This window comes from Bidens hawaiensis, unplaced genomic scaffold, assembly GCF_021521415.1.
Source record: "Bidens hawaiensis isolate Kalapana, Puna unplaced genomic scaffold, B.hawaiensis_p1.1 tig00013186_1, whole genome shotgun sequence".
NCBI lineage: Eukaryota > Viridiplantae > Streptophyta > Magnoliopsida > Asterales > Asteraceae > Bidens > Bidens hawaiensis.
The window spans coordinates 15106-87194 of record NW_027492112.1 but is presented as its reverse complement, the minus strand read 5'-3'; the positions used below and the strand labels follow the sequence as shown (position 1 = coordinate 87194).

Below are 72089 nucleotides of genomic sequence, written 5' to 3'. Positions count from 1 at the left end.
TTCGTGGTCATAGTTTCTAACCAACCAGTAGCCCAAACCGGTTGATATGTTCGCTATATTCATTTGTAGAATACAGCCGAAACCCATACCAATTACAACTTTTTTTTTGCTCCTCGGTCAAATTTGTCACATACTCATGGAATATGCTATGTTTCACCCTCGGTTTAACCTTCTCCCCAACATACTCGTAAAATTTTAACTTCTTTTCTTTCACTTTTCCTGCTGTCAACATCTTATCACGTGGTATTACAAAGTCGTCATCCGAATTAACTCCGCTAGCTGCATTTATTTTTAAATAATAAATAATCTTACTATACATAAACAATCAAAAACTTATTCAGTCAATTAATTTTTCACAACAATCTTACATTTAAAAAACTCTTCAACCACCGTTGTTTCCAGACGCGATGAACTTCCTTTCACTTCATTTCTTGCAAATTCTACAACGAAACAACAACATTAATTATATACCGAAAACAAAAACAAATATTTACAATCTTAATACCTTTGAAGTTAATTTGTTTCTTCACTTCATCTCCGGACCCTACACCTCTAAAAGTGGTATTGTATGCTATTCGTGGGCTTCTTCGCACTAAAAATTCGACACAGATTTTGTTAATAACAAACCAACAAAGAATAATAACCTACCATATTTTTACAACGTCACACACCAACTAATCAGTCACTAAACTACCAAAACATACAAAAAAAGTTAGCCAACATTCTACAAAAAAACAACAAAAACAATTAAGTCACTACCCAAAAGTCGACAACAACCAACATTAGCAACAACACACACCCAAAAAAACCAGTTTCACAGGACGTCATCTTATCAGCTTATAAACCCACAAAATTAATCAACTCATAAACAACCTTCACTAACCAAAATCACACACCCAAAAACACAATTCAAACAACAAACAACCTTCACACCCTTCACAAACAATAAATCGACTACAACCAACCAACATCAAGAAAACACACCCAAATAAACAAAACACCAATAGCAACAAGACACACCAGAATTCACACACGTTACCAAACACCATAAAAACGGCCACTAAAATCAAAAACAACCAGCCAATAACACATTGTCGACTAAAACTTGGTGTAAACAGCAATAAAACACAATCGATTCAAACTTGGTGTAAATAAACAATAAACTTGGTGTAAATAACAATAAAACTTTGTGTAAACAACAATAAAACACAATCGATTAAAACTTAAAAACCGGAAAATCAATAAATTAGTAAAACCCTAGAATTTGGGGGTTTCGTTACATATCAATAAAATACAAACACACACCTTGACCCTTGTTGATGATCGAACGCGCTTTCAAAACAGAGTTCTTCTCCATTATAACTTGACTGCACATGCAATTAAAAAAAACAATCAGACACGGGGGTTCAATAACCCATTACTATTATCAAAAACACTATGAAACTTTGAAGATTTATTCGGAATCAGAAAAACCCACCTTCACTTGCTCCGATTTGTTTTTATCGTCGCCAATTATTGATAGCTTTTGGGTGTTTGAAAAGGCTTGACGTATGTGTTTTTACTCTGTGCCGATGTGTCTTTATATATTCTCACAGTTTTTTAGGCGTGTGATTTGGTGGACATAATGAGATAGATTTTAGTAGTTCAGCAAAGTTTGGAAGTTCCAGGGAAAACTGCATAAAAATAGGAACCTCCATAATTAACACGTTGACAATATGCATGCTATCAATTATTTGTTGACAAAAATACCCTTTAACACATCCATTTTACCCTATAAAATAAAACACTCCACTAACTCATCCCACATTCAATCCTAGCCATAGATTACCAATATCCAACCACTAAGATTCCTTCCTACACTTTTTAGAAAAACACCTCTTTTTATAATAACCCATCCCTATATATATATATATATATATATATATATATATATATATATATATATATATATATATATATAAGTTCAAGAGGGAAGTCAAGTTATTACGAGAAATATGAGAAATCAATCCAGCCAATCAGAATTTTTCTTTTCTTTTTTTTATTTAATATAATAAAGGGGTACAATGGTAATGATTGCAATTTTTTTAGTTTGGTAACTATTAATGTTTATTTGGAAGTTTCAATTTCACTTAATTGTTAATTTATTTCTTTGTTCATTTTAAAATAAAAGAATATTAACACTGTATGATTCGGAATATAATTTATCAGCTACTTTTTTTTCTTTTATAATTAATTAATATTTTAAAATCATATATATTTGATTTCCATCCTGTATTGATATATTGATAAAATTAAAAGGCCTGTATTGATATATTGATAAAATTAAAAGGCCATACTACTGAATGGAAACATATATATGGAAATCACCGAATTGTTCTCTACATGCAATTTTTGAATGTGAATATTGTTTGCATCAGTTCAAATTGTTGATAAACTTTCGAAGTTAGACTTTACTATGTTATTAAATGAAAGTATAATTGTTTTAGAATTCAAATATAAAGTCATATATGAGATATGCAACTAACAAATACAAAAAAAAAGATTTGATTAATGTATTAAAGGGTAAAGGGTTGGACCCTTGAAACCCTTATTTATACCCGACCCTTTTATTGTTTAGATGGTAGGGTCTCGGGTCCACATTTCTTCCTAAAAGGGTAAAGGGTCCGGGTAGGGTATTAGGTAAAAGGGCCGACGGTCTTACCCTTTGAACAGTCCTATAGGCCATTGATCAATTTTAATCAAGGGTTAGAATTCACTTCTCGCACTTCTCGCATTAAAATGACTTCTCTCCTGAACCATCCCATATATATATATATATATATATATATATATATATATATATATATATATATATATATATATCGTTTTCTCCGTAGAAGGAAAAAAAATGTTGTAGTGGGACTATTTTTTTCCGGGCTCTAGAGAGGGGTCGGAAAAAGGTATCCTCAATTGGCAACTATGTCAAGTGTAATTAATCTTTATTTTCAATGTCAACTTTTGAAATTGTCTTATGCAAAAGAGTCGCGCCATTTATGAGGTCGGCAAAATTAAATTGAGTGTATCAAGTTACGATTCTAAAGTATATATGACATGTTGAGAATTAATAAAAAATTTTGAAATTATGTATTTCATTTAATCGAGTACAATTAACAATCATGAGTTTAGACATGTAGGGTTAAAAATGCCTCCAACGTACGTATGACACGTTGAGAATGATAAAAATTAAAGTTGTGTATTTCATTTAATTGAGTCTACTTAACAATTATGAGTTTTAGATGGATAGATATGTAGGGTTAGTTGACACTAAAAAATTACTTCAACATATGGGAATCAAGCAAGCAAATTGTACGTAAAAGTTTATTTCTAATGTCAACTTTGGAAAATACCTTATACAAAAAGTCATGTCATTTGCGAGGTTGGAAAATTTGAATGAATCAAATTATAATGCCTCCAACGTATGACATGTTGAGAATGATAAAAATTAAAGTTATGTATTTCATTTTATTTAGTCTAGTTAACAATCATGAGTTTTAGATGAATAGACATGTAGGGTTATTTGACACTAAAAATTACTTCTGTTGGCATCAAACAAGCTAATTGTAAATGTTTATTTCTAACGTCAACTTTAGAAAATGCCTTACACAAAAAGTCACGTCATTTGTGAAGTTGCCAAAATTTAATGATCAAGTTACGAATCCAAAGCATGACATGTTGAGAATGAAAAGAGAAAAAAAAATGTATTTCAATATTGTTTTCATTTAATATCATATAAACATCCAAACGATTTACAATGAAGTTGCAGGTAAGCGGGCAACAAGATGCGCCGCAACCCCTTTTAAATAGAAAACCCAATTAATTGAGTCTACTTGACGGTTTGAAAAAAAACGACCATGAGGTTTGGATGAATAGACAATTAGACATGTAGGGCTATTTGACATTAAAAAATTACTTCAATCGGTATCAAGCAAGCCAATTGTAAATGTTTATTTCTCAATGCCAACTTTTGGAAATGTCTTGTACAAAAAGTCAAGTCAATCATGAGAAACGAATCAAGTTACCTTGAGGGGCACATTTACATAGTCTCGTAGGCGTTCACAGGAAGGTCTGAGTTTCAAAATTTTAATAGAATGGTAGATAAAAACTGGATTGAACTCCTTAATAAAATATAAGGTGGACTTTAATAAATTTAAATTTGAACAAGCTATTTACAGGTTTAAATAATATTAGGAATTTGATTTTAGAAACAGCCATTCCAACATGAGACGATTCTTGAGGCACCATCTTTAAACACATCACCTTATGGCAATCTGATTGTGAATGTTGTGATCTTTTTTCAATTGAATTTTGTTCGATTATGTTAAAAATAAAATGATTAAGTTGTAATTGAATAAGACAATTACTCATTAGTGATGTTAAATTGTTAATCTGTTAGAAACTAGTGATTTATCCGGCACAATCGCACAGGTTGGTTGTTATATTATGATGAATGTTAAGAGTTTGATATATGCAGGTAATGTAACCATAGAAGTATAGAACTATCACTTTCATCTTTTGTCAAAAATTGAAGCAAATTATAAATATTTAACAAAAGATATTGAACCTAATACAAGAGCATTCAAAAACAAGAAGATGAAATATATAGGGATGAACATTAGAACAACAAGAAAAGATTAAAGACTACATTGTTACTTTTTGTGTTATTCTAAGACTCCAGCAACTGCCTCCAATTTATAGGATGAGCATCATCGTTTATTTCAAGAAGGAGAGAGCCGTTAGAGGCAAACCAGGAGACTTGAACAAAATAAAGAGAAACCAATTGTGTGTGCCAGTAGAAACACAGGAACATAGCTAGGGTCTTCAGGAAGATCTGTTGGGCTGTTGATTAGAGAACCATAAGATATGGGTCAAATCTGGAATATGTGCTTCGATTAGCCCACATGAACACATGAGTCCTTTGGTAGTACTTCGAGTAGCCCACATGAACCATAAGCCCAAAACTCGGGAGAAGCCCAATATGCAAAGACAATAAGGTAGGGAAGTACGTTTACCCTTCTTAATATATTTTATTTAAGCTGTAGTATATCACATTGTTATATTTTCATATATTTGACAAATCATATCTTGATTATTTATTGTTACCAAGCATTTAATAAACAATGATTATTATTATGTTAAGTGTTTGGTTCGTTGTCACCAGTGACGGATCCAGGAATTTTTTTCAATTGGTTCACCTTTTTTCAGTTGTCAAATTTCTCATTCTAAGAACCAACATTTAGAATTTTCAGGCCTGTCGGATCAAGTAGGGGCGTAGTACATAATAAAATACGATATCAGTTGGATTACTTCAGTGCTTCCATGAGTCATTTGCGGACTACTAAAAAATGATCATTGGTAATAACCAACCATCCAAAACATGTTGCCATATACGTTGTATTTAAACTACAGTCTAATAATCCACAATAAAAAACTAAGTATTGCACAACAACATAAAGTATACAACTAATATGTAGAAATTAGATTATGTGGTAAATTAGAGTATATTCCGGAGAAAAGAACCATATTTTGTATACATAGAAGTTGCAAATTCATATTTAAGCTACGTAACAATGAACTAATCACAAACAAAGGTCCAACAAGTCATAAATTAAGTTATATAACTTTATGTTTCATGTTTGTTTGTTGTACAAACTGAGCAATAAAGTAGAAATTAAGAGTAAAATGAAATGAAATAAATAAATGAAACTCTAAAATCAAAGCGAATTCAAATAATATTTAACTTTAAGTAACAAATTTCGTGCTAATGATTTGACAATGGTGGTTGATGCGTTTTTTTTATGTGTGGAGACAGTTGGGAAAAAAACAAAAAGAAGTGTTGTAAGAGAGAGTTGAACCTAGGTTCCCACAATAAAATGGTATCAAGTTTACCATTAGATCATGATCTCACATTGTATATGGAGTCACGCATAATTTATATATGGGTTCACCCTCATATTTTATATAGGCGTTATATATAAAATCCGAAACTCAGTGGGTTCCCGTGAACCCGCACCTATATAACTAGATCCGCCCATGGTTGTCGCTGGTTTTAATAAATTTTATGTCAGTTTGTTCAAATTTGACATAATAATATGCCATTTTTTAAGTAAATTTATAATTATATCTTCAACAAAAAAACGGTTAACTCATTAAACTCAAAACGATTATAATAATAATTATGGCATTTTGTTATTATAGGATTTTCGAATTTTTGTATATTACATACACGTTTAATGGTTTCGTGTTAGATTTCTGAAAATAAATTTCTTGAATAGTAGACTAAACAAATTCTAATTTCTAATAACATGTGGGCTGACAGGGTGTGCAGTAGTCAAAGTGGCGGGGCTGTTTGTGAGTGAAGTCAATGGAGTTTGCTGTTTTAGTTTTTGGAGGTTGCTGCTATTATTGTTTACTGAGTTTCTTAACCAAGTATGTTAACCTAAGACTAGACGTAGTGAACTAATATGGGGGCTCCAACCAAATGATGTGGCAGCCATTCCCTCTGTCGACCACCCCCGGGTTGGCCCTATTAACGAGTACATGACTCAATTATTATATGCATATTCTGATCGAGAGAACAACGACAGTTCATAGTTTCGGCGAAAGAATTGAGATTCCCCAATGTCAGCCTCGCCTCTAAGGGTGTGCTATGTGGGAGCCGGCCGAGATACTTGTTTTTTGGGGGCACAAATTTTTTTAAAAATTTCCGATGTTATATATATATATATATATATATATAAATACCCGAGTGCTTATAATTTCACTATATTTATAATACCCAAACACATTTTCAACCACTTTTTTTTTAATACCTAAAAGCTTATAGGCTCATTAGAAATTGAAAAAGATTCATTACTTTTAATTAATCAATATAAGTTAAATAAATAAAAACAAGAAACCAATAGGTGAGATAACAACAAAGTCGACTTCGAATACCAGCAGTCACAGTAGCATCTGCAGAAAAGAGTTTTTCGAAATTACAGTTATTGAAATCTTATTTACGATCAACAATCTCTATGAAAGACTTAGCGGATTGGCAATGATAGCTTTAGAGAACATATTATTAGTTGACATAAACTGCGAAGAGTTGATTCACCAATTTTTTTTATCAAGAATGTTAGGAGAGTTTAACAAATCCTCGGTTAGCTATTAGCCTCTTAAGTATGTCATAAACTCATTCTAATACCATGATTTTTGATAATTGTTATGTTTATTGTCATAATTTAATCAGCGTATAAAAATTATGTTTACATTATTAATACGTCAAGGCTTAAGGGACATATTTTTTCCAGCTCGGCTAGGACACGTGAATTATTAGAGCCGGTCCTTCCTAATGCAGGCCATTTTCATTGAACGATAAAGAAACCGCATGCAGAAGTACACCAGGAAACGTACTCAGCATGCTTGATGTTTGTTATTTCTTGTTTCACTGGTTAAAGTACTTAACCAATAACCAGCTTTCAAACCAATTAGTTAAAATCCATTTTTACATTTTGATCCTTCAAATTAAAGTGAGCAACATTTTGATCCTTGAAATCAAAGAGAGCAACATTTTGATCAATATTTTTAACCACTGGTGACTGGTGTATATACTCATATGATTAGTGGCTTGAAACCTGTCTATTTCACGTGTAGAAAAATAGCAACGCATAAGTGTTTTAATTATGTATGTACATGTTATAGGTGGTAAATAGATTACATATCTAATAGTATAATAAATAGATATAAAAATATGTAACAGTTCATATATAATAGAAAACTATTTTCAAAATCCAATTATCAGTTAGCTATTGTTTATGTAATTGGATTTTCATTTACTACTTAATTGAATACGCAGTTAGATATTAGATTTCAAAGTTTTAAACAAAACAACAAATAATTTAAAATAAATGTGTTGTATTAATTAGTAAAAGGGTGGACGGGTCACCCATGACCCAACACATGTCTTCTGAGCTCGTGTGGGCTCATGGACCCCCCCCCCCCCAACCCACACATTTTCCAGATTCGTGAACACAGATACCTCGTGACTTCAATTTTTAATATATCCGTAACTTTTCATCCTAGACTTTAGTCAACTTTTAAATTAAAGAATACTTACAAGTTTGTCACCTCATCATTAACTATATATTATTTTTTTTTAATTTTAAAGCAACCCCCACATGTCTCAAATATTTTGTCGTTATCATATATATGTAGAATTAAAGAAAGAAAACATATATTATCTTTTAACAATTACATTTGATTTTGTAATAATAATGGGTATATCAGATGACTTGCGATTTTGTAAGTTAATTTTTCATTGTGTTTGTAGATGGAAGCTTGAGCACTGTTTCATTCAGTTAAGCGAGTGATGAGTAACTTGATGAAAGAAAAGCCGACTTTTACCATAGCAATGTTTGAGGCATGTAATTTTGATACAATTAGTTTTATGTTTTAATACAGTTAGTTTTATGTTTTAATACAAATTGTATCAAAATCATAACATTTTAAGTTTTATTGTGTGTTAAAAATTACTTATTTTCACTCATTACCCAACCTACTTGAATTCTCTACCAACAATCAACATGTTTATTGACTTATGCAGATAAAGCCTATTAGAGATAGTAGTAGATATGCCCTCTAATTGTTGAAGTTCATTAAGACAAAAAAAAATAACTGAACAAAGGTAAAAATTAAAAATCAAGCAAATTGACAACTAAGGACTTTATTATTGGTGCTTAGTTATAATTGATGGTTCAGTTAGATAATAACTACTTTAAACTAAAAATGTTATTGAAGCTTAAACTGTGAAAACCAAACCATTAGTAACGCTTCAGTTTTAATTTTCAACAGTTCAGTTTTTCTTTTCGACAATAAAAAATTCGTTACTAACGGTTGGGCTCAGATGTTTAACTTAAAAACATCAAAACCGGCCTTAAACACCCATACGTAACATATTAATTTTTTTAATTGAAAAACTATAATAATATAATACTCAAATTAAAGAGAATAAAATATCGTCTTTATGGTGCATTTTTGGTAAAAAAAAATATTAATGTGTGAAAATGTTATAGTCATTTAAAAGTCGTGAGGGATGGTTGGTTTAAAATTGAAATAAAAAATATAATAGGTTAAAGATGATGGGCAAACTTGTAAATTGGTTGAATTGCGTTTAAAAAAAGACAAGTTTACCCATTTGTATATGTACCTTATACATTAAAATGTGTAAAACTCTTAAAATCAAGTGTCTTAATTTGTTTTTTCTCATGTATTATATATAAAGTGTCTTAATTTGTTTTTTCTCATGTATTATATATAGTACAGATGATACACGTAGCTAACAATTTTTGTTGATATTATATATTCATTTTATGTTTGGAGTTTCAAATCTCTCTATGTTGGAATTGGTCGTTGGCTATGTAATACGATGCAAGTCATTTTATGCTAGAATGGATGGACTAGGAATTAAAATCAGCCGTATATGTTGGATGACTCGTGATTAGGGTATACACACTTTTTTTTCCTAATAATTTATAGATGGTTGGAGAGACAAACTAAATGTTACTCCGCACAATAGTTAAATCATTTTTTTAGGCTGGATGAGAAAATATTAATATCTTGAAACACATCATTTTGTGCTTTCCTACTTGAAACATTAACAATTGAATGATTGATGATATCAATTAAAAGATCATCCATCAAATTTGGTTTTTGTTTTGATCGAATAAATTTCTAAAAAAATGCATGTTGGGAGTGGGTATCGAGCTTGAATGCGTTGGGGTTAAACATGTCAAATTAAAATAAGTGTTAAATTTTGATTCATGTCAAAACGGGTTTTTGTAATCAAATTTGTGTTACGTAATCAAAATGTTTGTTGCGTTCACTGTTTCTAATTAGCGTACTGTTTTTATAGTTTAGTGTGGTTAGATGGAGTAGGCTGGTTGTGTTATTTGATAGTTGATGTTCCCTTCTTTTTACTTATTTATGCTTTAGTTTCTTCTGTAATATTTATCTGCACAAGAACTGAATCATGCGGATTCGTTGGTTTTTTTTATATACTGCATTGATGTTATGTGATCAATTATTTCATTGTTAATGGTTTCGGTAAATAAAAGAATAATACTTTCTTCTTTTTTTTTCGAATGACTAGTTCTACAACATTCTGAGTAGGTCGTTGTGTAGTAGTCTGAGTGGGTCGGGTCATTCTGAGTAAAGTGAATGTTGATATATACAAATGTTGGAGCTTCTGTTGGATTTTCTCATACTTTATTTCCATTTTTCATTTAGTTTTGGATTAATAGTGTTTGGTATTATCATCATTTAGAACGTATCTGTTAGAACTGGAAATGACGCTTATTTGAGATAATTGTTGTTGCATAGTGTAAGGCCCCGTTACCGGTAGCCCTACTTTTGTGTTGGATTTACTCATAAACGCAGTTCTAAATATCAGAATTAATTAAAACATTCGCGGAATATAAAAGCTTTCATAAAACATTTCATAACAAAACACGTCTTGTCTTAAAACATCATTTTGTCTTTCAAAATAAACGAAACATTAAATTTAAACGTCTTGAGTCTTCCGATGCCAGCCTCTTATTCAGTGCCACGTGTCTCCTCAAGCGAGCTGCCTCATCCTACTCACCTGCGTGCATACTAAAAGTCAGCTACGCTGAGTGAGTTCTAGTTAATCATACACTATACAATACACATAAACTTATATTCTTTCATTCATACTTTCATACTTTCTTTTGTATTAACTTACTTTCATATCTTACGTTATAAAGAGCATTACGCCCTACATTCCTCGAGTATTATTAGGGCTCGGTACCCTCATTCCTCGAGTATTATTAGGTCTCGGTACCCTCCTTCCTCGAGTATTATTAGGGCTCGGTACCCTCTTTCCTCGAATGTTAGTAGGGTTCGGTTCCCTAGTTCTCGAATATTAGTAGGGTTCGATTCCCTCTTCGTTACCATACAACCATACATCATACCTCGAGTATTATTAGGGCCCGGTACCCTCTTCGTAACCATACAACCATCCTTTCCTTCTTTTATTAACTTTATCACATTCATACACATAAGCATACATATCATACTTACCTTATACTTAGCGTTACAACCTGACAGTACGTGCAATATCCGAAGATCGTTCACGTACCGTCAAGCCATCATTCATACATATCACATCATTCACATAAGGCATACACTTATCTCTTAGGATAAGCGTATTAACAAACATATCGAGTATGCACACAGCCCCGAAAACATAACACATAATTGGGGCTAGAAACTCACCTGAACATGGTTACGTTCACCGTTAATCGTAATCCCTTTCTTCAGTTGTGCACGGTTGACTGTATAACAAGTATACGTATCAATTAACTATCACTACTCATATCATCTTTCTAGTCTTAACTAGTACCCACAACGAACGGGGGTCCGGGAGCAGCGCCCCTGGTAGCGGGGTCTAGGGGCGGCAGCCCCTAGCAGGGTCCAAGGGGCAGAGCCCCTGGCTGGGGTCGAGCTGCCAGGTCAGCTTGGAAAAATTTTATTTACATTAACTGTCTTAACACATTTTCCATTAGGTTTTTAATTTATTTTCTAAGCGAACTTAACTTTAGGCGAAGTTAAACCTTAAGCGAACTTAGCTTTAGGCGAAGTTATCAGTTAGGCGAACTTGGCCTTAGGCGAAGTTACCAGTTAGGCGAACTTGGCCTTAGGCGAAGTTACCAGTTAGGCGAACTTGGCCGTAGGCGAAGCAAAGCTTTGAAGGCGAAGTTATGCTTTGAAGGCGAAGTTGTTCAGGTCAGCTACGAGTTTGGTTTTTATCAAGCATTTTGGCGATTTTAATATCCTTGTTATAGTTCGACATCACCCCCTACGTTCCCTAACCGTTTTCGTTCGTATATATATCCCGTATATACTATAAAGCTTGGACCTTTAAGGTAAAAACGTTCAATACTGCGTAAACTTTAAAGGTCAAGAACATACCTTTTATACGTTCGGTGTGGTCGCGGTTTGCTTGGTTATCTCGTATATTGAAGATCTAATAATGGTCGGCTTGATTCTTGGTCTCGGATGTCTCTCTCTCTCTCTCGACCGAATATGGTGTAGTGTATGTGTGTGTTTTTGAGTGTGTAGAGATTATGATGGAAATGAAATGAGGGTTTAGGGTTTTAGGTCGGTTTAGGGGATATTTATATCCCTTAAAGCCCATGGACCTAAGGCTCATTCTCATTTAACCCATCTTAATTAATCTAAGTCCATGATCCGTTCTTTACTCGACATTAATTAATTAATAACGCGAAATCACTAAACGTAACTTTCTTTATTTAATATTATAAATTTTAGGATGTTACACATAGCCACTTTATAGTTAATTCCCTAATGTTTTGTTGTCCCACCTTCCAAATCCGTATCATCAAACTCACATCCCCAACTTTGTTTGTTTGAATAATAAGTGTGGTAGAAGAGTCGAGATGAAGGTAGATTTATCTAGTCTTTAGCTCTACTGATGGTGCTATGTCTTCAATATGGATAAAACATTCAGTTTCTTGCTTTGGAAGAGATCAATAACTAGGGTTGATCAACGAAACCGGTTCCTGGAACCGAACCGGTGGACCCGAACCGGACCCGAACCGGTTCCTACCCGTTTTTTGTAGGAACCGGACCCTATCTGATTCAACCCGATGATCCGTGACCGGTTCTTGCATTTCTGAGTGGGGGCGGGTAGGAACCGGAACCGAACCGGAACCGGTTCTGGAACCGAACCATCCGGAACCGGTTAGGAACCGGTTCTAGCCGTTGGATCGATTATAGCCGTTGGAAATCGTTTTTTTGGCTGTTTTTTGACCGTTGGGGTCAAAAATAGCCGTTTTTTGGCTCCCACAAGCACCCCACTACTAGTATAAATAGGTATTTGGTGTCATGGGTTCATCACAACACTCAAAACGCAAACCCGGACGCAAAAAAATACAAAAAACGCTATTACAACGTTTTGAGTTCTCTAATCTCTTGTTTTCTCTTCTTCTATATTCATATTTGTTATGGCTGCCTCACAATCATCGGTTGGTCAAGGTTCCAACGCCGAACCAAGTTTCGTTCGTATTGTACCTCATAATCGTAATCAAGAGATTTGGTGCAATTGGGATTTGGTTGAATTGAGTGACCATTCATTGAAGGCTCGGTGCAAGTTTTGTGGGGTTTATTTAAACCCACTTTCGAATTCAAATTTGAAGAAACACATCGAAAAACCGTATTGCAAGGCGTTGAAAAAGAACGTCGATTCGCAACAAACGCAAATGGATAGTGAAGGCGGAATATTTACATACCAAATTGATCGAGTTCAAGATCATATGGCGAAGTTTGTGATTCAATAAGCTTTTCCGTTTAGCCACTTCGACAACCCTCGCTTAACCGCCATGATTCGAGATATGATTCAACCACAATACACTCACGTAAGTTGTCATACTCTTAAACGTTATTGTTTAAAATTGTGGAAGAAGGCCAAAGAGGTACTAATTGCATATTTTGAAAATATAAATACGGGAATAAACTTAACTAGTGATGTTTGGTCGGCTCCACATGGTCTACCCGAATCTTATCTTTGTGTCACCGCTCATTGGGTAGACCCGTCATTGTGGGAAATGATGAAACGCACCATTGCTTTCGAACTCTTTGAGTATCCACATACGGGAGATAATTTGTTTGAAATTTTAGATTATGTTATAAAAACTTATAAACTAGAAAATAAAATATTTTCAATGGCATTTGATAACGCGTCGAATAATACATCGGCGGTTGATAAATTAAAATTAAAATATACGTCGATTTGCAATGGTGTATTTTTTCACTCAAGGTGTGTTGCACATATCATTAATTTAATCGTGCAAGACGGACTTGCTTCGGATGAGGTTACATCGGTTATAAACGATTTTAGACTAATGATACATGAAGTTTTTAAGAAAGGTAAAAAAAGAAAAATGGAATATAGAAAATTTTGTAAAGATACGGGAAGAAAAGCTTTGGGAGCTAATTGGGATGTACCCCATCGATGGAATTCCACTTGCATAATGTTTCAAAGTGCTTTGGAACAAAGAGAAACTTTACAAATGTTTCATTCTAGTCTTGCGAGAATGATTTGGCAATCCCCTTTTCAAATGAGAAATGGGAAATTATCAATGACTTATCGACTTTTCTTGAAGTTTTTAAAACATCAACTACGAAACTATCGGGAACGTATTATCCGACAAGTCCCTTGGTTCTTTCGGAGTTATTTTTAATGGTTAACAATCTTAAAGAATTTGAAAATAAAAGTCCAATGTTTTCAAACATCATATTACCAATGAAGTTTAAATTAAAAAAATACTTTCTTGAATTGCCACCGGTTTTTACTTGCGCCGCCGCTTTAAACCCAATGTTAAATGTTACAGGGGTTGAATGTGTGATAGACGAAATTTTTTCAGCCTTAGATATGCATGAAGTTGACCCAAACTTTTCAACAGAGGCAAAAAATTATTTTAACTTGAATTTTAAATTTATGTATGACTTTTATTTAAATAAATATGGGTCAAACATACACATGCCTATGCCGGGGGGGTCTTCATCAAGTTCAAGTGCTACTAGAGTACGAGATCCCATGATTAGCCTTATGAACACCGTTCGCAACGTAACGGCTAAAAAACAAAGGGGTAACACCCCTTCAAGCGAACTAGGAAGGTATAGTGCAAATGATTACTCTACTGGTTTATCCGAACAGGAATATGGCACTTTTGATGTTTTGGCTTGGTGGAAGGTAAAGGAAACCGAGTTTCCGATTCTTGCCACCATGGCCCGTGATTTACTAACCGTCCAAGCTTCTACGGCAGCTTCGGAATCCGTTTTTTCTCTTAGTGGCAGGGTAATATCGGTGAGAAGAACAAGACTAAATTCGGAGTCGGTGGAGATGTGCATTTGCTTAAAGGATCACTTGGACTCAATCGATCGTATTCAACACGTAACCACTCTCGAAGATGAAACACCACTTGATGTTCGAGTGCACGACGAATAAGAAGGCATTTCTACAAGTAATTCCGAGGAAGAAGTCACCGCTCAATAATTACGACGAACAAGAAGGCTTTTCTAGAAATAATATGTCACAACTTTATATTTATAAGTTTAATGTTTTGTTAGTTTGTTTTTGAAGATTTTAAAACATGTAAACTTTTTTTTTTGAACTTCTTAAAGTAAATAAAATGAATTTTATGTTAATTGTTTTTTTTATTTTTCATGTTATACAAATACGAATCGTAGTTTAGAATCCAAATCGCAAACGAAAAACGAAAAAAAAAAAATTTTACACTGTAACCGGTTAGTACAGGAACCGGGTTAGGAACCGGTAAGAACCGGTTAGATAGGTTAGGGGTCCGAGGGTGGGAGAACCGGTTCGGTTCCCTAACCGGTTCGAGCCTGGAACCGGTTTAAAATGGGGTTTTGAATATAGGAACCGGTTAGGAACCGGTTCCAGTTCCTAGTCCCAAACCGTTTTGAACATCTCTATCAATAACCACTTCCACCACATTATCATAAAAGTCACTACCAATTGTCAACTTCTCTTGCTTTTTCCTAATTTAAGTCACATCTTCAGTAATTTGAACTTAAATCCGGCTCCGATTTCTCTTATTAAACGTTTTATGTCCATTTGAATATGTAAAGAAATTATTATCTATATAGTATAAAAAGAACGTTTGGCGCCGCAGTTCATATTTAGATATTTAGGATTTGTTTTTGTTGACTTCGGAAAAGATTGTTGGGTGGTGAGTTGGCTGGGTATGTTTGTGCTAATTTTCCTGGCCGATTATTGCATAAATTCGAGTCCAGTCACTTGCAATATATTATCTAACTTGATTTTTGATAATTGTAATTTTTTCTCAATATATTATGTATTTTTTTGGGTGGGCCTAACGATTACATATTATTATTATTATTATTATTAGGAAAATTGAATACTAATAATCCAAACTATCTACTATTGACTAATATTAATCCCAACTAACAATATGACTATTACCACTCCCAAATTTCAACTTTATTATTAGCAACAATCTCAATCTAACGGATTGTTAACTTTGTCAGTTAAATATGTGTAAAATGACAAAAATACCCCTTTACATTAAAACAAAAAAATCACTAATTTAATAGATCTTGAATAAGAAAAAACAAAATTAAAATAACATTAGGGACAAAAATCACCAAACAAACACCTGCATCTTCTTCAACTAGTTTCCGGCCACCTACCTGGTATTCCGGCGTACTTCCGACGAGCAAAAGAAAATCATCAGTTTGCACCCGACCACACCCTTTTTTCTCGCCAATAGCCACCACTCCAATTGCTTGGAACCATCAAATCAGATCTGAAATTTGTTGTGAGCACACCCTAAACCATTAATCGGTTGCTGCGTTTCTAAGATGTGTGCCGAGATTTGTGGCTTGTTTTCGAGATATGAAGCGAGGAGATGATGGTTAATCTGTCGCCGGAAAATTTTGGGCTGGAAGAATGGCTGTTCACTTGGTTTATATAGGTGGTGAGTTCGACAGAAAAAACGAACCTGACTGGCGAGTCCACGTGGTCCAAACTAGTTGGTTTTTGAGGTCACAGTGTTGTGATGGATGGTGTGTTTGCCGGAGTTGGATCAACGGTGAGGAAGTATGGATAGAGACAGGGCCGGCCCAATAGCTATACTGGGCCAAACTAGGGCTTTAGGCCCCATAATTATGAAGGCCCCCAAATTTTTTATAAGAAAATAATAAATACATTAAGTTTATTTTTTGCTGACGAAGGAAGGTTGGAAGTAATTGAATTGAAGCCTGGAAAATTGGAATTGAAGTAATTATTTGGTACATTCCACGCATACCGATTTCACGACATTAATGAAACGCAAAGCGAATCAAGTGGATATGAAACTGAATCGATTTGTTGGCCTAAGAGATTTTGGATTTGGATTGGTTGGTGGCATGTGGATTTACTGATGAGGTTTGTTTATCTTTATCACTTATGCCTCTATCTATATATCATTTGGCAATTTTTAATCTGCCCAATATGAGGTTGCTTTTACACTATAAGTTTTGCCCTAATTCTTGCCTAATGTTTAATAATATGCTAATCTATTACTTTAATATTGAGATTATATCAATTATTTGTTTTTTTTTTTCACTACATTGTTATAGCTACTTGTTTCATTGTCGACACCAAACTTACGAATCTTGTTATACAAAAAAAAATAAAATAAATAAATAACATAAAAGATGGCGTTGATTGAATCACCAGAAGGTCCACAAAAACTACTAACAGTGAACCTACAAATGACTTAAGTCATACAAATAACGAAGCTGCAAATTACAAACAACCTACAAATAATGAACCTAAAAACTTTGATTCTTTTTCAAATGTGCCTATAGAATTGTGTTTATTTATGTATCTGTTGCTTCCGCATAACGCAGTGTTTCTAAACTAAAATTGATAAAAAAAAATATTTAAGATCTATAAGGTCAGAAGAAAGGTTAAACGGTTGATCTCTTTTGTCAATTGGGAAGAATATTTTGACAGAAATTAATTATGATTATTTCATAAAACAATTGTATCAAATAAGACAAGAAAAATATTTAATGTCACACGATATATCTTAAAAAATAAAATTTTGAACTCCTCTAACTATAAACTTTTTCGTTTATTATTACCGGTCCCAAGATCGGGTAAAGGATGAGGGTTTCTATTAAAATATTTTTAAAAAAGGCCCCCAATTTTATAGTTATCTTGAGGCCTCTGAAAACCTTGGGCCGCCACTGGATAGAGAGGTTTAGTGGTGATGTCGGTATTGGGGTTGAAAGTTCTCTGGAAAATGGTTGGGTCGAGGTTGAAGTGTCGCCGGAAAACATATCGCCGAAGTTCATGGTCTTACCGGCACACAATGCTTGTCGGAGAAGACGGTATACAATATAATATGGACACATATAATGTGGGTTCATGTTAATTACTGTTTTATTTTTATCTTCTTTTTAGTGACAGGGGCACCTTTGTCATTTTACACCTATTTAATTGATAAAGTTAACAATTTGTTAGATCGGGATTGTTAATAAAATTGAAAGTTGGAAGTGGTGGTAGTCAATGCTTGTCGGAGAAGACAAGCATATAATGCTTACCGGCACACAATGCTTGTCGGAGAAGACGGTATACAATATAATATGGACACATATAATGTGGGTTCATGTTAATTACTGTTTTATTTTTATCTTCTTTTTAGTGACAGGGGCACCTTTGTCATTTTACACCTATTTAATTGATAAAGTTAACAATTTGTTAGATCGGGATTGTTAATAAAATTGAAAGTTGGAAGTGGTGGTAGTCATATTGTTACTTGTGATTAATATTGGTCAATAATAGATAGTTTGGATTATTAGTTACCAATTTTCATTATTATTATTATTATTATTATTGTATTTAACAAATTGTAAGCCTGATACCGCATGACCATGATTGGTCCATGTGGCATCGTGTGATTGGACTAAGCAATTATCTTTTTGGTTTTTGGAAAATTGATTTTATTGGTCCCAACTATTGCCTTTTGGTCATTGTCGATCCCAACTAACGAATTGGTCACTGATGGTCCCAACTTTAAATGTATTTGTTTCTAACGGTCACCGGCTAACAAAATCCTAACGCCGTTAATTTCAGGTCGCCGGAAACACGTTTTCTCCAGGGAAAGTCAATTTTTTTGCACATGAACACCGCCAACCAACCACCATCACTTAAGCACCATAAATTGATTCCGACGATGGTTCTAGGGTTCTGGCGACATCAATAATTGTGGCTTTTACTAAAAAGAGGTTCCTAAGAGTACAATACAAAGTTACAATGATGTTTGGGACAAAGATGTTGAGTTTTCGGGAAAAAATGTGTTTTTTCCGGCGACCTGAAAACTAACGACGGCCAAAAACTCTTTCCGGCGACCTGAAACTAACGACGGCCAAAAACTTTTTCCGGCGACCTGAAACTAACGACGTTAAAATTCTGTTAGTCGCGGACCGTTAGGAACAAATACGCTAAAAGTTGGGACGGTCAGCAGCCAATTCGTTAGTTGGGACCGATAATGACCAAAAGATGATAGTTGTGACCAATAAAAACCAATTTTCCATGTTTTCTGAAAAATAAAATTGATAACTAGATGGTTACTTACGTTGACTCGCTATCGTAATGCCCAGGACCGACAATTTCAGGCATTTGGGGGACAAAGACTTCTGGAGAGATGGAACGTTTTTCATCGATGGGCTAAAAGAACTATGTGTAGCATATATAGTGCTAATCATAGCGTTGTTATGACTGCTATTTGAGAAAGTAAACATGGTTGAAAAGACAATAGAAATATTTTACAACAGACCATCGGGGTGAATTTTATTGATGTCTTGGGTTGTTTTTATACTATTAGTACATGGTGGAGCATTTAATTAGTATGATGAATTAATGACATTTTATAATAACAACCTTAGACTATGTGTTGTGTTTGATGGTTAGTTAATCAAAAGTGATGTCACGTATGAAATAAAGCATTGAAAGCCTTCACATATACTCATTTTTATAATAACACTAAATATCACTACATCATTTCTCTTTTTTCTCAACTAAATAATTTTTATAGCTTTATCATTACGTTTTCTTTCTACCCCACTCACAACCACCTTCAAAAAATATTAAAAAAATTAATGGGGGTGAACAGTGTCTCTTAAATATACAGAAAACTGTAAAATTTTATATCTTCTCTATTCAAAACTACTCACAACCGCACCCATACAAAATGCAAAACTCACACACATACACACACACATATATAGGGTAGAGATATTGTACGCTAATGCCTTAACGTACAATAGGTACGTGAGACGCTCAAAGGCAAAGGTACTAAACTGTCACACCCCCATCTTAGGCCTAGGAGAGCGATCGACAGTTGGTACCACATTTGTAAATAAATCAGAGTTACGGTTTATAGCGGAAGACTTTATAAAATATAAGGATCAAACTTGTAAATATTTACATTACAAAATGACGAGACGAAAGTCTCGTTTAGTATTTACTTGTTTATATGTTTTACAAAACCATCATATTTTAATATTTAAACAAAATTATCCGAGCCATCGGATTCTTGAGCTCTTCGTCTTTCAAGCTCTAATCTTGGTTACCTGCAAAATGTTAATAAAATACGTCAGCAACGAATGTTGGTGAATATGCTGACACTAAAATATTTTCTTTTACTTAATTACCCCTCGAGACCACGTAAGTCTCGGCCCATCTTGACTTAGGAATAATCAAGTTAAAACAATATCATTATAAACTCGAGTCTCTACACTAGGTCACCTCAGCAAAACACCGCAGCGTTTCGACATAACTTAGGTACCATAAATATACACATGGTCAGTCTCACTCGGACATAACTTAGGTCCGGCCCATCGTGGCTGGAGGTCGTGACCAAGCATGGTGCGATGTGCCCACCGCATTCCACATATGTAAGAATCCAGACAAACGTATACCACAGCCTGAGGGCTAGGCTTATACTCTTATTTACAATGTTTTTAGAGACACGTAGCCTCATGTAAAGTTTTACACATAACAAGTTTGTTTGTTTGAAAACAAGTTTATAAAAGTGGGGCGTATTCACCTTTTCAATGGGATCGGCTTCCAACACCGTCCGTGAGTCTTTCTCTTGCTATCTCGCACCTATAATACAAGTATAACTTTTGTTAGTCGGATACACGATCCGGCTTAAAACCTTTAGTCTTATTTATCTCGATGAACCTTTAGTTCATTATCTCTTTTTACTTTAAAACATTTAGTTAAAAACTAATCTTTATAAACCTTTAGTTTATTTATAAAAACCCTACATTTCTTCTTCTTTAAGAAACGTATTTCTTTCTTTATTATTTAAGTATACTCATTATACCTAAATAATATATTTATAACAAAGAATAATCATATACATATATACTCACATATATATTTCGTTTTTCTTTTTCTTTATTTTCTTTGTTATATGTTTCTTTGTTTATCGAGAATAACTTCGACTTGGGTTATTAAGCCCTAATAATATTTTATTATTATTTTATTCGGGCAGTATGCCTACCTTTCTTGGCTCAATATACCTTTCACACTCGGGCAGCACTTCGATTCTATTTTCCATATCAACTTTCTTGATTGATCAACCCTTTGCTTGGACACACAAATCTAACACCAACACTTCTCGGCACGCTCTTCGAGACGTCAGGACATCACCTCCTTCTTGTTTGAAATGTCGTCGGGGGAGTGGTATGATTATCGAGGAATCGGGCAAACAAAACGAGTAGATCGAGGGTCGGGTTCTCGGGGTTTTAGAGAGAAGTTAGAGAGAGAGTAATGTGTGTTTTTGGTGTGAGATTGTGAAGAACCCGGACTTGCTATTTATAAGGCTGATTTTGGATCCCATCGCGGTACGCGATGGGTTCCTTGGCTGGCCCGTCGCGTAGCGCGACGTAGGTCTGGCCAGTCAGCTTATAGATCTGCCACATGGCGACACGTGGCAGGAGCCGCGCCACGTGGTGACACGTGGCGGACGTGTTACCACGTGGTGACACGTGGCGGCTGGTGGTGCCACCGTGTGCCACGTGGCACACGTGTCACACTTTGTTAGACACTCCATCGCGATAAGCGATGGAGGTCTCTTCTGATCTATTACGTAGCGCGATGGGTCATAAAATCCGAATTTTTATTTTTGACCCTGGAGTTTGGAATTTGACAAGATTGGTCCCTTGACTTTGGAAACTTGACATTTTTGGCCCAAATTTACGTGATGTTACATAAAAGCTCAACCAAACCCTAAAACGCTCAGCCAAAAACCTTAAACGCTCAAAAACGGTTTTCATGAAAAAAAGTGAAAAATTGATCGATTAACCATCAAAATTGTTTTTTCGGTGAACCAATGATTAATTGGATGTGTATTGACGATTCTGAGATGTTTGGATGTGATTTCATATATCGATTTTGTGAAAAAATGGATTCGCGTACCTATTGTACGTTAATGTATTATTGTATTGTATCTTTTACCTATATATATATATATATATATACTAGCCTTAGAAACCCGTGTATTACACGGGATAAATTAATTTATAAATTACAAAGAATAGTTTAATAGAAATTAAAAAAAGGATAATTAAGTACCTTTATATTATGTAAAAAAATGTATTACAAATATAATCATTTTTATATCATAAAATATATTTGAATATTAAATCGAGAATGAGTTGTTCTACAATTAGTATACAATAATGAAGCAATGCCACTAGAAATAAAATTTAAAACAATGAGGTCTTTCGATGTGAAAGATGTAGTTAAAGTCTTTTACAAAAATGTTATACATTCCATACTCGGTCATAGACAAAAAAGACACAAGATTTTCTTTTTTGAACAACTTTTATGTTGTCCTTATAAACACATTGTTGTTCAACTATCATAATAGTCTTATAATAAATATAAAAAATGAAAAATTTGTATAATTTTTAAGACTTAATATTTATAAAAAATAATATAGTTTAATATCAGGATGTGTTAAAAAAATTAAATGTTAATGTAATCTTTAAACATAAATTATTTTATATATACATTTAAACTTTATAGAAAATATATTTATGACACGTAATTATTATATTACTATTTTTTTATATTAAGTATCTTTAGAATATAATTTATGACATTAATAATTCAATCAATGGAGATTGACCAATTAATATGGTATGTTGAATATATTAACAATACTATATTTAGAACTAAGATTTTTTTTTCTTTTCCATCAATAGAAGAGAAGTGATTTTGGCGGGAATTTGATAGTGAATTAAACTCTGAATGCCATGTGTCCAGAAATATTATCTTTTATTAGTATAGGGAGATATATGGGAAGGGATGTGAATGCTTTAATTAAACAACCGAAAAAAAATGTCATAGATACGGGTTGCTTAGCCAAGTCTTTAATATTGCTAATCAGTGTTTTCATATGTTTCAAACTGTTTATATAAAAGTTTGGCGTTGCAGTTCTGATTTCATTTTTTTTTTATATTTAGGATTTGTTTTTGTTAACTTTGGATAAGATTGTTAGGTGATGAGTTGCTGGGTATGTTTGTGCTAAGTTTCCTGGCCGATTATTGCGCAAGTTTGAGTCCTGCTACTTGCAATATATTATCTAACTTGATTTTTGGTAAATTGTATTTTTATTCCAGATATATTATGTGTTTTTTTTGGTGGGCCTAGCGATAACCTGCTATTATTATATATTATAACATACTGTAAGTTTGGTGTCGTATGACAATGATTGGTCCACGTGACAACCTGTGATTGGACTAAGAAATTATCCTTTTGTTTTGTTTTTTTAAATTTGATAACTAAATGGTTATTTACGTTGACTCGCTATCGTAATGTCCAGGACCGGTAACACTGAGGTTTTATCAACCTTTTTGTTTTAGTTCCGGTACCGTAAAAATGTAACCGAAAAAGACTGACAACGCTAGGGTTTTACCAACGCTAGGGTTTTACCGACAGAATAAATGTCATTTTAAACATTTTATTTTTTATATGTTAATTTGACGATTTTTTTTAGTTTTATTGTTTATACTTTACCAACGATGTTTATATAGTATCGTAACTAATGTAACTAAACCGACCAAATTTGCGTCGACTTGGCCCAGCAATGTCCATGATCGATAACACTCGGATTTTATCAATACCCGATTTTTACTGACTCACCATCGCTACGCCCAGCACCAACAATGCTCGGATTTTACCAACCGAATAAATGTTGTTTTATATATCTTAATTTGGTTATAATTTTTTTGGTTTTGATGGTTGGTTTTCCCAAGGTTGCTTATACCTTAAGGAACATAATCGATCCTAATTCACATCGACTTGCTTTCGTAATTCTCGGTTTTTGACCCCTGGGGTTTACCAACGTTCTAGAAACAACGGGAGAAACCTTTTCTTACCTACACTGACCGAATGCCGAATTTTTAGTTCCGGTATCGTAACGAACATGACAGCCACTGACCGAATTTGTGTAGAATCACCGCCTCAACGCCCGGAATCGATAACTGGTGGGTTTTACCAATCTTCGAGTTTTACCAACTGAAGCTACCCCATTGCTTCATCTCAATTTTTATGATTTGTTTTGCTTTTAGTTCCGATACAATAATGCACATAATCGAAACCGACCAAATTCGAATCGACTTACCGCCTCAACACTTGGGACCGACAACACTTGTGTTTTACCACCGTCTAAATTTTACAGACCCGCCAGGTGCAACGTGCCGGGTAAAACCCTAGGATAATATAAATAAGAAGTTTGGTGCTGCAAAGTCCCAATTGGGCAACTTTGCGGCACTTTATTGGTACTTTTTTGTTTCGGTCCATAACAAACCTACCGAAAACCGATCGAATGTAAATTTTGTTTTGTTTTAGTTACAATATCGTAACGAAAATGATGGAACACGCCCAAATTTGAGTAGACTTATCGCGTTTTGTTTTATTTCTAGTACCGTGATAAACATAACGAAATCGACAAAATGCCTATTTTGTTATTTTTTTTAGTTCCGACACCGTTACAAATGTGACATAAACCAACCGAATTTGTCTAGACCCACTGCCTCAAAGTCCAGGATCAACAACGATCGGGTTTTACTAGCGGCCGAGTTTTTATAGGGCAACACCACCCATTGGTTCACCTGAAATTTTATTATCATTATTTGTTTTTTGTTTTAGTTATGGTACAATAACACAAGTAACCGGAACTAACCGAATTTTCGTCGACTTACCGCCTCAACACTTGCGACCGACAACGCTTGTATTTTACTATTATTTGCGCCGGGTAAAACACTAGTTTAGATATTTAGATATAACGTGATTGATTGACTTTAGGTAGGGGCTAGTTTGAAGAAATTTATAATAATAATAAATCAATAAAATATTGAATACGTTTCGTTATCCTGGAGTGTTATAAATTGGGATAAACAAGCTATACCTTTTAACATTCCTATCTCAAACCCAAGCGACTCTCAACTCCTCTCCTATCCTCTCCTCTCTCTCCTATCAAACAAATTCAGGCTAAAAAACCACCTCTCTCCGGCAGACATATTTTAAATTTAATTAAAAATGATGATGAAAGGCGTGGTTGGTTGTTATATAACAAACTTAATCACCACAAATTTCCCAAATTCTGTTCGAAACCGTAATTTCTTTCCACTTATTCTCTGGTGGTGGCAATTCATACTTGTCTCTTTCTCTGAAGGCAGTTCCGATTCATACTTAAAACCGAGTCGGGTTAAATTTTATTAAACATTTCTATACAAATTTGACCTGGCTCGATTTTGAAAAAATGATGTTAGCAACTCGTCTCAATGGTATATTTGGAACTACGTAAAACTTTACATTTTAAAAGTTGTAAAATAAAAACCAAATGTGAGTAAAATTTAGCTTAAAGAATATACTATGTAAAAAAACAAATAACAAATCGGATTTTTCAAATACATGGTTTCGAGTATAGAACCGGGTTCGGGTATAACCGGGTATTGGAAAATCAGGTATTATCAATACTCGGGATCGGGTTCAGGGTATTGTCTATAAACACCATATAATATGCATCGGGTTTAGGTCGGATATAGAACTGGGTATTCTAAAACCGAGTATTTGAATATTTATTTTCGGTATTGTAAAAACCATATTTTCGGGGTTTTTTTGGATTTTTTTAGGGTATTTGAATACCTTTCCAAAAGTATTGTTATGCAAGTAGATCGAAACACATTACATTAGGTGGCAGATGTGTTAACAAAGTCACCGTTGAGATGAGAAAAGTTTGTTTACTTCATGTCCAAGTTGGGAGTCATGGAGTTTGAATCAAGGAATGTGATGAAGAGTTGAAGACTAATTCAAACTATGGAGCATATTCATGACTCTTGGCCACTTCTGTTGCGTGTGGTGTCAAGCACACATGGGTTATTAGTTTTTAGGTTGAGTATTCCAGACTGTCATATAGCGGAGGACGACTCCTAGTCTTGTGGTTTGTTGCGTTTTATGTGATCAAGTTATTAGCTTGCGGTTTCTATATTCTTCAATCAAATACAAGAGTTCCCTGATTCATCTTCTTGTTCATAATCTTGCTCATATAGTTATAATCGTGATGTAAAATACCAACAGTTTTCTAACACATTTTATCCGAACATACTTGTAAGCAACAACATCCATCATATCCAGTAAAATCCCACTCATAATATTGGTCTAATATGTTTTCTTTTTGTGATACATAGGCAGAGGAAATAGATGTTGGTGAGTGGGTAACAAATGATCCTAATTGGTTGGACAAGTTTATTGAGATGCAAGAGACTATAAGAGCTATGAGGTTTAGATCTGAGTGTTGGTTAATGAAATACGAAGAGCTGAATAAGATAAGGCAAAGACAGGTGCGTAAAAAACTAGTTTGGCCGGTGTTCAAGCCATTTTTCAACATTCTCGAAAGAAGGAATAAATGAAGAAACTAAGGTACTTTTTTTATACATTTTTAATGATTCTATATAGTTTAGTTTTGAGGAGTTTTTTTCCCAAAAGAGTGTTGTTAAAAAAACTATTAATAAATTGGTGTTGTTTGAAAAATATTTCTCAAAGTAGTGTTTTAGTCATTTATAAGTTTTTTTACACCTAATCTCATTGGATAGCTTTAATTGATTAAACAATCATGACTTAGTTATCTTATTAATTATACTAATAACTTTCTAAACATTTTAATTATTTACAAAATGAAAAAGAAACAGATTTTATTTTTAAAATAACTTTTATCATATGTTAATACTAAAAATGAATCTCAAACAAAGAATATTATTTTCATAAATTGATGTGTTCTATAAAACATATAAATTCTTAAATGTTTTATAAACATTAGATAACTGAAATATGAAATTAAATCATATTAAATAAAGTGAATTATTTTTTTCTTTTTAACGGAGTTGATTTTTATAATGCATTCGTTCTTTTTAGTAAGGTTTCGAATATTATCAACCTTTCGTTGTAACATGTGAGTTTACATTAAATTGAAGTCTTGTTTTTTATATAAGCTTTTCGAGCATATTAATTTTTCTCGTGTTTTAACATGTAATATTTATTAATTTGTTTTACTGTGTTTGTTCTAATGGTTCGATGTACAATGGGTCGCAATGCGGGTGTCTTTCTTCTCATTATTATTAATATATTATTACCTTATTGTTTAGTAACAAGTGTTAATAAGCAAATGTATATGTAAATATAATAAAAATAAATGATTGTATTAGGCAAAGATGTGTTGATAGAAAAAGATAATAACTTTAGCATATATATATATATATTATATATATATAATATTTAGGAATTTTATTTACTTTTCTCAATTATGTGTGAGTAATGAGTTATACAAATGTGTGTGTAAATAAGAATTTTATAATGATTTCATCGCTGATTTTTAATTATTTAATATTTTATAACATATTTAGGAATTTTATTTACTTTTCTCAATTATGTGTGAGTAATGAGTTATACAAAATAAAAAAATCTAATGGATATATAAATATAATATTCTTTTTCTTGTTTCATTTTTACTATTAAGATATGACAAAAGTTGTTTTATAAATAAAATTTGATATATATATATATATATATATATATATATATATATATATATATATATTACTAGTTTTTATCCCCCCGTATTACGGGGGCTGTTTTACATTACCCGTTTTTAATATTTATGCTTTTTTGGATTTAATTTTATTTATTGTAATGAAATTTATAATATACTTAAAGTTTGATGATAAAAAGGTTTCACAAATAATTAAGATGTTATAACCCGGTTTAAAAGTTATCTGGGTTTGGTAAGACCCAAGACCCGCTTATTTTTTTTACTATAAAATTGTTTTTTAATTATAAATAGTATTTTTTAATCATATAATAATTAAAACAAATCATATAATAATTTTTAGTATATCCTATTTTATAGGAATTTTACATCAATAATTTGGTGATGATAAATTTTAATTTAATGAGATGTTATAACCCTTTTAAGGAATATCTGGGTTTGGTAAGACTCATACCCGTGAATTTGGTTCAAATGCATGAGAAGCTTACATTTAAAAATCAAGCAAATCTTATGACTCTAAAAAAAGGGGGAGCAATCACATAGCGACACTTAGGATTTTTTGGTTTTCGTTTATATATATTATTATAGATACTTTATAAATATTCAACCTGGTTAGAAAATTATAATTATAATACTTAATAAGATTATTAAGTCATAAATCTTTAACTAATTAAAGTTATTCACTCAAATAAGGAGAGAGAAACTATCAAATGATTAAAACACTACTTTAAAAATATTTTTCAATTAAAACCAATTTAGTAAATATTTTTTTTACCAACAGTCTTTTTGAAAAAAAAAACTAGTTTTAAGTATCGTGTCATCTCAACTTTTTCATTGTTAATGGTTTCTATCAATAGAAGACTAATAATTCCTTTCTCTTTTTTTGTAATGACAGGTTGTGCAACATTATGATTTGTGTTGTGGTTTACCTGCATTACAACAGTTAAAATATAATTTGGGTTTGTTGAAACATTAAAAAGTTAGTGATAAAAAGACTTACAATTGTTTTTTTGAAGGTAAATTTCCAAGAATGCTTGAAAAGAATAAGCTAAGAATGAGCAATTTAACCGTTAGTTTGATTCCGTTTTTCTTTAAAGATTTGGGCAAGTTGAGAACCCATTATGAACATGATGCCTGGCTGGTTTCAAGCCTTTTACAATAACCTTTAAAATCCTTACTAGACCATTATCCGTCACGTCACCATTGTAGTATTTAAAAACCTAGAAGAAAATGAGAAATATAATTGCATAAGTTAGAACACATTTAACAGGTGTCTGGATACATGGGTGTCAATCGTTGACGAGCTGAATTATTTGTGTCAAAGATTTCAACTCCCCCCCCCCCCACACACACACATAAATTCGGGTTAACGCCGACCCGTTTAACCTGTTTGTTAAATGATTCATACACGTCGGCTAGCCATAAGCGGGTTGTAGGGTTATTAGAAGGTTATCGATAATGTGTGTGATATTCGTCAATTTCTGGTCACTTTTGTATTTGTTTTATTATGTAAACCCGGCTGGTTTGTAACCCGAACATTTCAAATATATAAAATATTGGATTTTTGTCATTTAAAATATATAAAATATTGGACTTTATATTTGTTTTATTATGCATTGTTTGACCATTTAAACATACTCATTTTCATGCAAACCATAAAAGAACCTTTATAACCAATCCTCCACTCTTTCCCTATATAAACAAGCTCATCTCTTTCATTTTCACCTTGTTAATTTCTCATCTTTTCTCTCCCAAACAAAGAACACAACTTCATCTCTTTAAGGTTTCTTAATAATCAATCAAGAACCATTATTTAATTCTTGTTTTGTTACTTAAGCTTGTGGTACAACATATATATATAATATACACCCCTTGTTACCTTTGGTGGTCACTTCCCCGGTTCCGGTCAGTGGAGTGTCGGGCCTCGTAAGGCAAGGCTTCATGGAGGACTTTCGTAGTCCTTGATATATATATACTTATATAACTTGTTTATACATATTAACCATGCTTAACTTCTGCTCATTTTAGTTTGTATAACATATTTATGAAGTTCCATGGTTATGGGTTTGAAGAGACTAGCCTCGGTTTAACCGTAAATAGTTCCAAACCGTAAACCGAACTTGTTTACTAGTTTTGTTAAATAATTGTTTAAACATGCTTTAAAGACTTCTATGATTATGGGTTTATGAAATCTAACCTCGGTCTTAACCCGAAACAAGATCCGAACTGAAACCGAACTTTCGTTTAAAGACTTTATTGTTAACTTTTTGGTTGTAAAACTTAAGTATCATCATTTATAAATTACTATAAGTTCTTTGATATTTGGGCATGTGGCAACCATCTATGAACTTATTGTGAGATAAAAATCGAACTAAACCGATTTTCACTCGCTTAAGACACACAAGTGTGTTTTTAGCTATCAAGACTTATATATTTCTTTAAAAATCATTTATAAACTGATTTTAAATATTTTATTAAAGTACTTGGAATGTTGAATCCAACTTGATCTTATAACAAAATTGGACCGACAAAACCGAACACTCGCTTAACGTACGTTGTTAGTTCTAAAACAATAAAACTACATACTTGGTTAACTCTTACTTAATTTTTATGAGTTATATCATAACATTTAATATTTTGGAAAGTTGACTTCGGGTTTGACCAATTATCAAGACCCGAACCAATAACCCGAGCACTCGTTAAAACCCATTTTAGTATCTATATTATAAAGGGACTTGCATTCTTGCATTTTTACCCACCTTATTACTTAACATAGGTTGAGTAAATATTAAGGCTAGATACTTTAACCCGATTTCGAGCAAACTTATATTTTTAAAGGACTATTGTTATAAATTCTTAATTATTTACATTTTAAACCTTAAACTTTAATTGTTTACATTTCTTAACTTTTATTTTAAAGTATTCCTAAAACAACCTTTCTAATTCAAGGCTTTTCCTTTTATGAGGCTTTGCTCGTTAAACTCTGTCTTTCCAATTTCCCTTATTTTACAGATCAACTTTTATACTTGAAAGTGAGTACTTTCATACCCCGTTTTCCATCTTTCGTTTTGGGGGTGATATTGCATATTATTCAAACTAAATGCTTTATACTTGAGTCTTAAACCACAAACTTTATTGTATACTTTAATTAAATAAATGCTCGATTTTGTGTTACAAGCTTTCATGCTTATATGCTAATGTGTTTACCGCTTTTGGAGGGTTGATTCATAAATCCTTAGCTATTTGGTATTCTCTTATAGCAAGACATCGTTAATGTATTTTTATTAACGATCTCATACGAAATCCGAATCTATTTGGTATTCTCTTATAGACGGTGTCGTTAATGTATTCTTATTAGTGATTTCATTTATCCAAATTATTGCTATTATTTATTGTTTCGTATACAAATTGTGGAATTTCTTATTATATACATATTTGTTCAAAACTATGAATTGCTCACCAACCTTTGTGCTGATAAACTTTATTTTATGTAATGTTACAGGTTTGACTTTTGGTTGACTCGAGATTGTGGAAAAACGCTATCAAGACCTTTAGGATATTAGCAAAATGAACAATATATTATTTGCTATATTTTGTTATGATTGTCGTATGAATATTGTTATGTGACTTTATGTTTTTTTTTAAACTAAATGAGTTGATTAAATATTAAACACTTTAATAGTGTCTTGTGTATTTATTCAATCACGTTGTACCACGGCATGTTCCGCCGCCTTTGATCGGGGTGTGACAATATGTTTAATGGTGAGTGTTTGTTAAATGATTCATACACGTTGGCTAGCTATTAGCGGGTTGTAGGGTTATTAGAAGGTTATTGATAATGTGTTTAATGGTATGAGTGTCACGTAAATAATATGGTGTGTCAACTAATATTATTATGACTAACCATGGTATGAGTGTCACAGGTTAACCATGGACCTATATTTCACCTCCAAATGTTTCCGTTTCTTCTTCCTTATGGTCGGTCGCATTAGAACGAATATTATTCTTGGGGTTTCCATCACTCTCTTTCAAATGCTGATCACTCGAAACCTTATAATCATCAGAGCATGCCGTTCTTTTTTCCTTAATAAAATTCATCATTAGATGAGCTTGTGTGATTATGATCTACTACTTCTGAGCTTCTTTTCTTAGTCCCCATAGATTCCATTCCAAATGGTATAACACAAACTAACTTAATGTTAAATCAAAACCAACCAAACAATCTACTATTATAATAAACAAAAATGATGGTTTAACCACATATCCCTTAATTAGCCTAATAATTTGCCAAGTGTCACACCTATTTTTTCATCTTAAATTCTTAATATTTTATTTATATAAATCATTTAAAACATTTCATAAGTTATCTCTTTATCCCTATCACATCAAAGCACAAAAATTATAACATGTTCCCCCCCCCTCCCCCTAATATTTAACTTTTAATAAATGAAAATGGTTCTTAATGATTTTCCTTTTCAATATTTGTTTTAAAATTTGAATATAACATTCCATTGTATTTTAGATTTATACAAATAATAGTCTTAATAATTTCATATTAAAAAGTGAATACATTAAATTTATACTTAATCTTATTATTAAATTAAACTATAAACTACATTTAACACTTTAATTTTTGAAAACCATTCATAATTTTTAAAATCTTTCACTTTCTGACTATAATTATAACTTCTATTATATTCCAAAAAAATTTATAATAATAACATGGTCAAAAGCTTAGAAACTATTTTTTATATAATCTTACTATCTTATGTGTTTTATTAACATTTGTTTATTTCACATAAAAAAACAAATGTTTAAATGTTACAAGTTTTGAACAACCATTCAACAACAGTATAATTCATTCTCGGCCATGCAACATGCTCATGTGCATCAAATCTATATAAATACATTCTAGGAAAATACATGTGGATATAACCAAAATATCTTACAGTCGATGTTATCCAAAACCTATATTGGTTTCATACTATTTGAGATGTTTTATTGTTTTGAAATAGTGAAGCGGTTAATTATATTTAAAATAATGTTTTTTTTATGTTTTAAAGTACTTTTTTCAGTTTTTGAAGATTAGTATTGTTTTAAACTCTTAGTTACCGGTGTTTTGATTATATATTTTTTTTGAATGCTAAACACAAATATTAGCTTATATTGTTTTATAAGATAATATATTTATTTAAACTTTGAGTACAATTTATGTAAGTATTTGTATGAATTGTGTCAATCTCTTTTTTAAACACCATTATTCTTAAAAATATTAATCCTTGTATCAAATTAATATTTAATACTAAATAATTTATGTTTTTAGTAACAATCGTATGTTATTAATAACAAAAGTTGATTAAATAATTTTAAACATTATACACAAGAAAAGTTTTTAGAGATTTATGTCGTACTTTTCTAGATTAATACTAGGGGTGTGTGCATGGTACGGTTCGGTGTGATTTTTGGCTAAAACCAAATCGAAAATAAAAACTTCGGTTTTTGGAGTTTTTGAAACCGTTCGGCTTCGGTTTTTTTGTTTTCCGCTTTGCTTTCAGTTCGGTTTCGGTTTTTGCCATTTGAACTTGCAAATTTTAGGCCTTAAAAAAAGTTGACAAAAAATAATAAATTTAGGTATAAATAATTTTGATGAATTTAGGTATAATAGTTTTGTTAATTGTAAAATAATAGACTATTATACATTTGATCAATAATATTTTAGTTACATATATATTAAATAATAATAAATTACTTAATATAAAATATAAACAAACCAAAATTTAAGAATTCGGTTCAGTTCAATTTTTTTCATGCAAAACCAAAACCTAACCGTGAGTGTGGTTTTTACAAAAAATTCGGATTTTTCGATTTTCATTTTGCTTTCAGTTCGGTTTTAGTTTTTTCCATTTGAGCTTGAAAATTTTAGGCCTAAAAAGGTTGGCAAAAAATAATTAATCTAGGTATAAATAATTTTGTTAATTGTAAATTAATAGACCGTTATACATTTGATCAAAAATATTGGAGTTACATATTTATTAAATTCTAATAAATTACTTAATATAAAATATAAAAAAACAAAAGTTTAGAAATTCGGTTTAGTTCGGGTTCTTCGGTTTTTTTAAATGCAAAACCAAAACCGAACCTTGAGTGCGGTTTTAATAAAACCATTAAACCAAACCGTCAGTTTTATTTTGGTTCGGTTTTTCGATTTGGATTATTCGGTTAATTCGGTTTCGGATCGTTTTTTTTTTCTTGCACATCCCTAATTAATACTAGAGATGGAGTCAATATTCTAATATTCAATGAAGAGTAACTACAAAAATGTTGTATATGAAGAAATTTTAGAGATTATTGAAAATTTACCATCTAATTTTCTTTTCTTTTTTTATTTTATGAAAAGAAAAATTTATTCAACGTTGTAATACATATTCATATTCATTCATCTGATATCAAATTAGTAAAAGTATTTCACATTGTGCCATTCTTTTGTTATTATAGTTTATCCGACCCGTGTATACACGGGCATTTAACCTAGTAATATAAATAAATCAAAACTGACCCAGCTTACTCAATTGAAACATAAGGTGTGCAAGAAACTGAAAAGCCCAAATCAAACAAAAACCAACTACTTGGTTATATATTTTTGCATGTAACTAAAACCGAACCGGATTTTTAGACTTTTATTTTAAGTAATTTATAAGAATTTAATTAAAAACATGTAACTCAAATTCTTTTTAGCCATGCTAAATGTATAACATATAGTTAGTTAATAATTAATAAAATTATTTATAACTAAATTCATTATATTTGTCCGAAATATTTAAAGCTCAACTGGTAAAAATTGAAAAAACCGAACCAAAATGAAAACCAAAAAAGCGATACCAAAAAAACTTGGACTTGTTGGATAAATAGCCTCTCGTTAGGATGTAACTTGGACTTGTTGGATTAAATTTATTTGGTGGTTATTTATGAATTTGCTGGTCTACTACTAATCTTTACCGTTTGTATAACATGAATGTATATACTTTTGAGCAAAATTCAAGAAAATTATGAGGGATTTTAACCAATGATATATGTGAGGATTTGTTAGTGATTGTTTGAGTATTTGTTTTGAGTTATGATTTTGGATTATAAGGTATAGTTCATGCATTTGTGTTTGAAGCTATTTATATATTCATGAAACTCTTTTTGACTTGCAACTTATGCTGCAAGATCTTGGGTTTAAGAAAAGCAAACCAATTGTGATCTACTATGACCATATCCAGTAAAATCTCACTCATAATAGAGGTACCGGGAAGAATAGTTTTGCATCAAGCCTTGGACATAAGGCACATAGCACTCAATCATCGGGACACCGGCTGATCGGTGCATGTACCCTTATCTTTCAGCTATCAACGCCACTACATGATGCCTGATTAACCGTCCGTCACTTTTAACGTTATTTTCACGAGGTTAGTAAAATAACGTCAAAATTAGTGCAATTTCTAATCATAACATCTCAAAATAACCTTTTGAGAGTCACATACTCAAAATACGTATAATACAATAATAACTAAACTCAGTCCCAATTCTAATCATAACATCTCTATACTCATAAATAATCCAAAACAAAAAACAAAAATAAAAACCAGCAGATTGCATTAAGTTTTGCTTCAAAACTAGCTCTACCACTAATAACCTTTTGTGCATATAACTACTTTCCCAAAACCCAAAACATTATCCCCTGCAACAAATTGTATCAAATTAATACAACAATTTAAACCTTTTTTAATTAAAAATAAATCGTAGTAAAATAAAACTTGTACTCACATGTTGGTAATCAATATGCTGAATGCTGATCTTGATAATAACCCAATAGCTTACAAAAAACCGGAACCAACGCGGCTAATGCAAGTTGAAGCTGTTCCGAGCTATTCAACCGAACACTAACTTGTCCCGAACCCTTGTTGTTTAAATTAACGCGTCCTATTAGATTAGTAGACCGACCAATAGGAATCTGAGACTGCGCATTCCACCCGAGCGCCAGGTCACCGTGCCAGTCCATAACCGAAAGACCAATCGTTGACAAAAACCTACCCAACGGGTAATCTTTATCTCGTAACGTAGCTTCCAAACTCCCTCCATACGCCACGTCACCCCGCCCAATAACCGCCCCACCCGCCACCACTATCTGCCCGCGTTTATTAATCGTTAACTTGTCTTCAAATTTCACACCACCCGTTAACGCGTCACCGAAGTAACTACCTGAAAGACCGACCGATGCTTTGTTTTTTCTGTAATTAATAAACCGGGTGTCGCTTCTTAACGTGTACGACATCTCTTTCCCGACGGTTTGCATATCGAATGCGACTGTCGTTGAATTGGATTTCGATTTTCTGTGTTTTAACGCGCTAGATACCTCCAGTTGCAGATTTGCATCTTTTTTATCTTTGGTAATCTGACCCGTAAACGAGACGGGTATCTTGTCTCGTAGTGCAAGCAAGTGTTCCACATTGATTCCTTCATAACCGACATCGTGGTCCCACCCGTGCGGGTCGAGTACGGGTCGGGTGAGCCACTGGTTAGCCGAGTCGAGTGCTCGGTACCGATGAGTCGGATTATCTGCATCGAACGATACCGGTAAAGTCATGTCTTGAACCGCAACGGGAACTGTTGCAGCCCCGCTACTTTCATCCTCGACATCATCATTATTATTATTATCAACATTAATAGCCGACATTTTCTTCATCAGTTTTCTTCGTTTCTTCTCGTCTTTTAACTGTTTCTTCATGAAGAGTTTTTCGCGATACTCCAACTCGTCATAATAAGCTTTCTTTTGTGCTTTACTAAGCTTTGACAATTGGGAACGAGTCAACCGTTTAAACGGTGGTAACTCGTCATATTCTGATGGCTCGTCATCATCCGAGTCGTCGCTGGCATCATCCCCCACATCATCATCATCATCACCGAACTGATCTTGAGGTAACTTAAGCTGCGGTCTCGATTGAAGAAGATTCGAAAGTATATACGGTAATGGGGGTTGTCGGGTCCGTGCAGCAAACGGTTTACCTGGTGGCGAGTCTTGTAGTTTTAACAACATATTCGCCTCAACTAATATCTTTGAAGCGAATGAAAGTAGTAACAAATGAGGCTTCCACACTTGCGCGTTTGGCAAAACACGTTGACCGGCCGGGTTCGTTCTACATGCTGAATGATTCTCGACTAATGAAACTGGGTTCATGAGCCGCATATCACCTGCAGCCTGTCGAATAGCTTGCTGGACCACGTGGGACCGTTGGGTCACAAACATGTCATAAGCCGTAGGCGCACCGTTCGGGCCATCAGGCGGAGCTGATGCAGCATGGGTCAAGACCACAATAGCATTGAACCATATTGACTGACCGAATACGTCGGTTATCGATTTCAAAAGGTGCATGTCGCCTGAATCCCGACTTTGCATATCCAACCGGTCAAGATACAAAACAATGTCCGGAGGGGATTTTTGGATAAAACTTTTAACCGAGTGGAGGATCTTCTCGTTTTTCCTTTGATCAGCCCATGAAGAGTGAAGGCCCGGTGTGTCGATAACACGAACCTTAATACCCTGAACGGTTCCAACAACGTCTTGAACTTTTGTTGTCCCAAGTTTAAACGGGTCAGTCCCGAACTTAACCTCGTCAAATATTGAATTAATGGTTGCACTTTTCCCGACCCCGGTTTTCCCGAGAACCATAATGGTGCATGAGAATTCGAGCGGGTCTTGACCGGCTGCTTCCAACTGCTCAGCCATGGCGCTAGCCCGCTCAAAGCTAAAAGCACCAACACGGCCCCCATTACTGCCTCTTAACTGTTCAGCCAATCCTAACCGATATAAGACTTGAGCCACCACAACATTATGAGTAGTCTGTCCAAGCCTACGAGCCAGTCTTAAAAACTTGACCCGTATCATCTGGAGTTTTTCACGGGTTTCGTCATTTTCATCAGGCTCCCCATTTGTCGGTTCTTCAATGACTTGGTTCGGAGGAGACGTGGTTCCGTTGGGTTGAGATCGCACCACACGATGAGCTGGTTCTGGTAGCGGTGCAGCACTGCCGAGACCAGTGGGGCGGGTTGATGCTGAGGGTGGAGTCGGAGCGGGTGTGGCTGCAGTGGGCGGTTTGGAATTGGGAACCGTTGATTGATTTGGTTTTGGATCATGTTTGGGTGTTGCAGTTTTTGGTGTGGGTAAAGAGACACCTAAAACGGGCCTCGAGTCAGTCAGAGCGGGTGTGGCTGCACGAGGCGGTTTGGAATTCGGAACTGGAGATGGATTAGGTTTTGAATCATGTTTGGGTGTTGCAGATTTTGGTGTGGGTAAAGAGACGCCTATAACAGGCCTTGAGTCGGCCGGAGCGGGTGTGGCTGGACGGGGCGGTTTGGAATTCAGAACCGGAGATGGATTAGGTTTTGAATCATGTTTGGGTGTTGCAGTTTTTGGTGTGGGTAAAGAGACACCTAAAACGGGCCTCGAGTCAGTAGGAGCGGGTGTGGCTGCACGAGGCGGTTTGGAATTCGGAACTGGAGATGGACTAGGTTTTGAATCATGTTTGGGTGTTGCAGATTTTGGTGTGGGTAAAGAGACGCCTATAACAGGCCTTGAGTCGGTCGGAGCGGGTGTGGCTGGACGGGGCGGTTTGGAATTCAGAACCGGAGATGGATTAGGTTTTGAATCATGTTTGGGTGTTGCAGATTTTGGTGTGGGTAAAGAGATACCCATAACGGGCCTCGAGTCTGGTTCTTTGTTCACTGGCATAATATCTTGTTCCGTTTCATGATTTTTTGGTTCACTTTTTTCAGCCTCGGGAGATACTGTTATTTCCACATGGTTATCAGGCTCATCAATGGTTGAAGTACTTTCTTCTTTAACTTTTTTATCATCTACGGTTGACCCATTTTTCATATTAAGCAAGTTATTGCTTGAAGTTTCCAACTTTTCCTTCGGTTTATAACGGTCAACATCTTTTCTTTCGGTAACCAGCATATCTCTTTTCACGTCGCCATTAATATCATCTTCACGAGTCACTGTTTGTTCTAACTCAACATGGTTTGAAACTCCATTTTCAGAAGTTTCTAAGACTAAAGTAACCGGCTTCTTGTTAACCTCGTTAACATCTTCCAATATACCTGCGTTAGATACATTCTCGTCCTCGTTTCTCCCGTTATTTTCCAACTCATTCGCCTCATCTTTGCTTACATCTGTATGAATCTTTTGTTCATCACTCACACTCTCGCTTTTCACCTCATCCTTTTCACCAACCGCTGACGCATCAGTTTCCGTATCATTAAGTTCTTCACACGCACCTTTATCAGAAGTACTTTCACTGTCATTCACAGTGGCATTAGCTTCAAGTTCACTCGGCCTACTGCTGGTTGCACTATCAGACGTATTTGTCTCCTCGTTAACCTGTACAGAATTAAGCAGTTTTACTTCAGGTTCCTCAAAATCCGTCTGCTCGTTGCTTTGGTTATCATCAGTCACAACAGGTTGATCCACGGCTGTACTATCAGACGCATCAATCACCTGCACATACCCAACAATCAATCAAACTATATACTTAATAGTATTTGTATACAAGTTGGAGATTGCTATAAAAATATATGCTACAAGTTGATGAAGAGCATAAAACATAGATATTAATAGCATATTATTGTTATTCATTCGAAAGGGCTGGCAAATCGCGTCTTATCGAACATGAAAATGAGTCGTTTAACACTTGGCTTTAGTGGTTTGAGCAGGGCAGTTACATGTTTATGTATCAAGAAATTATTTTTAAGAAAGGTATAAAATTACATTGCGTACTTTTTTTGCTAAACAGGTACCCAATTTGCCAGCCCTTTCGATTAAATAAATAACTTGACTAATGTTACCTTCAAAGATACAACCGCCTCAACAGCCGGCGTCTTTTCACTAACTATCCGTGTCTCAGGAGCCTCGACCGCGTCATCATTTACACCAGCATTTTCATCTTCAACCTCCTTCGATGCGGATTCAGTCTCAACACCACCATTTGTTAATAATAACCCATTAACATCTGTATCAAATTCCTCTACTTTTGACTTCAATTCATGCACACCATTTTCCATCACAAACCCTAAAAGATTAAACCCCTAAAAACCCGGATCCCTAAAATCCCACAATCAATAAACCCAAAATTAGCAACAAAAAAAAACATATTGAATCAAAAGCTATGTTACTTATCAATCAACAAGATCTATATTCAAGATAAAACTAGGGTTTAACGAATCAAACAGATGAAAATTAATAATAATACCTGAAGGTGAAGATTGACGTTGAGGATAAAAAAAGATGAAGATGGAGGAAAAATAGGGAACTAGTAGAATTGTGTTACACTCATGTTGAAGAAGCTTAATATGATGATAATATATGCAGAGCTTGCTATATCTATGCACCTACACCTACACCTAACCAGTTTGTTTTTGTTTTTGTTTTTGAGGATCGGACGGTGGAGAATGATTGATGAGATTAATCTATGGTCATGGGGGAGTCATGGTGACGACGTATATATAAAGACAACGTGTTGTTTAACCTTTTTCTTGTGTTGCTGTGTATTCATTACATTTCTTTTGGAACGGTGACATTGTTTTTTTTTATATTGTTCATCTTACTCTCGAGTTTATTGACATGAAGTTATGTTCTAAGACTCGGTGTGGCAATTGATCACGTTATAACCAGGGCCTGTTGGTATCGTTCTGCATTAGACTCATCAGGTGAGTTGTAACAACACGTTACCAGTGATGCGTTCGTCGTGCAAGAACGAAAAAACATGTACGCCTCCTACCCTATTGAGGTTGTGCCCGATAAAGTTCGGGACAGTTCGGGACGAGCCAACAAACCCAAACGTTTCAACACAAATCAAGCATGTTCTTCAAATATTTGGACAAAAGCAGAATTCTCTGGCGTAACACATGGTGTGATTCGAACTGACAACCTCACAAGGTTTAGCTAAAATCCTTCGTTGTTATAATTCATCAAAAATCACATAAGTAGGGATTGAACTTGAGTCTTCATTGGAGACAGGGGTGTGCATGGTGCGGTTCGGTGCAGGTTTAACTAAAACCGAACCGAAAACCAAAATTTCGGTTTTATGATTTTTTAAAATCGTTCAGTTTTGATTTTTGCGGTTTTCGGTTTCTGGCTTCGGTTTGGTTTTGGATGCGGTTTTTTCTTTAAACTAAAAATTAATAGAATATTGAATATTTGGACATTAAAAACTAATAAAAGACACATTTAAAATCAAAACTAAAAGTTCCAATATTATTAGTTATTAACGCAGAAACTAAATATATTTGTTATTAACCATACATAAAAACTAAACAAATAGTCATTGACATATATTTTTTAATGGTTACAGTTAAGATACTATGGTTATTTCATTTTTTGTTATTTCGGATCCGTTCAATTTTTTCGGTTCTTTACAAAATACAAAACTGAACCAAAACCAATATTTCGGTTTTTTCTAAAGTTCAAAATCGAACCGCCGGCTTCTAATACGGTTTGGTTTTTTCGATTCTTTTTTTTCGGTTTCGGTTCGGTCTTTACGATTTTGTGCACACCCCTAATTGGAGAATTCAAACCTTCCTACTACTAGGTCACAAGTTGATATATTAATTTATTGATTTGTTTATTTATTTAGTATGATTATAAAAGTTTTTATGGAATTTTAATCTATTTTAGATTTAAAATATATATTTTATGTAAGTACTTTCTTGAGGAAACATTGGCATGAGTCATGACCTTGTGTTTGATTTTTGAAAGTGGTTGAATGCGAATTTCAAAATATTTGACGAATATCGTGTTTAAAAGTCTTTATAATGATCGATTACATTTAACTTCTTATTATAGACGGTTGTCTACGAAAATCTCTAAAAGTTTCAAGCCAAAGCGTGTAAACAAATAGGTCTTTATATAAACTAAATAACTAATATATAATTCTTCTTTTAAACAAATGGACCTTTAATTAATATTTGGTTCGTTTGATTGTATAATGGTATAGTTAGTATTTTTGTAAAATGTTTTAGAAAAAAAAATAAAGATAAAATTTTAGAAACTTAAGCAAAGTGATACATCAAGCTAAAGATTATAGAACGATGCATCGGTAGGATGTTAATATATTATAATTATTATCAAATGAAACATTGTCATGGCTATAAATTGTGGTTGGCATGTTCTAATCGGTGTTTTTACTTATTACAATATATTTAGTTTAGTAAACACTATAATTTATAAACTTGTATTTCCGTGGTTATCAAAATGAAAATGACACACAATTAATTATATATCAACACATGTCTTTATATGAATACGTGTGTAACATGATGTTTCTGTTATTTTCATTTATCATTATTATTGTTTATCACATTATCATCATATATTAACACATGTGTGTAATCGGTGTGTTATATATATGTGCTTAAGTTGGCTTATTAAAGATAGATGTTGAAATTTCATTTGTTAACTAATTAAAGCACTATTTGAATCTTGATTAAGATTAAGATTAAGCTTTAAAGTGATATAACATGATATATGGTTCAAGCGTGTGGCTTATATATTCTTTATCTAAAATTTGAAAAAGAACTAGACGCCATTATATATTTGGATATGACACGCGTAGTATTGAAAATATGTGTCTATCTCATCAAATACACGCATAAGGAAGAACTCAGGAAATGCCTTTAATATATAACCATCGAGTGTAATCAACTACATAATGTTGTATATCAAGATTTTTTCATATTCAGAATGCCTTTAATGTTGTATCTTCAGTTTTTGGAAACTTATAAAGCTCATATGATCAAGAACTCAAGCATTGCGTCTATCCTGGATTATTTTGAAATTGTCAGTTATTTATATTCATCCATATCGAATTCTAAAAAACAATACCATTTTGGCTGGCTCATTATCCATCATATATCAAATAAAATCCTATAGATCTAGCAATGATGAAATTTCGATTCTATGAATCTATGAGAAGTGAAATAAAAATTGATACTGAACTTATTTTAAGAGATGCAACCGGAACGAAATTTATAAAACAGTCATAGAAAAAGAATTCTATCATTTAGGCTTACTCTACTTTGGGATTTTTTTAGAATATCAAATATCAAAACTGATTCAATTTCTTATATTATAATGTATAACGGTATTGAAATTATAATTTACTTGAATATAACATTGAATACCAGAAAACTATATGAATGTTGTATTTATTAACTTAACACTGTGATGCACCTTTTGTGCGAATGGTATCCACTCATGTCTCGAGTAACACTCGTTGACACATCGTATATAAAGGTTCGGAATTAGGACATGATCTCAAAGTTATGTGTTAGTACACACTTATCACTTGATTCTTGTATGTTAGTTTGACTACTGTAGATTTGATACTTTGAGATTCACCTAATTATACATGTGAATCCAAGTATCACCATTAAGTCTTTAACCCGATAGCTTTTTGAATAGCAAAGGAATAAAATAAACAAATTGTTTCATCTAGTATGATGAAATTTAACTTTTATTCTGAACTTACATAAAATTACTTTACAGTCTCTATTGTTAGTTATCCATCACGTATTTGGTCTTTGAACGAATGTTCGTTAAAAAGGTTCTATTAAGTTTGAATAAAGTAAATTACTTTACAATCTCTATTGTTAGTTATCCATCACGTCTTTGGTCTTTGAACGAATGTTCGTTAAAAAGGTTCTATTAAGTTTGAATAAAGTTTGTCTTCTGCCTTTATTTAGAGCAAACAAACATACCTAGTAAAATCTATTTTCATCCAACAATAAAAATATAAAGCCCATCCCCTCATTTCCCCTAACTCTCCTGAGATGTCGGTAGCGGGGGAATCATGCTCGGAAATCAAAAGCGTGTGACCCTTAATATTACATGCCTGAAAATCATTAAATTCTGCTCTTCATCGACTCGATCACACATTTTCTAATTTTCACCGACAGAAATTCTAATTTGCGATTCACATACGTTGATGCCACTGTAGGTTTTAAGTCACCATAAGCGTTCACAATATTATAGGAACTCAAGTGACTGATTTTGATTAGTAACACTTATAACCAACAAGTGAATTTTTTGCCCGTTATATTTATTGAACTATGAGCAATTGGTCTTCTTGTCTAATAGTTTGGGATGATGGTTAAGGCTTGAGATTTTTATGGTATTAGGAGTAGAACCTGACTTATATATCATGTCTCATTAAAACTTGTTCGGGTATTAAGGCTGAACGTTGTTACAAAAAAATATATATATTAAACTATTAGGGCGGACGGGGCGGTGCGTGGTGGCCTCCCCGTCACGCGTGATGAGAAAAGCCACACCGCCGCCGGTCCTATGGTCACGCGAAAACGGGTATTTTGTGTGATGGCCATCACGCTTGGTGGGGGTGATTTCCAAGAAGGAATGTAGCCGTTGGGTGGGGATCTAGCCGTTGGGGGGGGGGGGGTTTAAATAAAAAAAACAATATAAAACCAAAACAAAAACATAACCAAATCCAAATCAAAACCAAATCCAACTCAAAAACACTCTCAAACTTCCCCTTCATTCACAACAAAAAAAATATGGAATTTCCGAAACACTCGATGCCCTTAGACACCGATAGCTCTTCGTCTTCGGACGATGACATTCTCGAATGGTTCCCGTTGCTATACAAAGAACTTGAAGGCCCGAGCCGTCCAAAGAAAAAGGTGGTGGAGCGTGATCGTATACATGCCCACGACGTGCCAATGAACGACTATTTTGTGGAGGAGCCGAAGTACAACGACGAGACGTTTAGGGAACTCTTTCGTTTGCCGAAATCTTTATTCTTAAAGATTGTAGCCGACGTCGAAGCAAACGAAGAATGGTTTCAAGAATCTTACGACGCGAGAGGCAAACGAAGTTTTACGCCGCTTCAAAAATGCACATCCGCTATTCGTCAACTAGCGACAGGTAACCCACCCGACCAATTCGAAGAATACTTACAAATGTCTGAGAGAACTTCACGTGAATGTCTACAATTCTTTTGTAACGCGATTATAAAATTGTATGCCAAAAAGTTTCTACGAAAACCAACAAGACACGACATTACACGTCTTTACGCCGCACACGAGGCTAGATGGCATTTTCCAGGGATGCTCGGTAGCATCGATTGTACACATATCGAATGGAGGATTGTCCACGGGAGTTGCGAGGGGCGTATGTTAGGGGTGATATCAAACGACCGACCATCTCATTAGAAGCGGTTGCGTCAAATGATTTATGGATTTGACATTCTTATTTTGGTGTTCCCGGCTCAAACAACGACATCACTGTTCTGTACACATCACCGTTGTTTCAGAGCGTAACAGATGGCACCACACCTTTCTGTCCGTACTTTGTCAACGAGAGATATTACAGACGTGGCTACTATCTTGTCGACAGTATCTACCCGCAATGGTCTGTTTTTGTGAAAGCCTTTTCGTTTCCTGTCGAGACCAATGAAAAGACGTTCAAGAAGTTGCAAGAATCGGCAAGAAAAGATGTCGAGAGAGCTTTCGGTGTTTTAAAGGGTAGATGGTGCATACTCATTCGACCGGTTCGTGCAATGAAAAAACCACAATCTATAGCTACGTGTATGCATGCATCATATTACACAATATGTTAATAAAAGAAGATGGAAATGCAATTTCTTCAGATTGGGTATCGGATCCTCCGACTTATGTTCCCGTTCCCGATGATGTCCAATTAGACTTGCGGGATGAAGATATTCATCATCGGTTGAGATGGGATCTTGTTGCGCATATAGGTTCTTTAGGTTTGGAATTTCCGGATTCAGACGAAGAGTAGACGTTCGTTGTAACTTTTATTTTTTATTTATAAATTTTTAAGTTAAATTATGTTCTATTAAACTATTGTTTTTATTTTTAAGTTCTATTAAATATTGTTTTAATTTTTAAAGTTACAAAAAAAAAATAAAAAAAAATTCCATCACACACCATCACACCACACCACCACCCATAGTAAAAAACCATCACATGTGATGGAATTTGGGTTGGTGATGTGGCATAATATAATTGGGTGGGGTGTGTGATGAGTGATCACACCACATCCACCACCCCTCCTCCCCTTAAATCTGTTTTTACATTTAAGGGTATGTGCAAACTTCCAAAACAATGGGGACTAGACTGCAAATCTGGATTTCAAGACCGCCTCACGTGAGTAATGTTGGACCGTTGAATGAGTTGGTTGGGCTAGTTGAGTGGTTAATGAATCCCGGTGCCAACTCTCCACATGTAACTCATGTTATCGGTCAATAAGATAACCTATTTTTCAATGTTGAGTTGCTTTCATTCTAAGGAATATATCAATTTCATTATTATTATTATTATTTATGTAAAATAAAGTTATAAATAAAATTAGAGATTTAGAGATAAAAAATAGGATATTTTTAGAAACTGGATAGGAATTGGTTTCGGATATGGTCAAAAAAAGTCAAAAAAGGGTCGGGTAGGAACCGGTTTAAGGTATGTTCGAGAATTTGCATGGTTTTTATTGGGTTTTGGCCAGGCGGGGTACAGGTGAAACTGGTTCTGGCAGGTCTGCGTCGGGTTTGGGTACCATTTTTCCGAGGAACCGAAACATGGATTGTTCCGTATGTCAGGTAGGACTGGTTCGGTTTTGAGTCAGGTCCGGAAATGGGTTTTTCCTATGTCTACATGAAATATTGCAAGAAAACAAATTAGTGTGGGTTCAAATTAGTGAAAGTAAAACCTAGTGGGCCATATACATGTCAAGATCCTTCACTCGGCCCATATATAAGACCGTGCGTAGTGAAAAGTTGTGACCAGCGTTTTGGCCCATAGCGTTGGGGAATAACTTCCCTCGGTGTTTTGGAGGCATTTTGGCCTTTGAAAACTCTCATAACATTGTGGAAAATACGTTGATTGAAGAAATTGATTATGCGAAGGAAAGAAACCATCTACTAGAATAGGAGACGGTGACGTTTCCCACACAGTGACTACGATTGGTCTAAACTCAATAAGAGAGTAATGATTCTCACAATATTTGATAACATTAGTTCTATTAAGATTTTTAAATTATTTTTGTTATCACAGTATTGTTAGGCCATGAATTTTATACTGATGATCCTTTATCCTTAACTATCTTATGGATAGTTTATCCTTGAAATATGTATCAGGATATAAAGGATCGACGATCCTCAGTATTACTTGTTTACTAATGATTGCGTTTAGTATGATGATGTGTTAGACAGGTGTGGCAACATTAAGACATATTTGCATCAATTATCCTCACAGAGTACTCTATAGCTGGAGCATGGATTCAGGATCCTAATTCAACGTAGCTGTTAATGGACGAACTCATGTGAAGATGGATGTTTAAATATCAACAACGGCTACAAGACTCGTTCTCCCGCTTATCTCGCTACTGGACGGCTATTGGCACGTGGTCAAAGGTCGTGAAGCGGCTAGTGGAAGACTTCCGGATAGTTAGGGAATATTGTTAGTGATATTTTCTTATTTAATTGAGATATGATCGACTAGAAAACACACATGTACTATCACACACTAGAGCAGAAAAAAACATTCTCTCCATTCACTAGCTTACTTTTGTAATCTCGATCATATACTCCACAACGATTGTAACACCCTTTTTATCTAATATAAACGACGGTGATAGTTTCATCGTCCGGGGGTTTTTTGTGCCGGAGATCAAGATAATCACATACTCATTGACCAAAGGTTACCTTGTTGATCCTTGACCGAAAAGATTCGACCAACGATTACTTAGTTAATCCTTGACCGAAGAGATTCGACCAAAGATTACCTTGATAAGTTTTGACCGAAGTAAGACTATCTTGATTAAGGGCTTTCTCCCTCGTAATCACATCGCCGAGTTCAACAAGATTTCACTTATACATTAGTTATTATCGAGTTAGCACCTTACCTCACATTTACAAATTTGGATACTTGATCCTTAGCAGATTTTTGTCCAAAATAATTTGGCGCCCACCGTGGGGCGATTGGTTCTATAATCCATATCATTTCCATCGACTCTCGACATTTTCATACCCATATTACTTTCAATGGCCTCTCAATCAACCTCTGCTTCATCAACCATGCCATCATCGGTTTCTCTCTCATCATGGACCTTGCCACCAATGCCTCCGCCAATCACGGGAGCACAACGAACTGTTGCTACTGGAAGCAAGACGCAATTACCAGTCTTCCAGAGCTCAAAAACCGCTGGTGCTGCGCCGGTGGTTAACACTAACAATGATGTTTCATCTATGTTTTCGCAGGTTAAGGCATATATGGAGCAACAGAACAAGACTAACCAGAGGATCCTTCGCGAGATAGAAGACATTAAGAAATCTAAGAGGCCGGCAGAGGATCTCACCCCTCTGATGCCTAGGATGTTGGATTTCACAAGTCCAGGATCCCTGGCACAGTTTCCGCAAGGATCATCCATCCTTCAACAAGGATCCATGGGTCCTCAGACTCAAGGATCCTCAGTCTTTCAGCGAGGACCATCCATCCTTCAACAAGGATCCATGGGTCCTCAGACTCAAGGATCCTCAGCCTTTCAGCAAGGATCATCCATCCTCCAGCAGGGATCCATGGGTCATCAGATCCAAGGATACTCGGACTTCCAGCAAGGACCATCTAGCTTCAACCATGGGTCGATGGGTCAACCGACGCAAAGTTCCTCGTTGTTCCAAAGGGGATCAGGGATGCTTCCTCCAGGATCCTCCGGGATTCCTTATCAAGGATCCTTCTTTCAGGATCAAGGATCCTTTGGATCCCAACATCAACGATCTTCCGAAGTCCATGATGGGGACATAATCCCCATGCAGACCATAGCTTCTGGAGGACCCATTCCGATTGCTGACTCCTCTTATCCCAGATACTCGTCAGGGATGCCAAACTTCACCCAACAGAGAGGTAACTGGTATGATCCTATATCCTTAGACACTAACCATGGTTTCATGCAGGATGCAGGTATCAACCAGGAAATGGCCAGGGAGTTGCAAAAACTCAAGAATATGATATCCAGTGTTCCCGGGGTGGTACGTCCGATTCCTGAGATACCGGAAGGAAGTTACAAGTTATCCAGATTCGCTCCACCAATCTGTGATGTAGAAATCCCGAAGCGGTTCCAAACTTCCAACATGAAGACTTATGACGGGAGCACTGATCCTGAGGAACATGTTGCCAAATATAGAGAAAGGATGGAAATTAATCCTGTTCCTGAAAGACTCAAGGAGGCTTGCCTTTGCAAAGGATTTGGAGCCACACTAACGGGAGCTACACTGAAATGGCTGCTAAGTCTCCCCCCTTTCTCGATTACATCTTTCTCTCATTTAGTTAATTTGTTTAACACTCAATTTTCTTGTAGTCGGAAATTTGAGAGGTTAACCAGTGATTTATATCGTGTTATCCAACCTAGTGATGAATCCCTTAGGGATTTCGTTACCAGGTTCGGCAAGGAAGCTCTAGAAATCCCAAACCTTGATATGACTACTGCTGTTGAAGCATTCAAGACGGTAATTCAAAAGAGCTCCCCTTTTTATGATGATTTAGTGATGACTCCGTGCAGGACATAGATGAAGTCAGAAACAGGGCATTAAGATACATCCGATTAGAATAAGATAAAAAGATCCAGGATCGTCTCGGGGGACAAACGAAACAAGAAACTCCCGAAAATAATAAAGGATCCTGGAATAGGAACAACAATTCGAAGCCGTGCGCCAAGTTCAACAATCAGAATTATGGGCAGTTGAAGAAGGAGATGACGATGAAGACTATCCTTGCATCCCCGACTATTGTTTCTCTGTGGATACTCATGGCTTGATCTGTGCCATGAAGGATCTGGGAGAAAAAGCAAGGTGGCCCCGAAAGAATGAGAAGGTTGTCGGCTTCAAGGACAAGTCTAAGTGGTGCGCCTTAGATTTTGGCCACACGACAGACGAGTGCATCGGCTTAATGAGGGAAATTGGATACCTCCGGAGCAAGGGTCACTTTAAAGAACTCTTAGGAAGAAAGAAATCCAAGATCCAGGATCCTGAAGATCTTCCACAGAAAGCAACACCACCACCGCCAGATGCTCATGTGATCAACTTTGTCTCCAGAGACTACGAATTATTTAAAGATTCTTGTGCCATAGAAGAAAGTCCCGTAGAAGAATTCGAGTTGGATAATGAGAGAAGACTGCTCATCCCCACTACTCAAGTGACTGATCAGAGAATCTTTTTCAATTCAAGGATCCAGGATCCTCATCAGGACAAGCTGGATGTGCAAGCAGTCAATTTCATATCTGGAGGTTCAGACACATGTGGAACTTCTTTCTCTGCAGCAAAAAGACTCGCCAAATAGATCAAGATGGATAACGGGGATCATCCAATAGTGTCGACCACATTAACAACAGACAAGAGAATCTTCTTCGATGAAGAAGACAAGCTGAACATTCAGGATCCTCATCATGACGGTTTGATTATTACTTTATTTATCTCTAACCATTATGTACGCAGGATCCTAGTGGACGGTGGCAGCTCAGTCAACATTATCCAACATGATGTCCTCAAGAAGATGAACATTTCAAGAAGACATTGGGGGACATCAACCTCCCAATTTACATAGAAGGGTTAAATTCATACCAAAAATTTTGTGTTATAGATAACCTTTCCTGTTGCAATGTTATTTTAGGTAGGCCCTGGTTCCATGGGATGAAGGCAGTAGCTTCAACTTATCATCAATGCATCAAGTTACCCACTCCTTGGGGAGTAGTAGAGATAGTTGGTGACCAAGCGGAGGCCAAGAATTATTATTCTTCATCAATGAAGCCAACAGCCAAGCAAACTATAGCATAGCAACTACAGCAACATCCTAGGGACGTGCTGGAAGCTCGGGAGAAAGACCTTAAAGAAGTATCATTGGACCCAGAGGATCCAGAATTAAAGGTGTTCCTAGGATCCAGTATCCCCAGTAAGATTGAGGAGGATATAATATCCTTCTTAGGGCGAAGAAGATCTACCTTTGCCTTCAAGCACTCTTACATGACAAGTATTTCAAAAGAGGTAATCACTCATAAACTCGGCCTTGATTTTTCTGTTAAACCCATCCATCATAAGCGAAGGAAATTCGCTCCTGAGAGGAACAAGATCATACAAGAAGAATTTGAAAAACTTCTTAAGTTCGGTATGATCAGAGAGGTTCAGTATCCTCGATGGCTAGCTAATGTGGTTGTTGTTTCAAAAAAGAATGGAAAGTGGAGGGTGTGTGTCGATTTTACCGATTTAAACAAGGCATGCCCCAAGGATCCTTTCCCACTACCACATATAGATTCCATGGTGGATGCAACGGCAGGACGTGAAATGCTTACTTTTATGGATGCTTTCTCTGGATTTCAACAAATTCAGATGGAACCATCTGATCAAGAGAATACAACATTCATGACTCCAACCGGCATATACTGTTATATTGCTATGCCGTTTGGACTAAGAAATGCAGGGGCAGCATACCAAAGACTAGTCAACATGATGTTCAAGGATCAATTGGGGAAGACCATGGAGGTCTACATAGATGATATGGTGGTGAAGTCAAAGAAAGCTGAGGATTACCTTAAAGACCTCGAGGAAGCAATCAATATCCTTGACCATTATAACATGAAATTGAATCCGTCAAAAGGCCATTTGGTGTTAAGGCCGGAAAATTTATGGGATATATGGTAACCAAATGAGGAATTGAAGCAAGCCCCGAACGGATTGAAGCCATCCTTAATTTGAAGTCTCCTACAAACGCCAAGGATGTCCAAAGGCTCACAGGGAGGATAGCCACTCTCAATAGGTTCATTTCGAGATCCTCCGAGAAGTGCAAAGACTTCTATGACATCCTTAGGAAGAATAAGAAGTTTGAATAGACGGAGAAGCATGAAGTTGCGCTTACAGCCTTAAAGGATTACTTATCCTCAGCTCCAGCTCTAATGAAGCCCGTGGACGGAGAATCCTTGTATCTATATCTTATTGTCTCAGGAAATGCAGTGACTGTCGTCTTGGTAAAGGATCATGAAGGTGAACAACATCCTGTTTACTATGTAAGTAAAAGTCTTCTAGATGCGGAAGCCAGGTATTCTCATCTAGAAAAATTAATTCTTGCACTTATTATGGTTTCTACTAAATTGAGACATTATTTTGACACTCATCCTATTATTTTGAGAACTAATTATCCTGTAAAGAATGTTCTTAGAAAACCAGAGTTATCAGGTAGAATGGCCAAGTGGCTGTAAAATTAAGTGCATATGATATCCAATACGAGTCAAGAACAGCAATCAAGTATCAAGCACTAGCGGACTTTGTGGCTGATTTCACTAGTAATCTACAAAAAGAAGCTGACTTGGAGGTCCAACAACTGGAAAAGACTAAGGATCCTTGGATACTCTTCACTGATGGAGCATCCAACGTGAGAGAAACAAGATTGGGGATCCTACTGAAATCGCCACAGGGGGACATATTACCCCAGTCCATAGCTTGTGAGTTCCAGGCAATAAACAATAAAGCTGAGTACAAGGCTTTAATCGCAGGTTTGCAATTAGCCAAAAGCATGAGGATCTGGTATATTCAAGTTTATGTAGATTATTTATTGATAACTAACCACTTTAATGGCTCGTATGCTGTTAAAGGTGAGAAACTAATGAAATATTTAAATGTTGTGAAGGAGTTATCGAAATCCTTCGAAATATTTAGTATTACACAGGTACCGAGGGAAGAAAACGCTGGGGCAGACGCTTTGGCAAACTTAGCCTCATATTTGAAGATTACTGAGGATTTGAAGATCCCAATAATCCACATTATCTCGCCAGCAATAGGAGAACAGGAAGTTAGGGAGATAACGAATGATAAAGAAATCGTGCTCTGGGATCCTTTATCCTCAAACAACAAAGGATCATGGATCCATCCTATCAAGAACTATATTCAGACTGGAGAAATTCCAGCCATAGAAAATCCCAAGTCCTTCAAACTCAAGGTATCCCAATATATTTTGCTAAATGATATGGTATATAGAAAATCTCTTGCAGGTCCATACTTGAGATGCATTGAGGATCCTGAGATCCAAGAAGTACTCAAGGATTTTCATGAAGGAGATTGTGGCAATCACACAGGTGGAAGAGCATTATTTTCCAGAATACTTAGAACTGGATACTTCTGGCCAACAATGAAGAAGGATGCAGTGAAGTATTCGAGGAAATGTGATGCTTGCCAAAGACACGCGAACATCCTTCATCAGCCGGCGGAGCCTCTATATCCTATATCCTCTTCATGGCCCTTCATGAAATGGGGTATGGATATTGTGGGCAAGCTACCAAAAGCACCCGGTGGAAAGGTTTTTATGCTTGCTATGACCGACTACTTCTCCAAATGGATTGAGGCAGAAGCATTCGTACAAGTCCGAGAAAGGGAAGTAATATCTTTTATTAAACGAAATATTATAACTAGATTTGGTATTCCTGCTGAAATTGTTTGTGACAATGGTTCCCAGTTTATCGGGAATAGAACCACTAACTTTTGTGATAGTTGGGGCATCAAAATGATTACTTTCACTCCAGTTCATCCTCAACCCAATGGTCAAGCAGAGTCTAGCAACAAGATCATCATCAACAATCTAAAGAAGAAGCTAGGATCCAAGAAAGGAAAATGGGCTGAAGAACTTCCTTATGTTCTTTGGGCAGATAGGACTACGCCTAAAAATGCAACAAGCCAAACACCCTTCTCATTGGTGTTTGGATCAGAAGCAGTAATTCCCACAGAAATGGTGGTTCCTACGGCAAGAACGAGCATCCGTGATCCTGAAGCCAACGAAGAAATCCTTCTTGAAGACTTGGATATTGTAGAAGAACTCAGAGACCTGGCCAAGATCAGGATGGCAGCCTATCAACAGAGGGTAGCTGGGGCATACAACAAAAATACCAGAATCAGAAGATTCCAAGAAGGAGATCTAGTATTGAGGAAAGCCTTCTAAAACACAACAAATCCGGCTGATGGGAAGCTAGCGCCCATATGGGAAGGACCTTATCAGATTGAGTCGGAAGCAGAAAAGGGGCATATCATTTGCTTACAATGGAAGGCAACAGGTTACCAAGAGCATGGAATGCCATCCACCTCAAGAAATATTTTTTCTGATCAGGATCCACTATCCTGAGAGGATATATTATCCAAAAAAGGATCTAGGATCCTTAAATCGGTAACATCTTTCTGATCAGTTATTCTTTTTGAATTATCACTGTTAATTTAAGGATAATATATTCTTAACACTATATCTTTTCCAAGTTTTGAATAACCATGCAGGATTATAATAATTTAGTTGATGTTCAAGAGGTTGGCCACCCCTCCTTTACATTTGAGGTACTATCTTATTTCCCTTGGCCTAGCCCACGTTTGGATATGACCCCCGATGGTCATATCCCCTACGGTTTAATGGTTTTCACCTTTCTCACGATCGCCAGTAACGCACGCTATCCGATGTATAGTCCGGGGCAGCGGGACCAGTACACGTTTAGTGGTTGACAATTTCGTTGTTTTCGGCTATATGAAGGATCCTACGATTTATGGTAGACGTACCATACCACCGGTTTATAACGTTTTCACGTTATCTCACGTTTGGGCTAAATCCCGGTTTGGGCGATGCCCCAGTTAACATCCGTATTTGGGCTTGTCCCCAGTTTTGGGCTTGTGCCAAGTTGCACGGGTTTGTCCCCAGTTACACGGGCTTGTCCCTAGTTACACGGGCTTGTCCCCAGATTATTTGGGCTTGTCACCAGCTTAATGGGTTTGATCCCAGTTAATATTACTAATTATTTGCAGTAGATTTTCTAAGTTCTTTCTGAAGATCAAGAAATTAAGGATCCCGGATCCTTAAGCTATTCCTTTAAGGATCATTAAGAGTTCAATACTTTTGGTAACTTAGGTCTATTTAAGACCTTCTGGTATGATCTCTGTTAGTTAACTTATGTATGATATTTGTTGCAATAATTTTGGATATTTCAGTTTACAAGGCTATTCTCTTAAAGTTGTTTGATTACTAAGATTTTTATCTATTTTAAGGATACTTTATCCTAAAATTTGCCCTTTGAGGGAATTATTTTATATAAATTTTATCAACTATTAAAGATATTTTATCATAATATTTATTATTTAAGGATATCTTATCCTGAGTTATTTTCTTAAGGATCTTTTATCCTGTAAATCTTTTACTTAAAATTATTTTTCTAAACTTATAAATATGCTAAAGTTATATCTAACAAAATTTTGAAAGTAAATAACAAGAAAATAGTCAAAAGATTTATATATTAATTAAGATAAGCCACAAGGACTTATCCAAAATTCTTAACCCGGACTTCACCATACGAAAGATGGACCATCCACGGGGGTTAAGTGGGAGTTACTAACAGTTCATAAGTGCAGGAAATTTAAAAACAGGGGAAACAAAGGCTTCATCCCCACAAACAAAGGATCCCTCCACCTTTGTCACCCCCGCGGATTGTCTTAAGGATCATGGATTCTATATCCTAAGTACTATTGTTTATTACAGACCATAGAAGTTGTTCATAAAAACATCAACACTAAACAAAAAAGTGGGCTCGGGCCTTGTCTTTGATATCCTTCATTGCTTACTTAAGCTGCATCCTCAACCGCAGCATCACCTTCTCCCTTGCCAACTTCAACCGCCTCCTTAACGCCACTAGTCCCAGCCTCGGTGACTTCAGCCATCTCCTCGTCATCTTCACCACCAAGATCGTCAAGAGCAGCCTTTCATTTCTCCACATCCCAGGCCGACTTGTCAAAAGCAGGATCACCGGCCTCCTTCGCCATCTTGATCCGCTCCTTGAATACCGACCTGGCAGCCCACACCTTGGCTTCATCAGTCGCCTGCTCCACTGCTTCTTGACGTTGGGCTTCGGCTAAGGATAGTTGGTCCTCCAACTGTTTCTTCTCCTTGGAGAGCTGGATCATAGCCTTGTCCTTAACAACCACAGCCTTCCCTAACCCTGACATTTTCTCGCTCATCTGATGGATAGTCTTTTCATAGTGATCCCTCATAGCGGTCACAGCCTATCAATAAATTTCATATCAGAATTGGGACAATATTGGATCCTAAAATACTAAAGGACAGAATACAGTATACTTACAGAGTTGACAATGTCATAATGGGTCTCTGGATCAGAGGATCGTTTCCTCTTGGAAGCTGCGGACTTGGCCCTGGTCGTGGCAGTCTTGGCCTCGGAGCTGGTGTCTGCCTTTGAAGCCTCCTTCTTGACAGCAGGAGAAGTAACCATATAGTCGATGTCATCTAGGGAGAACTTGAGAGCGGACTTTCCTGATTTCTTGGTGCCTGTAGAAGAAAAATCGACAGATAAGTGTTCTATTTTTTTTATTTACCTTAAAATTATTAACTTTCTTGACATGCTTGAACTTGAGGAGATATCACAAAAACCTTCAACAAATCGAGCTTGAAAGGTCCTAACTTCGGTATCCAGTGCTAAGAACCGTTTGCTTTCTCTTCTGTTCCAGGTAGTTTACTCAATGAAGCGAAGTCCTCAACTGTAGACAACAAGAAAGAATAAGGATTAAAATAGAAGCATAAAGGATCCTGCTATTACTTAAGGATCCAGGATCCTACCCTTCGTGACCCACGTTGAAGGAAGATCAGTTCCCCTCGGTATTGAATCACGTTTTACGAAGAAAAATTGATTCCTCCACACGGAATAATTTAGAGTGGCTTTTAAGATCGGATGGGGCTGTCAGTGCTTGGATTTGAAGATGAAACGAGCGGGATCGTGGGTAGTAAGGGTGTATAAGTATGATAACTCGGGAAGGCCGAAATCGATTTTCTCCTCTTCAATGATTCTCTCGATAGTGCTGAGAACCCTTCAAACCATCGGCATAGCCTGTATGTAGGATATGCCGGTAGAGTCGAAAAACCTTTGGGTAAAAGATGGAAAAGGGTACTTGTAGCCGATCAGAAATGGAGTCGCTGGAAAACAGATCCAAACCTTGGAGTACACATCGCACCTGACACTGGATTCGTAGGGTCGGAATAGGGTTTTCGGAGGAAATAACGAGTGAAAACCGTCGACCTCGGGATCCGTGAACTTGCAAATCTCGACTGACGGATTGGCAATGAGGCACTGAGGTTCCATTTCCGACAACACGCAGTCAGTTGGAAATTTGTTCGGAGGGCTTAGTGGAAGACGGAGAAGAAGAAGACGAAGCAGCAGACATGGTTAAAGAAAATAAGAGAGAAAGGTAGGAAGGATACCTGATGCGTCGGAAGAAGGCGTGTATATAATCAAAGATATAGGGCGGCATATATAGACGGTTATAATTAACCTTGGGGGTTAAATGGTAAATATTCTGTCAAAACCGTCTCATCTATCAGTTTTCGCAGCAATTTTGAATTTCAAAATGACAGCTGTATTCCACTGTCACCCGCCATTTTGGGGGCAATTGTTAGGCCATGAATTTTATACTGAGGATCCTTTATCCTTGACTATCTTATGGATAGTTTATCCTTGAAATATGTATCAGGATATAAAGGATCGACGATCCTCGGTATTACTTGTTTACTAATGATTGCGTTTAGTATGGTGATGTGTTAGACAGGTGTGGCAACCTTAAGACGTATTTGCATCAATTATCCTCACAGAGTACTCTATAGCTGGAGCATGGATCCAGGATCCTAATTCAACGTAGCTGTTAATGGACGAACTCATGTGAAGATGGATGTTTAAATATCAACAACGGCTACAAGACTCGTTCTCTCGCTTATCTCGCTACTGGAAGGCTATTGGCACGTGGTCAAAGGTCGTGGAGCGGCTAGTGGAAGACTTCCAGATAGTTAGGGAGTATTGTTAGTGATATTTTCTTATTTAATTTAGATATACACACATGTACTATCACACACTAGAGCAGAAACAAACATTCTCTCTATTCACTAGCTTACTTTTGTAATCTCGATCATATACTCCACAACGATTGTAACATCCTTTTTATCTAATATAAACGACGGTGATAGTTTTCACCGTCCGGGGGTTTTTTGTGCTGAAGATCACGATAATCACATACTCATCGACCAAAGGTTACCTTGTTGATCCTTGAACGAAAAGATTCGACCAACGATTACTTAGTTAATCCTTGATCGAAGAGATTCGACCAAAGATTACCTTGATAAGTTTTGACCGAAGTAAGACTATCTTGGTTAAGGGCTCTTTCCCTCGTAATCACATCGCCGAGTTCAACAAGATTTCACTTATACATTAGTTATTATCGAGTTAGCACCTTACCTCACATTTACAAATTTGGATACTTGATCCTTAGCAGATTTTTGTCCAAAACAAGTATGTTTTGTAAAAATTTTTACTTACTCCAACATTATTTCATCTTTATAAATATAAGCCTCTTAGCAACTCAATATTTACACATTTATATTTCTTCTAATATTGCATATAACCCAGTGACGGAACAGGAATTGTTTTCGATGAGTTCAGTGTTTTTCAGTCTTTGATTTATTTAGGGTTGTATTCAAGATTTTCGGGCGCCCCGAACGAGTATTAAAAGGTGTGCCTTTATATAAATTTGTTTTTTCGTAGTCGACAAAAGTTGTGAAAACAATACACAAACACAAAGTTATTGTAGCAATAAAGAAAAGAAAGTTAAACAATAAACAAAACGATGTTAACGGTTTTCTATAGTCGAATGTTAACCAAACAGATTACTTTAACAATAACAAAAATTAAAATCATTGTATGGAACTTATCAAGGTTATTGATTAACTAATAAAACCGATAAAGCTACATCGTAAAATACTAAAATAGATATATCATGAAACAATTTATAGAAAACAAGAAACATTATAAAATTGCTTTAAACTATTGAATTAAATGATGAGTGTGCAATGCGGCCACTTCTCGATTAAGTTTGTTGTTATTTAAGCTTGGTTTTGGCTTTTGTATAATGACCTTTATTTATACTCTAGGGTCTTCTTCTAACCCTTCTTCTTTATCTTTATTATTTAGAACCAGAGTTAGTCCGCTGAAGCAAAATCTAAAAACACCACTATGACTATATCTTCAATTGTTCTTTTTTTTCAATGATAATGGGTTCGATCATCGAAAAAGAATGGGTTCGTTCGTTAATATGGTAATTGTTAGGATTAAACATACACACGAACCGAGCACAAACAAGAAAGCAATAAACGAATACGAGTATTTAACGTGTTTAGGTCTAAACTGGCCTATGTCAACGGGTGGCAACTAGGTATTCTTTATTGAGTGACAAATAATTACAAGTATATAGCGATGTTTAAATAGAAATTGAACTAGGGTTTATAAATAACTGAACAAGAAAACCAAACCGGGTCGAGCTTCGGTCTGGCCACCCTATACTCGTCTGCCCTTTGGACTTTAAATGATAAACCGGGCCAACAAGGCCTACGAACCTAACAATATCCCACTTGGAGGCCTTGAGTACTCTCGCCTGCACTCCTGATTGTACTTCTGTAAACCGAACGTTAAACATCTTCTAGTTGTCGCCGCCTTCTCATAAATTAACCTGAAGGCCCGTTGAAGCTCCCCGGAGCTCCAACACGTCAATCATGGCTAAAACTACCCCTGGCCCGTTCTTTGTCCCTATCGGCTCCCGTTGAAACAAACTACCGGATCCCGAGATACCCTGAGAACAAACATTCTCCATATTCAGCAACTAATCTACTGGATAGACTTTTACTGCTGGAATACGGGTTTTCTTAATCTACTGTTGACCTAGAACTATAACTGAAACACGACTTGTGTTCCCACTATCATGATGTCCTTTGAGTGATTTAACATTCCTAGCTCATTCATCCTGAATCTTCACTCTGGCTCTAGGTTTGTTACTTGCAAAACGAACCTTCTTCTGCCCACGAGATTCTGTGAACCGGATTTTGTCTTTCACCAAAACTGGATCCACTCCTTTTGATGACATATCGACCATATACAACGAACCCATTTTCTTGCCACGAGCAACCATGAGATTCCCTTTGACTACCTTCCACTGCCCATTCCCGAACTTAACATTGTGCCCCTGGTCATTCAACTGCCCAACTGAAATCAAACGTTTCTTTAAACTTGGAATAACCCTCACATATTTCAAAGTCCAAGAAGTACCAGCTGAAGTTATCAAATCAACATATCTCATACCCGTAACCTCTCAAATATCATCTTTCGCTAGTCGAACCTTTCCAAAATCCCCAAACTTTAGATTCTTCATCGTTTCACTACAGTAAATGGCATGAAACGATGCACCAAAATCCCATCACCCAAGCATCAACGTTACTCTCAACACTGCAAACCAAAGCCTCATCACTAGTGACCCCGTCATCTGTTTCGTCTTCTGTAACGTTCACCTCTTTCTTACCATCCGAACACTGATTCCTGAAGTGTCCCTTCTCTTTACAACCCCAACATTCAATATCTTTACGAGTCCTTGACTGACTCATCTTCCTGGTCCCACTACCTCGTTGTTTTCCCCTACCTCTGCCTTCTGTGACTAACATATATCTTGATGATTCAGCCGAACTTCTGCGTCTTGAATCTTCTCCAAGAATCAAATCCCAAATCCCATCAAAAGTAATTTTTGTAGATGAACTACAAACCGCAGTCACTGTTTGCGACCAACTGTCAGGCAAAAAGTATAATTACAATAGGCCTTGAACTTCATCATCAAACTTAATGTCATCTGACACTAAGCGAGACAAGATCAAATTAAGATTATTAACATGCGTTGTAACTGATCCACCCTCTATCATTCTTGTTGTCACTAGCTCTCGGATAAGATAGACTTTATTCGCTGCCGAAGGCTTCTCATACATGTTGGATAGTGTCTCTATCATACCACGGGCTGTGGTTTCTTTCATGATGTTAAACGCCACATCTTCCGACGACGACAATGTAATACAAGCCCTAGCTTTCTTGTCTAACTTCTTCCACTCTGCTTCTGACAAATTTTCTGGTTTTTCATCCTCAAGCACTACATCAAAGTCTTTCTAACAAAGTAGCACTTCAATCTGCTCCGATACCACTTGTTAAGATTAAACACACACGCACGAACCGAACACAAACACGAAAGCAATAAACGGGCACGGGGATTTACCGTGGTTTGGTCTAAACTGACCTACATCAACGGGTGGCAACTAGGTATTATTTATTGAGTGACAAATAATTACAAGTACATAGCGATGTTTAAATAGAAATTGAACTAGGGTTTGTAAATTACTGAACAAGAAAACCAAACCGGGTCGGGCTCCGGTCTGGCCACCCTACACTCGTCTGCCCTTTGGACTTCAAATGATAAACCGGACCAACAAGGCCTACGAACCCAACAATAATATACATTCTATATAAAACCGAAAATAGATCGAGACCCGTAAAAAATAATTCATGGCTCTGCCACTAACCAACCTCACCACCACCACACAACTATTATGATCGGTCAACCTCAACAACCACATAACATCTACCTTGTTGTCAATTAACCTTGACCGTCAGACTATCACCCGCCTTTGAAAACTAATACCAACCAAGATCGTCGCCATTGCTACATCTCTAGCATTGCCTCTAAGTCTCTAACGTCCACCACCAAGCATAACCCTAGATAGATATACTGTATTACTTTGTAATCAATGGCATAAAGTGGGCCATTAGTTTGCTCATACTATGCATTAAACTAGATGAAGCTGCCCATAATATATGATTGAGTAGGTTTGGTTTGTTCTTGAATGATGATAGCTCTTGGTTGTTTATGCTTGGATGTTTTTATTTCCTACTATATACTTGTTTCTTACAATGTATAGTATTTGATTCAATGCATGGGGCCATTCTACCAAAATATTCAACTTTATCAAAATTCACATTCTAATGTTTTTGAAAATGGTGTAAAATATGAATTTGTTTACTACTTTATCCTTGAATGGTCTTAAATATACAAACTAATATACTTTTGTAAATGGTCTTTTATGTACATGATTCACACTAAGAACATTCAAATAATTGATTTTGTTCATGGTTTATAAACAAGTTACAATTATATATACAAGTAAGCAAATACAATATGAAAAACTTACAATACGGTTAAAATAAATACAATGGAAAATATGAATAGCGTGTTGTAACAGAACGCTACGGCCACATGTTTTATACGAATTGCTTAAATAGTTTGTGTCGTATCTGCTTTGAGAGTATCTGTAGCAGTTACCGTGGAGATTATCAATTAGCATGAAATTCACTTGAAAAATGTATGTTCAAGTTGCTTGAAAAGTAGAAATCCTTTGAGTTTGATTCTTTTGATGAGAGCATACAAAGTTCTCGCGTTCGAGTTTTGTAGTCCTCAAAAAAGACAAAACTGTTAAATCCTTTAACCTCCTTATAATTAAACAAGAAACACAAATTTTATTAAATCTCTTTAATAAATAATAACAATCCAATTTGTTTAATTATAGTTTACAAATTCATTTAGAGGTTAACTTTACGATTTGATGTTACACTTTTTAGGCTTTGTGGACCTAGGGTTATAAACCACCCACGAAACACTCTTTTCAGGCTTTGTGGAGCTAGGGTTATAAACCACCCACGAAACACTCTTTGAGACTGGAAGGCAAAGCCAACCAACCGTGGGACGCGAAATATCTTTTGTAGGGGAGGTAACTTTACCCACGGAAGAAATACATAAGATAGAATAACTCAAAGAGTTAAGCGGGGGACGTAATGGATATAAAAGGTTGGACATCGCATGGCAAAGGATTAGAAACCAATCACAACCTAAGATTCCTATAATGCTCACGATCGCACGTTAGACCAATCACAGGAAGCCATCGTTGTACTAGCAATGACATGTATCTCCGTAGGCCAGCTATTATAGCCAATCAGAAACCTCTAACATGCTCAGCTATGTAAATAGAAGGTTCTATTAGGAGGGATAGTTGGACCAATCATACTCGACCATGTCGGCTATAAATACCCATGCAAGGCTAATGGTAAAAGGATCAACAACTTATTCTCTCAAATAATTACTACAACTTACCATACTGATTCTCACGATGAATGGTGGTTACGAGAAGAACCCTCCATTCCCCTTCTCGTAATGAGTTCACAGTGTTCTGTTTTGCAGGTTAAGCAATCTTAATCCACTCATCACTCGGTTGAGATATTAAACTAACCCCCTCAGGGTTGATTTGGTGTTTCTTTAGGCTTGGTTTGTGAAGACTGAAGAGGCTGTCCTCTTAACTCAGACTTAAGCTCCAAACACACTGCAATATCTATAAAATGTAAAATCAAATGTCGTAAATTGGTTAAAATCTTTTTAAAAACAGTCGCGAATTGGTTGAAGTTGTTATTGATGATAAGTTTCAACGGTCACAGTGGCCAATGGGTAGCTAGTAATATGTCTACGAGGAACCTTCAGTTTTTCATACGAGGAACCTTCAGTTTTTCATTGACGAGCCAATGCATATGGAAAAAATAAGAAAAAGAAAAACCAATACACATATTATTCTTAAACAAGCACTTTTTATCAACGAATACACTATCTACTCTACACATACTTTACACATGAAATCATCATACTTGCACTCCACATGACTTGAATTTACAACCATTTAGTTGAGAATTACACCACTTTACTACGAGGATGTCCCCATAAGGACACTTAAACAAACCTTTTGGGTGGTAATTAGTCTGAAAAGATTGAAGACGTGATGGGAACAAAAAACATCTTTTGTTTTTATTTTATACCCAGCTAACGCACATGACACGCAAACCTAATTTTAAACATATAGTTTTGTTCATCATACGACTATAAAAATCACTTTAGAAGAATCATATTTACATATACATTGATAATATACCAATAGTCTACAAGCCTATTAGTATTTATCATTTTGCATATCATGTTTAGCCAAAAGAATATAATAGTCTATTAATACTATTTAACTATACGTGTATAGACATCTTGGTACCCACTTGAGAAGCACGATTGCCTTTCTTTAGGTACTCATTGAGTGATTAATGGGACCTTTTGAAGTCCAAGTAGAAGTTGCCTCATTAAAAGACAAAAGTAACATCAACTTCATAGAATCCAATTATGTGAGAAATTGATAATGTTATCTATTTATTGATTGGTTGCAAAACATTTGATTTCATAGAGTTTCTTTCTTATCCATTGAATTCTTGAAGAATATTAATTACGAGGCCTTTTTTTGTGGTCTATTTTTCAGTATTTGTTATTAGTAATAATTAAGCTTGAATTTAGAGGTATATCAAGTGAATGAGACTGATATATAGATGGAAATTTACTGATTATATCATAGTTACTCAAACAAACAAGTTTTATATTCCAATAAGACTAATAATGTTGAACCATAACATTATATTCCACAACTGCGTCACCGGATGTAAGATTAAAATTATAAGTTTTTGCGGTGGCGACACCCCTTGCCATCCTAAAAACACCAGAGCCACCAACAATCGGCATCTCACGATACGTATGAAACACTCGGTTCCGCCCCAAAAGACCGAGAGTACTGCCATTATAATCTGGTCCAGTTAAAACCAAGTTCATGGTCATAAGCAAGCCGGCCTCTTCTAAGCACGCCGAACCATATATGCCTTGCGCATGGCCCATGACAGGAGAGTTGGGTTCAGGTCCCGTGGTGAGCATGTCATCAGCCATAGCAATGAAACCAAAACCGGTTGGAGAGGTGTTGGTGATGTTGGATTGGGCAACTCTATACACTGTGGGGTTAGAGCCACTTACTAAGTCGTGTAGATAGAAGTGGAGGTGGGTTAGCTTTGGGGTCATGTTCGGTAGGTTATTGAACCATTGTTCTATGGCTATGGGGTCTTGGTCAAGGCTATGGACTAAAGGTATGGCCAAGAGTATCATTGAGCTTAGTATGAGGATTATACATGCATTCACCATATTGATCTTTGATGTACATGTGTGTATCGATCCTGATTGGTGCTTATATATGTGCAACCTGTGTTTGAATAAATATAGAGGGTTGGGTATGACATTATTCTAGTTGGTTTAGCTAATACACTACTTTATTATTTTAGCATTTTATTTATGGAAAACAATATAAGTTGATAATTAAATATGATTCATAACTATAATTCTTTATAGTATATACATGAGTCAAATGGCGTGTGATGTTGTCTTCGTTTAACCAAACCAATGACTTCATTATATAAATCTTATATATATATATATATATATATACACCAATGTTGTAAAAGTAGGTCTATAAGGCCGAGTACTTCCTGAGTACTCGCAGGCCCGGCACCGAGAATGCGAAATTTTTTTGGGCCAAAGACATAATTTTTTTTGGGCCTTTAGCAAAATGAACATTTTTTTGGGTTTAAACAATTTAATTCGAAATGGCCTTACTTTATTATGATTTGAGTTGTGTAAAAAATGTTGTGGAAAATTAACTTAAAAACGTCTCAAATAAGATTAGAATCCACAACCCTTTGGTTAGATGTCATACCCATTACCACTAGACCAAGCTAGTGGTCATCTAATTGTGTTGAAATATTTAATATACATATAATTTTTTCGTAAAAGTAAATATATTTAAAAAAAATAAAAATTCGGGCCTAGCGGGGTGCCGGGCCCGTGGCTGTCGACTACCCCGCCATACCCTATAGCCGACTATGAGTATTCGCTACAAGGTATGACACCGAGAGAGTTTCTTTAACTCTATCTAGTTAATAAGAATTGATCAAAGGTGATCAAACTCAGCCATAATTAAATCTAGTCGGTCAACTTAGGCCGATTTTGATTTAAAAAATAAAAATAATTCATATTTATATAATATTAGAAAAAGAATATCAGTTTTTTTTAACTATTATATAGGAAATTTTAGAAACTTTAGTATTAAAAATGTATTTATCTTATTTATATTAATATTCGCTTATTTTGTTATAAATATTAGTAAACTTATGACATTTGACATATATAATATCTAAAAATTAAATGTGTTTTTATATACCATTTCCGAATACACCCAACTCTCCAGTCGGCCGCTAAAAATTTGCCTAACGACTTTTACCACTATGATATATATACACATTATCGATAGAGTACTATATGACTTTGGTTTCCTCTTCAGTTCTTTGTGGATAAATATTGTAAAGAATCATGAGAATATAGATTATGTTATGTTTATACGTTAGGAAGAATGAGGCATGAAACATGAAATACGTGAATACATGCTAGGTATGTAATTCATATTCGTTTATAGTTAGATAGATTGATGTAGTTATTATTTTTTAAGAGTGAATTGCGGTTTTTATTTATATGGTTTGTCCAAATCTACAATTTTGGTCCAGTTGTTTTAAATTTGCGATTTTCCTCCCCGTGGTTTCATTTCACTTGCAGTTAAACCCAAATTTACTAATCCCGTTAAGTATGGTTGTTAAACCTATCAGGGTGCTCTTCACGTGAGGGGTTGTTTTGTCCCCTTCCCCCCAAATACACCCCAGCCTCTCATGTGATGGGGCTTGCGAGTTAAGACCGGAGTTTATTTGGGGAGAAAAGGATAAAACTGCCCCTCACATGAGGGGCACGCTGATGGGTTTAACGACCAGACTTAACGAGGTTAATGAATTCGGGTTTAATTACAAATGAAATGAAACCACATGGACGGAAATCACAAATTTAAAACTATTTGACTAAAATTGTATATTTGGACAAACCAAAGTGACGAAAACTACAGTATACTCTTTTTTAATATGTGCACTTTTTTTTTTCAAATATATACTTTGTATATTTGAAAAGGTGACTATAAGGGTACAGAGAATGTGTATAACTTGACACAAAGCTAACACTAAATTCAAGAGTTTTAGGTTTAGTTTAAACATGCTAGGTTTGTTTCAGGTCAAAATCGTAAACACGTTTAGATAAACGAGTCGTGTTTGCGTTAACCCCACATGCGCACGAGCTGACTTGTTTAAAACATTTATTTATTTTTTCATGAGAAAATTACAGTTTGCGTCCCTATAATTTCAGGGTGGAGGCACAATAAGTCACTGAAAAAAATTTAAACTACTTGAGTCAATGTGGATTCAAAAATGAACCATTTGAGTCATTTGGATCACATAACAGTGTTAGCTCGAGGGTAGATTCGACATTTCACTAATATATATACACACATTGTCACTCTGAGTCCTTGAACTTTCATAATTGGTTACATTGAGTCCCTTTTCCCTTTTAATAAAAATAGATGAACTAGACTGATTTTTTTGAACGAAAATATACAAATCGAACTACTTTTTAACAAAAATTAACGAACCAAACTAATTTTTTTATCCAAACTAAACGAACCAGATCAATTTTTTTTAACAAGTAGTTCATTTCGTTTAACAAAAATAAACGAACCGAACTACTTTTTAACAAAATTAAACGAACAAAACGTATGTTTTAACAAAAATAAACGAATCAAACTACCTTCCTAACAAAAATAAACGAACTGGAACTTATTTTTTAACATAAATAAACAAACCAAACTTTTATTTTAACAAAAAATAAATAAATCGAACTACAATTTTTACTAAACTAAACGAACCGAACCACTTTTTTCAACAAGCAGTGTAGTTCATTTCGTTTAACAAAAATAAACGAATCCAACTACATTTTAACAAAAAAAACCACGAATCAAACTTATTTTTTAACAAAAATAAACAAATCGAAATGTTTTTTAACAAAAATAAAATATCGAAATACCTTTTTTCAAAGCAAATAAACAAAGCGAACTACTTTTTTTTTTACTAAATGAACTGAACAATTCGCTTTAACAAAAACAAACGTATCTTCGTTTTTTTTTTAAAAAAAGGTAGGTAAGTTCGTTTATTTTTGTTAAAAAAGTAGCATGGTTTGTTTATTTTTATTAAAAAGTAGTTCGGTTCGTTTATTTTTGTTAATAAAAAAATTGTTCGGTTCGTATTTTTTGTTAAAAAAATAGTTTGGTTCGTTTATTTTTGTAAAAAAAAGTTTGGTTCTTTTATTTTTGTTAAAAAAAAGTTCAGTTTCAATTATTTTTGGTTGATTACGGTTTAGTTGGTTGATCATGTCTTGATTGATTAGTAATTCTTTTTAATTTGGAGGGAATTTTTAAAGAGAGACTAAAACTGAGTAATCAATTAAAACATAAAGACTTTTACGGATTATAAAAAAGGGTAAACTAGTAATTCCACATTTCAGCTAGCGACAGGGAATCAAATTGTTCGTTTTCGAAACCACCGGGTCTAAGCAGTTCAAATTTTTTTGGGGGGGCTCGTTGTGCTTCCGCCCTGAGATGTCAGGGACACAAACGGTAATTTCTCTTTTTTAAAAATATGTTTTATGTAAGAACTTAAATTATTTCGGTATTTTTTTTCCTCAAAATTTTAGATCCAAAAATAAAATTAGTTTAAACAAAATAAAACAAATTAAAAACTTTAAAGTACTAATATGAGAAAACAAATACGTCAGCTTAAATTGAGTGTGCCTGTTTTAACCCATTAATATCCATGTTTCTAGTTAATGTGTATAAGATTATCAGTGTGACAACTGCAAACCTTAAAGTGAGTCAATTTTATGCGTTATAAATTTATAATACATTTACGATGAAGAATAAAATAAAGTAATTACAAGACATAACTTTGTGTATGTCATATCTATAATGGTATAAGCTTGTGTGATATGTTTATATCAAATAATAGTTATTATTATTATTTTGAATATTGAATCTAGCTTAAGATAATTATAAGATTAACTTTTTTTGTATCATTTCAATTAGACTTGTTACTATATTTAATTAATGTTAAACTAGTTTACAGATGGTTATCAGATTTTAACTTCGAAATTCTTTAAAATGTTTATCGCCTGAAAAAAAAGGTGTTATTAAGGTCATTGAGATTTGAGAGAGTTTTATCTTGGGGTTAAACTGGGGGCTGAAAGATGTAATCAAATTTAAGTGGTCTACGATAGAGCCCAGTTACTATTTTAAAATGGGCTAAAATGTCCAATATCAAGAGTAGCCCAACGCTTAGCTCTGGCCGTTCAAAAAAAAAATAGTTTAGTGATTTGAGTCTTACATTAATGATGAAATATAAATCAGTATTAAAAAAACACACACACTAATAAGGAGCAAAAACTCTAGCAATTAGATGCTTTTTATCAAGTCTTTCTTACCAACATCCACCACAAATTAAAGAATTTTCACCAATTAAGAGGCTACCAAACAACCCCTTAAATAATAGTTCAATGACTGATATTGCCAATGTCACTAATAACTCCAACAAAATCACAAATACCATAACCTGAATTCAAAAACAAATCCAGCAAAGTCACAAATACCATTATACCTAAATTCAAGAAAATAATCCATTACAAGCAAGGTTTAATATTCTAAACTTCAAATCTAATTACACATTGAAAATAACTAAGTAGCAGGTACTACTGATACCGAGCTTCATAATCTTCAAATTGATCCTCCAAAGCTAGAATCTAGAATAATAGTGAAAATACATATTACAATTAGTAAATGAGTAATAGACAATTTGAACAAATTAAACCATGAACAAAACATTAGTAACGGTTTTTGATCATTGAAAACCGAAACCAAACTTTGACACTTAAAAGCGAACCAAACCAAAACAAACTGTTAGTGTGGTTCTGGTTTGGTTTCACGGTTTGATCCCATTACGTATACAATCTTTTCAAACGATTATGGTAGTTCAATTATTTAAAAATACCTAAAATGCCCTTTGTTAACGCACTATCTTCTTGGCCTCATCAAAGTTTCTAGGTAGCCTATTACCGCGAGGTAGAGCTTCTTTGACGAACTCAAGTAGTTCATTGAACGACGAGTCAGAAATATTATGTTCTGCTTTCCAGTTTAATAAACCGGTGGCCGCGGAGAGTGTCGTGTTCTTAAAGCCGTCCCACAACGGCTCATTGGATTGCCTAGACACTGTATTGACTTTCGCAGCTGTTACATTCGGATCCTGTGGTCCTTGCTGAGATGGTACGGGGTTTGAACATTGGCCTGCGTCTTGGGCATTAAGCGATTCACCATGCGCATACCAAACCTTATAATCATCCATGAATCCTTTATCGTATAGATGACCCTCAACCTCCTCTCTCGTTTTGAAAAGACGATTTTTGCAGTTGGCACACGGACATCTTATTACTGAAACCTTGACCCCTTCTATAACTTGACTCTGAATGTCGGGTGTGTTGGCGAAAGCAAAATCCAGAAAACGATTGACGCGAGGCATAAATGACGGATTGAAAACACCATTACTAGTGGTTCTCATCGTGTACATCCAATCTCTATTCGATGACATCTTATCAATCTGTAACTAAATTTCACAAAATTTAGAACTTAACAAAAAGGACACGCAAACAAATACATAGGGTGCGATTTTACATATATGAACTGGACTAGAACCCGAACTATGAAAGGACACATACGAAAACCAAGGACCGGGTTAAATATCTCTTTAAAAAGTTTAATATACATATATACATGAGACCAAATATATACAAACACACATTCATGAACTGTTAGTCTGTTAATTTAGGGGTGAGCATAAACTGGTTAAACCACAAGACCCGTGAGACCCAACCTAGTTATTTAAAATAGCGTTGATTATCGGGTCCTAACAACACCATTAAACGGGTCTGGTTCGGGTCTGACCATTTTCTCTTTCCATAAACCGAGTTAGAGCCACGAGACCCGAACTTATTAGATCCAATTATTTACAATACGGTTGGCTCCCGGGTCCTAATAATACCATTAAACGGGTCCAGGTCAGGTCTTGCGGGTCTGACATTTTCCCTTTACACCAGGTAAGAGCTGTGAAACCCGAACTGATCAGATCCGGTTACTTACAATAGGGTCAGATCCAAATAATAGCATTAAACGGGTCCTGGTCGGGTCTGACCATCTTATCTTTCCACAAACCGTGTAAGATCACCCGAACTGATCAGATCTGGTTATTTACAATAGGTCGGTCCCGGGTCCTTAATATACCACTAAACTGGTCCGGGTCGGGTCGGGTCGGGTCTTGACAATAGTACGGAATCCCTATTTTAAGATTTAAAATATTTATTGATTATTTACACAAACCAACAAATTAAGCCAGAATCAAACTATGGTTTACAAACCACCTTCAAATTGTGGAAGCAGTATACATATATATAAGAAGAAGATGGTGTGCATTGTTTAATTAATAGGTTGGGAATTAGTTCAGTGGATACTTTATAGTCAAACACGGCCTGCGAATGAGCCGTCACATAGAAAGGCGAATGCGAGTATAGGGTTTATAGAGCAATTTATATTGGTGAGTTGGTTATGCACTATGGTTTTCTTCTTTTTTTCGTTTTTTTAAAAATTCGTTTTAGGGTTTTGATGGATAAGGTGGTAGCGTTTGTTACGTGATAATGATGGACGGAATAGAATGACTCATTTAAATATAATGAAAATAAGCATGCTTGGTTTGGTTTCGTTTGGTTGATAATTAGAAAGGAATGGACTATTATTATCAAAGGAATGTATTTCGTTTTAAAAAGGAAAATTGGCATTTATTGGTACTAACTATTGCTTTTTGATTATTGTCGGTCCCAACTAATGAATTAGTCACTGATGGTCTCAACTTTTAATGTATATGTTCCTAACGGTCTGCGGCTAACAGAATCCTAACACCGTTAGTTTCAGGTCGCCGAAAAAACGTTTTTGGCCGGGAAAGTCAATTTTTTTTACAGAAAACACCACCTGAACACCACCACCACCACTAATTGATTCACCGCCAACCAACCACCATCACTTAAGCACCATCAACTGATAATTGACGATGGTTTTAGGGTTCCGGCGACCTCAATAATTGAGGCTTTTACTAGAAAAAAAGGTTCCTAAAGATACGATACAAAGTTACTATGATGTTTGAGACAAAATTGTTGAGTTTTCGGGAAAAAATGTGTGTTTTCCTGCCAAAAACGTTTTTCCGGCGACCTAAAACTAACGGTGTTAGAATTCTGTTAGTCGCGACCGTTAGGAATAAATACATTAAAAGTTGGGACCGTCAGCAGTCAATTTGTTAGTTGGGACCAGCAGTGACCAAAAGACGATAGTTGGGACCAATAAAAACCAATTTTCCTCTAAGAAATAGTCATCTTCATTCCTCCTATTTGTCCATTTTTTTTTTCATTCTGCCTTGTTTGTAATATGATGCTCACAAGAACCTATATGAAAGTTGTAAGGCCTCGAACCCGGTGCTTTACATTA

General features: G+C 35.2%; 2 pseudogenes across 1 annotated transcript; both read right to left on the bottom strand.

Annotated features, from left to right (window-relative positions):
- Positions 1 to 35233: 35233 nt before the first annotated feature.
- Positions 35234 to 39879, bottom strand: LOC143543539 (translocase of chloroplast 120, chloroplastic pseudogene; annotated as a pseudogene). The gene is made up of 3 exons (XR_013137085.1): positions 39597 to 39879; positions 35510 to 39249; positions 35234 to 35406 (listed from the first exon to the last, which is right to left on the bottom strand). The product of XR_013137085.1 is annotated as a translocase of chloroplast 120, chloroplastic pseudogene (transcript).
- A 24248-nt stretch (positions 39880 to 64127) lies between these two features.
- Positions 64128 to 64871, bottom strand: LOC143543547 (dirigent protein 22 pseudogene; annotated as a pseudogene).
- Positions 64872 to 72089: the final 7218 nt, after the last annotated feature.